Below are 72089 nucleotides of genomic sequence, written 5' to 3' on the forward strand. Positions count from 1 at the left end.
TTGGCGTGTATGTTACGTCTCGAGAAGAGATTTCACGAGTGGCCGCTGTCACCAGTTCTTACTTGAAGAGTAAGAACGAATTTAGAGATTTCTCAACCGGTCACGACCCTGCAGTCGTTTACTCGGATAAGAAAAAGAAAGTCACTGCCTGTTTTTGGGTCAGCCTGCTTATCCAGTACTTTACCCGGGATAGGCTTTACTCGCGGATACCGGAGCGTCGGACGTCAATATATCAAAGAAAACTCAACCCTGGATGTTAACCAAATCTTTAATTCTTACCTGGTTTCCGGTGCTGGCCAATGGGAGATGCAATCCAAATATGCTGACTGAAATTGGCGTTTGAAGGAAGGGTGCAGTTGTTAAATCACAATCACAATGTAGAATAACAATATAGTATATTTTAAAATTTAAATTCAGATTTAAATTGTTACACAATAAACACCTTGTGGCACACACACACAATTATAAATGAACAATGTTAACGGAATATTAATTTGGTAATCGATAAAGGACTTAGGTTTGCAAAGATTTACGATAGCAATAATAACTAAGAATAAAATGTTCAAAGTCAATGACTAAGTTCTATTAAATAAGAGAGAGAGAACTTAGTAAGAAAATTTAAATAAACTGATTGTAAATCAACCTAAGTCAAAATACCAAGTTAATATTCATAAATCGTCGATAATCGAATCAGATCACGCACAATATTTAACAAACACACGATTTAGATATACGCAGTAGTAGGTTAATATGATAATACTTAAAATCAAAACTAAACGAACATTAGACAAATTTGAGAAACGTACTCAATAATTAAATAAGGTGAACTTTATAAGTACACTTGGAGTACCAGAACGAAACCTAAGACAAATTTCCGACACGTACCAAATGATTATATAAGATGGACTTATAAATGGACTTAGAGAATTTAGTACAAATCTAGACAACTCTTAGAAAAATTTTAGACACGTACTCAATTACTGTATATGATGGACTGACTTCATGGATGAACGCAGCATCGCAAGAAGCGTCCGTTTCGGAAGAGTGGGAGTACCTCCCACTTACGCAAAAATGCTTCCCCCACTACTGACTTCCACACCGTGAGACCGAAGTCAAGGAGAAGAATTCGCTGACAAAAATATTAGTTACTATCAAGCGCGAATTCTTCGAAGAAAGATAAGTGTCAGTTACATTGGAATGTTATCAAGCGCGAGCTCTTGGGACTGCGCCGTCAGCAAAAATGCACGTGCAGACAGAATATCAGTAACGAATATAATATAATAAAGTATGAATATTTTATGCACATTGAAATAATAATTTAAAAGCAATCATTCCAATATAACGTCGACCGACAAGTCAGTACTGGAAGAACGCAATGTCGGTATTACCGACATTTACTTATCGACTAAACTAGTTACCGACCGACACTGTCGGTAATGCAGATTCCTCTATGAACGACAATGGATTCTTAATACTCTATTTTATCCATTCTACAAAATACAATTTATCGATGGTCGTTCATAAGAAATACAGAATTATCTTTACAAAGAATAGTAACAATAAGGAAAAGAAAATGTAATTACCAAATATTTAAGTATATAGCGTGAAAACAAGGTACATTAGCGCGAACGAAAATTATCTATTATGATTAATCTAATAACTAATGTACATACAAGGTATCGAGTTTATATACTAAAACAACAGTAGGAGATATATGTATATATAGAAAAAGAAAAATTTATCTCGCAGGGTTTACATAGTACTTATAGAACTATTTTCACGCAAAATTACACGAACTAAAGTTTAACAAATTATTTTTACGCAAAAGTTAAACAGACTAATAATTATTCAAATACGACAGAGTTTACCAAGTTTAAGACTTTTGGGTGTTGTGCACGAAATTCGAATTTAGACGTCACTGGACGTGACACCTCCCCCTTAAGAAGAAGAACCATGGGATTTACTCCCGTGGTTTTCGCAACGAACGAAATTTCTGAGTGATTTCGTCATCCACATGAAATTGAACCCGCTTACCAGATGTATTTTCTGTCTGGCAGCCTCTCGAATCCAAGGTAGGTTGGGTGGCCCCGGAGTTACCACTCGAAGGTTCTGGTGTCTCCGTGCGCACCGACTGAAGTTCAATTCCATTGTCCGAATTTTGAGTAGGCCGGGCGTCCTTCCCGCGCCCCAAATGGAGGAGTAGGCTCGTGATTGAGCCCCAAACTGCACCCAACATATGTAAACTCCAACCATAAACTGTGTGCAGGGCGTACCCTCGAAGAACAGAGTCTATTATCAATTTCACTATTTTAAAAATAAGCACAATTCCAAGAATAGCAGAACTGACCGTTCCGAATTTCAATAAACCATTCCAAAGCTTAGAGGTCACACTTTCTGCTAATTCACTAACACCTTTTTCACCCACAAAATCTACAAGATTTAACGTGTCAACTTTCACCTTATGTCCAGCTGCTCCTCTCGCGATAGTGTTCAAAATAGACGGTTGCTCAACAGGGAACATTACATGGTCCCGGAGATCGTCCAAATCCGCCTGTGTATAAATTCCACTAGTCGCGAGCGATCCCGCATCGATGTATCTCCAGACCACATCCGTGTCTGGCAGTAGAATTTGGGGATCCTTTACGTATGTTGGCTTTGGTAGCAGCTGATACCAGGTTCCCTCGATCAAATATTCCTGTGGCAGTAATGCGCTGCACGGTACCTCAGTACCTTTTCTAACTAAAATTCTCGACTTTGGTTTTAAATAAACACTTAAATTTTGATATATCACGGGAAGTTCTCTATAACATAATTCCGAATGTCTTATTTTCACCGGGATAGGGGTGCACTTGACAATAGGCGCGACTTCACCGGCTACCACCGCCATGTACCCCGGCCTCTTCATGACCGTGTACGCAAAAACATCTGGGAGAATGTTCGCAAATGCCAACGCGTTTCGAATAACCTGTTGTTCTAGGTTGCACTTCTGTTGTAAGATGTTTATATAGAGAGACTCCAGCTGGTCACGGTGGTGCTTCTCAACGTATACGAACTTTGAATTTATATAGGCAAACAAATCCATGTTTTGGGTGTTATTTTTGCCTTTGACGTAAACGTATGACCACTTGTTGTTTCCAAGATAAAAAGTTTGGGATGTTCAGTAGTGACCAGAGTATACCCGCAAATATGGAGCTCGTTTTTACCCATCAACGCGAAGGCAGTGTCTCCCCCCGTCACCGAGTACATTGTTGTAATATGTGAGATTGCGATGGATGACGTCACCTTGGTAGCGGACCCCTCATACAGTGCCGTATATCGTTCAAAATTACACGACGAACCGGGAACAACTGTCCAAAATGCACAACCGTTTTCGTCTGTAAAACACGTTCCCTCTGAAAAAGTACACGATATATGTCCCCTAAGCGAAATCAAGTTCTCACCACTTTTCACTATTCCCGTGTATATTCTAATGTCTGTGCGCACTACACTTTGAACAACCACACTGTCCCACGTACCGTCGGTATCCGAATATTGGGTGCCTTGACACCTACCGTCGGTGGTAATGGAACCCGCTAACGTAACACTTCGAAAGTCTGTCGAGTTAACACGTAGTCCACTAATCTGTGTGAATGAGTTCAACGAAAGTGTACCGTTATTTATCATACTCTTACAAACGTTCGAAGACACTTCAAGTAAATAAATGCGGCGACCGTTATGAACCGCTGAGATATGCGAACTCATTCCACAGTAATAAATTGTTCTGTCTATTTCCACTCTGCACTGATATACGCGCACATTATCATAGTCTGTCAGCTGTAACAGCTGCACGTACGTCACCGACTTGTTGGGCGATGACACGGGTAGATTACACTCCCCGGTCTCCAGCAATGATACCGTGCTGATGTTGGCAGAATTTCCACCACAGTCGTAACCCAATAGAGCGAAGGCCGTCGTGACGCAACAAAGGATGACGTAGCAAACCTTGGAATTCATCCTTCCTGGTGATAATGTACAGTCAGTGGCAAAACAAATATGTTAGCAAAATATTTTAATATACAAATATTTACGAAAGAAGACTACCTTTTAGATTTCGACAATTTTAGCTTATCTTTATGAACAATCTTACTTTTACCTTTATAACTAATTTTGATGTTATTTTTGGGTAGCACTTCTAGGACTTGGTGGGGACCAGTATATTGGTTTCCCAATTTAGACGTTGGCTGTTTCAAAAGATAGACATCCTGACCAACTTTAAGCTTTTGACCTCTAGCATTTTTATCATAATAATATTTAGATTTAATTTTAGCTCCCACCAAGTTCTGTCTTGCCGCCTTTTGTGCGGTTCTTATTTTATTAACTAAATCCAAATAATATTCTAAGTAGGTATCTTCTAAATTGATTCCAGTCAAAACATCTACTGATGGCACATTTGCCTGTCTACCAAAAACCAATTCATGAGGGGTGAATCTTGTTCCCTCATGCGTGCTAGTATTGTAGGAGAACATTGCATGAGTGAGCCACTTATCCCACTCGCTTCTTTTATTAATATAATGTTTTAAATATTCAATAAGGACAATATGAGAACGTTCCAAAGATCCGTTCGATTGCGGATGAAATGCAGTGGTTTTAATCTGCTTACAATTATATTGTTTTGATATTGCCCTCAGTAAAGAACTTGTAAAATTTGTGCCCTGGTCTGTCAAAATTGATCGTGGAGCCCCGAAAATATTACAAAAGTTATGAACTAAACCCTCTGCGATGTCAACAGACGTAACTGATTTTAGAGGTACTGCAATGAAATATTTTGTTAGAGCATCCTGAATAGTGAGTATATATTTATTACCCATCTTTGTCTCCCGTAACGGGCCCACGATGTCCATGGCAATCTTGTCGAATGCCGCTCCTGGCGTATCGGTTAATATCATTGGCTCTTTTGATTTAATTCTAACTAATTTCTTAATTTGAAAACTCTCACAAATATTTATAAATTCTTGAATATCTTTCTTCATATTTGGCCAATGATATTTTTGTCGAATACGATTATACGTTTTTGTCACACCTTTGTGACCACCGATAGGCGAGGAGTGACATTCCGCTATAATGTCCTCCCTCTTTTCTGTCTCTGGAATAGATACCTCTTTATTACAAACAACTATTTTACAGTTTTCATTTTCGAATGTATTAATAATTTTTCTTAAGATTCGTAACCACGATATTCCGTCCAAACCTTGGGTCCTCGAGATGCTGACTGATGATAACCCAAGCTCGCGTGTGACGGATAGCAAAGACCCAATAGCTTCAACTAGCGTTTCAAATTTAGTGGCATTTATTGCCCGTTCTTTAATGGGGATCGCGATTAGCTTATACTTGCCGAATTTTACTACTTTAGCGCGTCCCAGCACTAGTCCTTCGAATTTCGGAAGCTTATGTATTTTACTTAAAGTCTTTGCCCCTTCGTCACACGGAGTTCCGACCAGATCTGTAAAAATAACTAAATTATCGTGTCTTAAATTTAGCGAATCTCTTGTGACTCCTACATTGTCTGTTAGCATTCTTAAATGCGTGTTATGTTCGGTCTCAGTCTGCGGGGAGTAAAGTCTGTCATACGCGGATGAGTCATCCGTATCGTCGACGTCAGAGCCTTCATCGTCCGTTACCGTCCCTGTAACTGGATCGACTGTATCAGATGACGATGAGGCAAGACCAGTCACTCTGTCAGCTGTCTCGTTGACGTCACAGTCCCCGTCGTCGTCCGCAGTTTTTCTAATGTCAAAGTTAGTAAGACTGCCGTCTGAATCGAACATATTTATTGGGAGAATGTTTTTACTCTCCACCGGATTTCGCGACAACGCATCTGCGTTCGAATTTGCAGTTCCAGACTTGTATATGATTTTAAATGAATATTCCGCCAATTTAAGACCCCACTTAACAAGTCTAGATGTAGGATCTTTTACTGATTTCAACCAAACTAACGGCCTGTGATCGGTTACCAGAACAAACTCTCTGCCGTACAAATATGGCCTAAAATAACTTGTCGCGTAAACTATTGCCAAAAGCTCTCTTTCAATTGTCGAGTAATTTCTTTCAGCCTGATTCAAAATTCGCGAACAATAGGAAACAGGCAGATCCTTTCCAACAGGACCCTGGCTCAACACGGCACCGATTGCATAGCCGGATGCGTCAGTCGTTACGTTAAAAGGCAATTCAAAATTTGGATACTGCAAGATTGGTTCTTTACACAAAGAATCACGTAACGAGCAAAAAGCGTTTTCCTGGGCATTCTCCCAGCAAAACAAAACATCCTTTTTCAACAAATCCGTTAGTGGTTTGGCGACTTTAGAGAAGGCAGGAATAAACCTTCTATAATAACCGGCGAGTCCCAAAAATTGACGAACTGATTTTGCATTCCTCGGACGCGGAAATTCACGGACTGCCTCTAATTTCTTTGGGTCCGGCTTTACACCGTCTTCCCCAATAATGTGTCCTAAATAAATTACCTCCCGCCTCAGAAATTCGCATTTGTCGGGCTGTAATTTTAAATTTGCTTGACGAAGTCTGCGAGCGAGCTTACCAAATTTTATCTCATGCTCGTTAAGTGAACTTGCATAAAGAACGACATCGTCCAAGTAAACAAACATTTCTTCGCCTTGTAAACCGGTCAAGACATGATCCATCAACCGTTGAAAGGTTGCTGGTGCGTTTTTCAAGCCAAAAGGCATTCTACAAAATTCGAAATGACCATACGGGGTCGAGAACGCTGTCTTTTCGCGGTCATCCGGATGCATTCTAATTTGGTGAAATCCGGATTTCAAATCGAAAGTAGAAAAATATTTAGCCGCGCCGAGTTGATCCAAAATTTCGGTGATATTGGGCAAAGGATATGCATCACCTACTGTTTTTTCATTAAGATTCCGGTAATCGATCACCATGCGCCATTGTTTATTACCTTTTGAATCCGCCTTTTTAGGAACAATCCATATAGGAGAATTATATGGAGAGATGGACGGCTTAATTATCCCGTCAACTAACATTTCTGAAGTCTGTTTCCTAATTTCTTCCTTGTGAACCGGGGGAAATCTATATTGTTTAGTATGCACGGGAACGTTATCAGCTGTTGTTATTTTATGTTCCAAAACATTGGTGCTCCCCAATGGTTCACCTGGCAAATGGAAGATGTCGGCGTTTAACTCAATTAATTTTGAAACAGATTTTGCCTCTTCCGCATTCAGATGATCAAGGCGTAAGAGGGATTTCACGGATTCAACTCTGGAGGGTGAGGAAGGTGACTCGGAATTCGAAACATCTGATTTTGGAATCGGTTTAGCGGAGTTGGAGGCAAATATTGTATGAATATTGCGTAGGAAACCGGATGGATCAGAGGTATTGGATGCTGAATTCGGAAGAGTACCAATACTATAATCCAATAATTCTACTTTAGGAATTGTCAAATCAACGGATTCAAAAGTCGTATTCGTTACCTTAATGTATGCTTTTCCGTTTACGTTCCTAACTAAAGCCTCTCCTGCAAAAACTCCGGGCTGAAGATTCAAACGAGGGATATATCCCTCTGTAGTTTCGACATTATTAATATGAATACAGCAAATTTTTGACGTACGAGACGGAATATTAATTCTCTCCTCTTCTATAAATGAGATTACCTGTTTCCGAAATCTGAGGCATCTATTCTCATAGTCAACTAGAGCTGACCTTGACCTCAAGAATTCATTTCCAAAATACCGTCCGTCTCGACAGGAAAATCATTCCTAACCAAATGAAATTTTACATACTCCCCGAACATGCAAATATTAGTAGATCCAAGGGTCAAATGACCTCCGGGGAAATTCCCACTAAATGTAAAATTTCAGACTTATTTATTTTAATGTCCATTTGTAATTTATTAATCTTAATCAAATTAACTTGTGCGCCAGTGTCAATTAACAACGTCACGGTACCCGTCAGCTGTTTTGAGGTACACGTGACAAGCGGAGCGGAGACCGTTGGTTCATACATTATTTTTCTGATGTCGACGGTCCTGCTTTTGCCGTCGGACTTGGTGGACGCGGACCCGGAGGGGGAACCCGACGCGCGTCCGTTACCGGCTTCCCCTCTCCGTTTCCCGCCATGCGTTTATTTTCGATGTATTTCAATTTCCTACAGTCGGCTTTAAAATGACCAAAATTTTTGCAATAATTACATCGTTTCCGAAATGAACCCTTACTATTCCGGGGAGAATTACTTCTACTTCCGCTCGGTCCGCTGCGATCTTTCCCTTTACTATTCTTTTTCCAACAATAGTTTTCACTATGTCCGCGCTTTCCACAAAAGTTGCATACCACAACCTGTCTAATCACCCTTACTTTTGGGTTACTGTCTTTAACGACCGACAATTTGTTCCTAGCCGCATCAGCCTGTATCTGTTTATCGATTTTCAAAAAGACAAACCAACGCTGAGTTAAAATCGTGATATTTTTCAAAACGCAATGATGTGCGATACTCAGGAGAAAGGCCTCTTATAAAAGCGTCTAAACCCTCCTCCTCTATTTTTCGTTCTACGGAGCGTTCTAATCTACCTAACTGCTTCGATTCTTCATCAATGATCGACTGCGTTAAATCGCGAATTCTACTAAAATAGTCAAGGACATGTTCTCCTGGTTTCTTAAATTCGGTTGCCAATTGTCCTCGATAGTAGTTTGCGCCGTACGATGGCAAGAACGCGTCTTTTAAACGTTCAATTAAATGTTCCACTCGAGTTACTTTTATATGCTCGATAACGACATAAGCATGCCCACTTAACTTCGAAATCAACGATCTGGTTAACGAGTTTTCTAATTCGTCAGAATAGTTTTCGGGCAACGAATCGAGAGCCCTTTTACATGCTCTCGCGAACTGGTTTACAGAAATATTGTGACCGTCAAACTTCGGAACCCCCTTCCGTAATTTCACGAATTTTAATCGACGGGCAACCGCTTCGCGGTTGTGGGGTTGGCGGTCGCGAGGAGGCCAATGTACTCCTTAATAACTCGTTCTCTCGCCTAAGGCGATTCATTTCTAAATTATACTTATCCATATCGTCGACGGGCGTTATCGAACGTCTTCGCGCGGGGAACCGGGCGAGGCGACCCGCCTCGGGAGACACCGGGCGTCCGGGATACTGTGATAAATGAATCCACCGGAGTACGCGTCCTTTCAAATCCTCGGAAATCGCCCGAATATTCATCATCTGATCTTTGATTCTCTCCTCCCCAACTCTCTAATCTGCGCTCTCTTCGCGCTAGTTCCCGCCTTTGTGCTTCGATTTCTGATTCCCTCTTGTCTAGTTCCTCCTGTCTTTTAAATATTTCTATCTGAACTTTGCCTAACTGCTCTTGAATCAGCATTATATCTTCCATCTTTCGTCTGATTTCGCTTTCCTTATCCAAAAATTCCCTACTAGTTCCAATTGGAGATTCTGCTCCAGCGCGTGCACGTTCCGATGCCATTTTAAATTGTAAAAATTTAGTTTAAACAAACAAACAAAAAAAAACAAAATTTATACGAAACAATCCGAAAATCCAAGTAAGCCAACCGCAGCAAATATCCGACAAACTACGAGAATCGCGAGGTGACAAAACCGTATTGTTGGGCCATCCCACCAATTTTGGGCAATCCCACCAATTTTGGGCTATCCCACCGCTGTCACCAATTTTTGTTACTTGTTACGTCTCGAGAAGAGATTTCACGAGTGGCCGCTGTCACCAGTTCTTACTTGAAGAGTAAGAACGAATTTAGAGATTTCTCAACCGGTCACGACCCTGCAGTCGTTTACTCGGATAAGAGAAAGAAAGTCACTGCCTGTTTTTGGGTCAGCCTGCTTATCCAGTACTTTACCCGGGATAGGCTTTACTCGCGGATACCGGAGCGTCGGACGTCAATATATCAAAGAAAACTCAACCCTGGATGTTAACCAAATCTTTAATTCTTACCTGGTTTCCGGTGCTGGCCAATGGGAGATGCAATCCAAATATGCTGACTGAAATTGGCGTTTGAAGGAAGGAGTGCAGTTGTTAAATCACAATCACAATGTAGAATAACAATATAGTATATTTTAAAATTTAAATTCAGATTTAAATTGTTACACAATAAACACCTTGTGGCACACACACACAATTATAAATGAACAATGTTAACGGAATATTAATTTGGTAATCGATAAAGGACTTAGGTTTGCAAAGATTTACGATAGCAATAATAACTAAGAATAAAATGTTCAAAGTCAATGACTAAGTTCTATTAAATAAGAGAGAGAGAACTTAGTAAGAAAATTTAAATAAACTGATTGTAAATCAACCTAAGTCAAAATACCAAGTTAATATTCATAAATCGTCGATAATCGAATCAGATCACGCACAATATTTAACAAACACACGATTTAGATATACGCAGTAGTAGGTTAATATGATAATACTTAAAATCAAAACTAAACGAACATTAGACAAATTTGAGAAACGTACTCAATAATTAAATAAGGTGAACTTTATAAGTACACTTGGAGTACCAGAACGAAACCTAAGACAAATTTCCGACACGTACCAAATGATTATATAAGATGGACTTATAAATGGACTTAGAGAATTTAGTACAAATCTAGACAACTCTTAGAAAAATTTTAGACACGTACTCAATTACTGTATATGATGGACTGACTTCATGGATGAACGCAGCATCGCAAGAAGCGTCCGTTTCGGAAGAGTGGGAGTACCTCCCACTTACGCAAAAATGCTTCCCCACTACTGACTTCCACACCGTGAGACCGAAGTCAAGGAGAAGAATTCGCTGACAAAAATATTAGTTACTATCAAGCGCGAATTCTTCGAAGAGAAATAAGTATTACTTACATTGGAATTTTATCAAGCGCGAATTCTTCGAAGAGAATTCGGTATTACTTACATTGGAATTTTATCAAGCGCGAATTCTCCGAAGAAAGATAAGTGTCAGTTACATTGGAATGTTATCAAGCGCGAGCTCTTGGGACTGCGCCGTCAGCAAAAATGCACGTGCAGACAGAATATCAGTAACGAATATAATATAATAAAGTATGAATATTTTATGCACATTGAAATAATAATTTAAAAGCAATCATTCCAATATAACGTCGACCGACAAGTCAGTACTGGAAGAACGCAATGTCGGTATTACCGACATTTACTTATCGACTAAACTAGTTACCGACCGACACTGTCGGTAATGCAGATTCCTCTATGAACGACAATGGATTCTTAATACTCTATTTTATCCATTCTACAAAATACAATTTATCGATGGTCGTTCATAAGAAATACAGAATTATCTTTACAAAGAATAGTAACAATAAGGAAAAGAAAATGTAATTACCAAATATTTAAGTATATAGCGTGAAAACAAGGTACATTAGCGCGAACGAAAATTATCTATTATGATTAATCTAATAACTAATGTACATACAAGGTATCGAGTTTATATACTAAAACAACAGTAGGAGATATATGTATATATAGAAAAAGAAAAATTTATCTCGCAGGGTTTACATAGTACTTATAGAACTATTTTCACGCAAAATTACACGAACTAAAGTTTAACAAATTATTTTTACGCAAAAGTTAAACAGACTAATAATTATTCAAATACGACAGAGTTTACCAAGTTTAAGACTTTTGGGTGTTGTGCACGAAATTCGAATTTAGACGTCACTGGACGTGACATGTAACTAAAAGTAAAACATTTTTTAAATTAGTATAAAATATTACAAATGCATAAAATATATTTTCTTACCCTTTAATCATCTATTTTGTTTTGTACTTTACAAGTAAAGAGAGCTCAGTCTTCAGCTTCTAGTGGATTTATATTACAAACTCTAATTTCCTGTTTCGAAAATGACATTGCTAATGCGTTTTCTCCTTCGCTACTCCTTCTATTTGGTAAATATGTACTCTCAAAATTTAATTTAACAATTTTTATTATAATATCTTTCTTTACTTTTATTTATCTATAGGTGTTTTTATTAAAATATCTTTCTTTAGTTTTATTTTTCTATAGGTGTTTGTATTTAACCTATGAAAATCTAAAGTTGTTATTAATATAATAATATTGCATAAAGAGTTGTATAATATCTAAATTTGAATATCTGAATCACTATCGGAATGAGTTGAATCCACAATAGATAGATTCTTGTCTTCTGAATTACTACTCATTTTTTCTTTTATATTAACCAACTTTTGTTCTGAATGCTTTTATTCATTAATATCAATTATGTCAGCATTTGTAGAAGAATTCGGCTTGAAATTATCTGGTAAATTAAATCAAATTATTAGATTCTTTAAAGCTTCAATTTGTAATCATTAATAGATATTTGTATACTGTATGTTTTGTTATTAGTAGTACAAACGAATAAAGGATGATTCTATCTATAAAACTAAATTAATTACATAGAATAAAATTTTGTTCAAATAATACTTCGTTTAAAACTGTAGGATTATTGGGTTCTTCTAAATGAATATTAACACAAAATATAATTTTATAACCAAAAAACTTTAATATTTAAGTGCACAAGGAATGGCACGTCTTTATTGAAGGGCTGTTTCTTATAGACTAAAAAAAAAGGAACGAACGCTTACACACAATAGGCATATGGTCAGGTCAGTCCATCGGCGGCATCCATGACGTCAGCCAATCCCCACACCATGCAAGTTTAAACGTGTTAATGGAAAACTATGGCCCTCTTAGACCAGAAAGAAGAGAACCAAAGAGATTGATTTTCGTTCTTGAATCCGAGTTACATATTCCCACAAAAACAAAAAAAATAAATTTAAAAATTTGTCGAGCTTGAGTTCATATTCTATAAAGATTGTACATAAAATATACCATGTGAAGTAGCTTCGTATTTGGAAGTAGATAAATACTCATCAATTGAACAAGATAAAAGGTGTTTCTTAAGGCTGTTTCCTTTTCCCTTGACATTAGTGGGCGTAGAATGTAGGCCTATAGATTTCCTTTTAACATGAAAATAGATTATAACTATAAAAGATATTTTACTAATCACTATATTAATTAACACTAGAACTATTAATTGTTGTTATATATCTATTTCTACCAACAACCGGTCATTTGGACCGGTGTAATTTAGTTCACAAAATATAAAAGTTCAAAGAAAAGTTTTAAAGAAAATGAAATATATTTTATTGTAATATTGCATTTACGTAATGTATACATCTCTGTACATAAAAGGTAGTAAAGACATTTTTTTCAATGTACATTTACCACAAACATGTTTCTTACAGACAGCACATATATTCATAGTTTTATTTTCATTACAAAAACCTATTTGGCAAGTTTTTCGTATATTAGAACTCTCGGGACTCTTCAAGATGTCATTCAAGTTTTCCAGTTCAGATGGATCTTTATACTCTGCGCTAAGTTCTTCTGTTAATTAAAAAAAAAATACTTTTTCTCGATATATTTTCAGCAGTTGTTTCTTTGTATAAAACCAAGGCATTTATTGCTGCTAAATCGAAAATGCTAAAAAATACTTGAAGAAGCCACCTTCGAGACAGTGACTTCACATTATACTTTTTTGCCATCTGATCCGTCATGTTTACCCCGAATTTACGTACGTCTCGGCATTTTTAGGATATTGTTACTGTTTGGGAATTAATTTGCCCAATCAAAACTCGCTCACAGTTGTCGCTAAATGCAGACTCGCCATAACTCATCTCGGCGGTGAAGAAGCGCCGTGACGCCGGCTTCTCAGGCAGTCATCTCTTTGTCATCGCAGATACCACACGTTTCTTCTCATCTTGGTTCTCTTCGACTCGTTCCATTCACACGTGTTTTCTCGGCTTTGTCTACGTCTTCTCACAAAGTCATAGGTACGGTGGGAATAATATAATCTAGATCGTTCGATTCATAAGTGATTAATATAATCACGCCGTCTCAAGTCCACTCAGTGTAACATTCGTAGTGAAAGTTCGGAACGTAGTCCGCTCAACGGCTACTCAGTTTAAATCTCAACCGACACGCGGTGTACTCGTACGCATTTTTAATAAATCTGACCACTCACTGCAATTGCTCGGCGTTCTACTCATTTTTGACCACTCAATTCCTCAACATTTGGTCCTTCGAGCCGGATCGAGCATTTGCAGCGCAGATTTGTAAAAATTCGGTAAAGTTCATTGTGTGCGGTATATTTCGTCATCTCATTTCCTTTGTTCGGGAAAGTAGTGCCAGCTCAAGTAGTGCTCTTACGCGTGACGTAGTGCCGTGTCACGCCTTCTCTTTACTCGGAAAAGTAGTGCCATCTCAGTCGCTTTGTTTCGCGCGAAATAGTTCCATCTCAAGTTGTGTGGCTACGCGTGACGTAGTGCCGTCTCACGCCCGCTCTTACGTCACGAGAAATAGTGCCACGCTCGCGTTAGTGTGACGCGTGAGCCCCCCCCTCTCTCACTCACGAGTAGGGTGGGATAAAGCCATCTCTCTTGCGAGTACGTGTCGTCTCACTCGCTTCGCGTGGCCCGCGAATACTTCCCCCACTCTCACTCCTGAGTAGCGGGGTATTGTCATCTCGTTCGCGGTGTTTACTAAATAGTGCCGTTACCTATTGCGACATTGTTCTCTCATTAACACTACTTATTATCAGTGACTCTCAGTACAATCTCAACTAAACAGTGACTATCAATACAGACTTCTCATTTAATTATCACAATGGTGCTTGTGCGGGATGAAGAGAAAAAGGCCAAGACCACAAGCAGTGGTGATGATCAACCGATCTCTCAGACAGCTCAACCGACCAGCCTGACGGTACCCTCGACGTCCACTCATGGCCAAGGCACCCGGTCAAGAAGCCAATCGCCTGCGGCACTCACGACAGAATTCACGTTACGGGTGCAGGCACAAAGGGAGATCCTCGTGTCGATAGAGGATATATTTAGTCAGGTTAGTGACGCATCCGATTCGATCACCCTGACAGAGGTGACCATGTTGCTCGAGCAGCTAGAAGAGCTGCATGGATCATTCCGTCAAGAGCACGCTCAACTAGTATGTAATTGGCCTCCCAACCAGATGAGCCATCCATACCTCACGGAAACGGTTAACATCAGTGAGACAAAATTGATGATCAAGACAAAACGACTGCTTGGTCGACTTAAGGAACGACTCATTAAGAACACTCAGCCCACTCCTTCACCCGACGATAGTGCTCGTTGCCGGAAATGGCCTGATTTCAAGGCCATGTTCAGCTCAGTGATAGCAGACCGCTCGGATCTCAGTGATCTGGAAAAGTTCCAGTATCTAAAATCAGCGATGCAGGGTGAGGCCTATGAAATTGTTGCCAACATCACGCCTGATAATTCATCATTCGACTCGGCTTGGACCTTGCTCACATCAAGGTTTGAGAACAAACGCCTCATTATAAAATCACACCTGGAAAGACTGCTCAATTTTAAACCGATGCAAAGGCGCCAAGCCACATCGCTGACTAAGATGGTCAACATCATTAATGAGACCACTCAGGCACTCAGAACACTCACAGTGGAGAGCAATAATGATTGCCTCATGGTCACTCTGCTCACTGGACTGCTCGATCAGGACACTCGCGAGAGGTGGGAGACATCTCTTGCATCTACAGATGAATTTCCGACACTCAGCCAGCTCACCGAATTTCTGGTCGCTCGTGCCCGCACATTGGAGACCATAGAATCCTCATCCACGCCTGCTCAACTCAATGTGCCGAAAGGGGCTAAGACTACTCGGACAAGCTCACATCAGGCCTCTCAGCAGCCCCCAGTCAGCTCATCAAGGCCTGTTACTTATCAGACTTCTCGTCCTGCTCAGTCACGAGCTGCTTATCCGTGTGACTGTTGTGGGCAAGACCACTACATCGTAGTCTGCCCAAGGATGCGAAGCTATTCGGTCAACCAACGGGTACGGTTGATCAGAGACAGAAGTCTGTGTTGCAATTGCCTAGGCAGGCATAATTTAAGGAGGTGCAATAGCCGAATGCACTGCAAATCATGCAACAACTACCATCATACCCTGTTGCATGGAGCAGACCTCTCAATCGTTTTCGAACCGTCAGGAGATGACCATCAGACCACTCAGGAGGTGTCTAGCACACCCGCTCCTTCATCCAAGTCCTCTCAAGCATAAAGCTCAGAGCAGCTCTTTGAGAGTTGTGATCATCTAACGTCCAACTCAGCCCATCTCAGTCATCTCACATTGCTGGCCACAGCAACAGCAATAGTCGTCTCAGCCGCTTCAACAACTCAAGTTCGTCTGCTCATCGACCCTGGATCAGAAATCTCATTCATCTCAGAAAAGCTCACCCAGCAGCTCAAGTTACAACGAAGGCACTCAAGGCTGGACGTTTATGGTGTCGGTGGAACACGGACGTCTCAAACAAGAGGAATTGTCACGCTCAACCTTCAATCAAGGTATAGACTACTCACGGTGACAATTTCAGCTCACGTGTTAAAGACAGTTACCACCATCCTGCCGGCCATAAAGACTCAACAGGAACCCGAATGGCCACACCTGAAGGGTTTACCTCTAGCTGATCCAGAATTTCTCGTTCCAAGGGCAGTAGATGTCATAATCGGAGCAGACTTCTACGGCCAACTCATTAGGCCTAATATCATTAGATACTCAGCAGGAACTCCCATTGCTCAATTATCAGTCATTAGGTGGTTGGTCATATTCAGGCACCGGTCACGCTTGCAAGGACAACTCATCTCGGCAGCTCTCAGGTATCAAACTCGTCCTTGCGAGAGTTGTTGACACGGTTCTGGGTCCAAGAAGAACCTCCATCATCGGACAACTCATGGCTTACTCCTGAGGAGCAAGAGTGTGAGCTCCACTTCAAGACCACTCACTCAAGGGACTGAACAGGGCGTTACATCGTCAGGATGCCTCTCAAATCGCCCCCAACAGTCCTGGGAGATTCTTATCAGACAGCTCATCGATCGCTCCAACGAATTCTCAGGCGACTTGGCAGAGACACTCAGTACGACCGATTGTACACTCAGTTCATGCGAGAGTATGAAAAATCTCAGCACATGCTCAAGCTCGATGACATCTCAGTTGGTAGAAGGCCACATTACTATTTGCCTCATCATGGGGTACTTAAGCCAGACAGCTCCACCACGAAGCTCAGGGTTGTTTTCAACGGTTCAAGTGCCAGCTCCACTGGTCACTCGCTCAATGATATCATGCACGCTGGTCCTAATCTGATGCTCAACATCTTTGACTTGCTCATTTGGATACGTCAACTCAAGTATCTCTTTGCGACTGACATCACTAAGATGTACCGGCAAATCAAGATACATCCAGATGACCAGGATCTGCAACGCATCGTGTGGGTGAATGAACAGCAGGAGGAATCTCATTTTCAGCTCACTACAGTCACGTATGGAACCAAATCAGCACCGTTCCTGGCTGTACGAACGCTCCTTCAGCTTGCTGAAGACGAAGGCTCTCAGTATCCTCTTGCTGTCAAGCCGATCACTCATGGGCGTTATGTTGACGACATCTTCGGAGGATCCGACACAGTGGAACAGCTCGTGGAGACTGCTCAACAACTCATACGGCTCTGCCATGCGGGCGGATTCCCGCTGGCTAAGTGGCACTCTACTTCTCAGGAACTGTTGAGAGAGGTCTCGTCTGAGCTTGGCGAGACCTCAGGCATCTCATTCAACGACTGCGATACCAAAATCCTTGGTATTCGATGGTCACCTCAACAGGACAGGTTTGACTTCTCAACAATCTCGGCTTCTCCCTCCAAACGATACTCGAAACGTCTTGTCCTCTCAGAAGTAGCACAAATTTTTGATCCATTAGGCTTCGCATCTCCAGTCATAATTAAGGCTAAGATCTTTCTTCAGGCTCTCTGGTTGCATAATCTCGACTGGGACGAACCACTCTCGGAACAGCTCACTCACAATGGCTCTGCATCAGACAAGATCTTATTAGCCTGGCCAGGCTCTCTATCCAACGTTGGTTCAACACTCTCTCTAATTCAGCTGTTGAACTACATGGCTTCTCTGATGCATCGCAATTCGCAATGGCAGCCGTTGTGTATCTCATTGTTAACTCGTCGTCCACTGGCGCCAAGGTCTCTCTTATTTGCTCAAAAACGAAGGTCTCACCGCTCAAGCGGCTAACCATCCCGAGGTTAGAACTCTCAGCAGCGCTGCTACTCTCCACGCTCATGAATCATGTTTGCGCTACTCTAAACATGATCATAAATAAGACAACCTTGTGGACGGACTCTCAGGTAACTCTTACATGGATCAAAGCTCATCCATCAAGATGGAAAGATTACATACGCAACCGCGTGATCAAAATTCAGGAACTCTCAAGGAACGCTCATTGGAGGTTTGTGCCTGGCATATCAAACCCAGCTGACTGTGCATCACGTGGGATAACCACAGATCAGCTGGAAAAGCACTCTCTATGGTGGACGGGACCACCATGGCTCACTCAATCAGTGGCATCATGGCCGGCTCAGATCGATACAACTCCTGATGACTCATGTGCAGAAGAAGCTCGTGCTCGTGTTGCACATCACGCGGTACGATCTTCTCCGAGTTATCATTGGGACCTCATTCATCGATACTCATCGCTCAACAGGTTGCTTCGAGTTACAGCTCTCTGCAATAGATTTCTCAAGAGGCTCTCAGGAGAGCTTGACTCGACACCAGCAGCCTGTATCTCAGCTAAAAGCATGGAAGACTCACGACTCTTTTGGGTCAAGGCCATTCAATCGGCGTACTACTCAGAAGAAATCTCAGTACTCTCAAGACGATCTCAGCTGCCAAGTTCGCATCCACTCTCTAGACTCACCGCATTCATTGATGCCGGCGTTGTGCTCAGGGTGGGCGGTCGCCTCTCAAAGTCCGAACTCATGTACGAGGCAAAACATCCAGCTATTCTCCCTCGTAACTCCAGGCTCTCAGAACTCATCATCGCCCATGCTCACAAGAAAACGATGCATGGAGGCACTCAGTCGACTCAGGCACTAATCAGACAACTCTACTGGATCATCGGAGGAAGAGCTCCAGTGAAGTCATATGTTCTCAGGTGTGTGGTGTGTGCTCGTTACAGGGGGATCCGTGCTCAGCAACTGATGGGCCAACAACCTCTGGCGCGAGTCACTCCATCACGCCCGTTTTCTCACACAGGCATTGACTACGCTGGACCGCTCACGCTCAAGACTTGGAAGGGACGTGGCTCCAAGACTCATAAGGGTTGGATCTGTGTATTTGTCTGTCTATCAACTTCGGCAGCTCATCTCGATGTCGTTTCAGATTACTCAGCAGAGGGTTTCATTGCAACGTACAGACGCTTCACCTCAAGGCGGGGTGTCCCGTCAGACATTTAAACTGATTGTGGCACCAACTTCTTGGGCGCTGAAGTTAAGCTCAAGCAATGTTTCTCAGAAAGCTCTTCAGGACATCGGGAGATCTCTTCTCTGCTAGCTCAAGACAATACACAGTGGCATTTTAACCCTCCTGCAGCCCCCCACATGGGTGGGGAATGGGAAGCAGTAGTCAAGTCTCTGAAGTTTCATCTCAGAAGATCAGTCGGAGACACACTGCTCACGTATGAGGAGACTTCCACACTCCTAGCTCAAGTTGAAGCCATTCTCAACTCCAGACCACTCGAACCGCTCAGTGAAGATCCAGAAGACATCTCAGTGCTCACTCCAGGGCACTTTCTCATCGGAACGGCACTCAATGCTGTCCCTAAAGGCTCACTCTTGGATATCTCAGCAAGCCGGCTCTCCAGATGGCAATTCATTCAGCAACGAGTTCAGCATTTCTGGCACATGTGGTCAACTCAGTATCTGCAACAACTACAAGCCATCTCAAAATGGCATCACGCTCACAACCAGATTAAGGTAGGTTCTCTCGTTCTCCTTACTGATGAGCGTTTGCCTCCAGGAAAATGGCCCATTGCTAGGGTGCTCAAATTGCTGCCAGGGGAGGATGGACTCACCAGGGTGGTATCGCTGAAGACGGCTACCACAACACTCACCAGGCCGATCACCAAGCTCGCAGTCCTCCCAGTGGCCGCTCAGAAGGCAGCATAACTCATCATCAACTTCGTTGCTGATGGCGGGCGGAAATGTTTGGGAATTAATTTGCCCAATCAGAACTCGCTACAGTTGTCGCTAAATGCAGACTCGCCATAACTCATCTCGGCGGTAAAGAAGCGCCGTGACGCTGGCTTCTCAGGCAGTCATCTCTTTGTCATCGCAGATACCACACGTTTCTTCTCATCTTGGTTCTCTTCGACTCGTTCTATTCACACGTGTTTTCTCGGCTTTGTCTACGTCTTCTCACAAAGTCATAGGTTCGGTGGGATTAATTTAATCTACATCGTTCGATTCATAAGTGATTAATATAATCACGCCGTCTCAAGTCCACTCAGTGTAACATTCGTCAGTGAAAGTTCGGAACGTAGTCCGCTCAACGGCTACTCAGTTTAAATCTCAACCGACACGTGGTGTACTCGTACGCATTTTTAATAAATCTGACCACTCACTGCAATTGCTCGGCGTTCTACTCATTTTTGACCACTCAATTCCTCAACAGTTACAAAACTAGATAAACAATTGTAAACTCATTATGCACGCCTGCTCGCTGTACCCTTATATAATATATAGGACAAAAATTCGTTATATTTGCCCTCTCTATTCTGCTATCACGGTATAACCGTCTCTCTTTTCAAAACCTTCCATTTATTCTGATTACTTTATGTATTTATCTCGGTATAACCGTCTTTCTTTTCGAACCTTCTAGTTATTATTATGTATTTGTTATCACATCTAAATTAAAGAAAATATATTTTGTTGCAATTTTAGTGGCGGATTGACGTAGGTTCTAAGTAATTTTTAAATTAGAAATATTAAAAATGACGACCGGTCGAAAAGACCGGGTCATTAGGTCATAGTATATCACGTATAAGTATATCAGAAAAGAGGAAGTAAAAAATTAAAATAATTTAGAATATTATTAAATACAGGAATTTAGAAAAAGTCATAACATAACTATAAAATATTAAATAAAATTTGAAGACAAATCTTGTAAACAAATGGTACAACTGGCCATTTTGACCGGTTGGTGGTTTTAGTGTTAAAGACGTAATATAATATAAGGGACAATTAATAGAACACAAAAGACAATCATAATTTTTTAATGCATACAAAGCAAATAATACTATTTATTCATACAAATCTTATTTTTTCTACAATTTACTTTTTACAATGATTTTATAATTAAATTATTATTATTACTTTTATACTCACTTTTCTACTGAAATAAATTTCTCCTCTTCACTACTTGAAATTAAAATAGTTTTCCTTCTACGCCTAGATGTCATATTAGTGTCATTATTTGATTTTTTAGATGAATCATCTTTATTCATACTGGTGGAGGTATTATTCGACATTTTTAATAAATTATTATAATTCATTATTTAAAAGTAATATAAATTCTAATCAGAGAATCGCTTATAATCGCGGTAGAATTAAAATAGAAAAGTTATACGTGTAGAATAACTTTTCTACACGTATTTATGCGAAAAGTAACCTACGCCCTTTTGGAAAGGGATAGAAAACATATTATTCTTATTAGCCTTCAGCATCCTTCGGAGGTGGTTAGAGGTTAGAGGCTATATATATACTCATTTACTTCTTAATTTGTACGGAATGAATGAAGGAATAAAAAGAGAAGCCAAGAAAAAAGAGAAAAGAAAACAAAAAACATGAAGGAAAACACAAAAGAACAGCAATATTTTTTACCAAAGTCATACCGTTTTTTTCTCGGCGATACAAACCGAGTACAAATTATAAATAGTGGAAATCTAAAATCTACGACTCTAAAAAAAAAAGAGAAAAGAAAAAACACAATTTTTAATAAATGCAAAGAACTACGTACGTTTCTGATGAGGTAACATCTTCGATTATAAAAAATATCTTTATTTTTTATTTTATAATAATATATGATAACTATCTTAATGATCTTCTCTTTTTTTATATTTTGGTCTTATTCTGTAAGACCCAGGAATTAATTTAACTGTTTAACATTTAGAATTAAAATTGCATCCTTTCTATGTAAGGAGTACAAAGGAATCCATAAAAAAAAGAGGACATCTTTTTTCCACCAATGTAGATAAACAATTATAAAGAATATAAAAAAAAGATTAAGTACAATACTTCCATCAAAAAACGAACGAAAAGATAAAGTATATATATATATACTAGGGGTGGCCCGGCCACGCGCTGCTGTGGCTTTTTTGACGTGAAACCCTTCTTTAGAATCAGATTGATACGTTCATTTAATATAATTTTAAGCTGTTTAATGAAGTCTAATTATTATTCACTTAAATATGAATAATTTAAAACTCACATCTTATTATTCTTTTACAATTCTGAAAAAATTGTTCTAAATCTTTGTAATACATTGTAATAATATTCTGAATATATTCGTAGAATAAAAACAATCGTTTTAATATTTTTTATTTATTGTCCTTTAAAAAAATTCTAAAATGAAGGAAGAAATAAATCTAGAAATGAGACTCGTTGTGTCTCAACAAATTCTGTATTTGTTATTTTAAAAAATACAACGTACCACAATTTCATTTAATTTTCCAAGGCTTAAGGTAATAAAAAATATAAAGAAAAAAACTATATGTATATTATGCAGCAACCTCTCGAATAAAGGGTATATTTGTATACAATGATTTATAGCATTGCTAACTACATAATAACAAATACGATGATAGCTCGCGAATCATGCGGTTTTATCGTACTTACTTTTAAGTACTTATTACATTTCTTTATTTTCGTTCTGTTATTCTATATTTGTGTTTGGTTTATCTACATTTTCTAATAATAGATATCTCAAGCGCAAAGATTTCTGTAATTTTCCCTCGAGGAAGAACATTTGGTTGTCGAGATAAGCAATTATTTTCTTTTTTTTGTTTTAAAAAAATTAATTTTCGACGAATATTTATTTAGTAGAGAGTATAGATTTATAGAGATATCTATGAAGTCACGTTATCGATATCGTCATAGCCAAATGTTCAATCAAAAGAGAAGAAATTCGTCAGAGGATAACTAAGGAGCACTACTGTAAGCGATCAACATACTAATTACGATCTTACTTATTATTTTAGAGGTATGCGTCATGTCATCTTTTTTTATTCTTTTTAATTATCGATTTGCATTTATTCCGAAGAAAGCATTTTAAAGAGGAAGATATCAGATTCAATTCAGATTCAATCTAAGTAATTTGTCAGACTTTCGAATCTGTATATAATTATTAACTTTGGTTAAATCGCATTTAGGTATTAGTTCATTTAAGTTTCGTTCAAAGATTTTTTTATTTCTTTTTAAATACTTGATCACTTACGATAATAACGGGAATTAGATATGACATGATACAAGATCGAACTTTTTTATTCTTTAAATTTCTTCTCATCCAATTTTGTTCTATTTTTCATAAAATTTTCTAATTTTTACACGCACAGGCAGACATTTTCTAAAGCACGAAGAAAAAAAAATAGAAAAATTTATCTTCATTTAACCTGAATACAACAACCGACGTTCAAATATTGCTCTTAGTGAATATAATTAAATAAAAATTATTATGACGATACATATTCTCTACCTAGAGGCTAAAACATACTGTAAAGTTTAAAATGTTATTATATTTACGAGAATTCTACAGAAAAATGTTGTCGGTTTTATCTGATTTTATGTTGCTTTTTTTTTATTTCCTGTTCTTTTATTATTATTTTTGTAATCTCAAGTCGATTACACTAGTTTAATTGTTAAATCTAAAATGCATAATATATAGAAGATAATATGTTTTATTTGCTTAATAATTTTTTGGAACAATTTTAAAGATGGAATAATTGCGTTATAATAAATCTCGATCGAGATTTACAATGATTTTTATTTTCTAGTTTTTAATAATATGATATTTATGTATCAGCTGTTAAACTCCGGAACAATTGTGTTGAAAACCGTTTTACATATTTTCATGTTTTTCGTTAAATTATTAAAAGACAAAAGAAAACATGAAAAAACTCAAAATCCGTGTTTTGTAAATAATTGGAATGTGAACAGTATTCAGATGAAATATTCAACAAAAAGAATTTAATTCAAAATTTCCTTACGTTATTACGTGTAAAATTAAAGGAACAAAAAAAACCCTAAAAAAATAAAGGTCTTTTGTAATAATTAATAAAAAATAGAAAAAAAAGAGAAGATCATTAAGATAGTTATCATATATTATTATTAAATAAAAAATTAGGATATTTTTTGTAACTCCTGCTTTCAAAGTTCAATTTTTGAGCCTTGTCTATCAACCGTAAAGTCGCATATTCCCGTAATGGTGGTAACTATGTAGTAACTATGGTTGTTACTATAGTAGCGTGCGGGAAAGTAGTACTTTCCAGCTGATTGACCGTGTGGGAATGAAAATTATCTATCACTTTAAATAAAATTAAAAAAAAATCATGTGTGCAGATCACACGTGTTACAAGTGAAACCTTCAAAAATCTAAGTTTCGAGTGAATGAGACGAATGGACAGTTTTAAGAGTAAGTTAATTGTAGGATTTATTTATTATAATATTATTACTATAAATAATAAAGGTCACCGGTATGGTCTCTGGGTGAAATAGCTGATAAAAAGTACACTTTTCACAATTCAAGCAATAAAAGTGGAATGCTAAATACGATAGTCGTATTAGACACATTATAGATACCAAAATCGTAGGATGTTTATCGAGGAAAATATAATGCGTCGTAAACTAAGTAAATATAGAATATCCTTTTTGTGAAACTCAGATATAAAATGTTATTTGTTAGGATGGTTTTCAATTTCTCGTTTTCATCTATATTTTTGCGCTGTCTAACAAACATGTTAGGAATGACGAAATAAAGATGTTACGAAAAACATGGAAAATACTGCTGGACTGAACAAAAGATCTGGTACAGATGTAATGAGAGATTTAATGATAGAGATTTTTTGGAGAAATGCTTTTCCATCTTAAAAGCCTATCACCCTTCGAGACCTTTTATTATTTATAACGTGTCTTGTCTTTATTCTTTAACCACAAACTTATCTTTCTAAATATTCTCGTCTAAATAAAGATCTGATTGAATCGTATCGCTCTCTCAGCTTATCGAACTGTGTACACTACGAATTTCAAATTTCAGCCCCGTAGTAAGCTCCACTGATTCACGCTGAGCGTTCAACATCTTAAAAATGTTTTTATTTTATTGAAAAATTAGTATAAATTTCCTAAATACGCAAATATGACAATTAATAATATAATTTTCTTATATGCGACTTAAAATGTGACAGTAATTTACTTGCTTTTAAATGGAATTATTTGTCAGCTGCTCCTAATGTATTTTACAGTGTTCTCTAATTCTTTTTCTCTGATGTATCTGATAAACATTTTTTTTTTGTAAAATATTGCAGAAAATACAATTATTATATTCTATATATTTCATAATTGTTAATTATAATATTTGCGAAAAAAATAAATAATTTAAAAGTATTAATTTTTTAATAAAATAGAAACATTTTTAAATAGAAAAAAAAATGGCACGTTTGGTAAAATAAAAACAGACCACGCACCTTCTTTCTTTATTTCGACCGTCGGTTGGTTTAGACCTTATACTTTTGTCGAATACCTACGAGCTTATCTCTGTTTATTTTTTTACCTTTCTATCGTTCGTACCTACAAACATTTCGAGTATCGAAAGAATTCGTGTCCACGCTTTGTAGTATGCAGTCACACACAAACGCACACATATACAACCAGGAGCGATAACTACGAAGCATAGCATAAAGAGGAGACCGAGAATAAGAAAAACTTTATAGCCATATTCCGTCTCTCTCTCGCAGGCTTAATCCTATATGTTTGTCTCTTTCTCTCTCGTTATTTAGTATAGCAGCCGCTACATAGCTGCGTTTCCGTTTATTGAAGTGAAAACTTCTTTAGAATGGAGTGATCTGAAAAGTAAAAATTTCAAAAATATTTCTAGAAATCTTTTGCAAAATATGGTGATAAGATTTTAAAAAATCTTTCAAAAACCTTTTTAGAAATCCTTAGCAAGTTTCTAAACGCGGACTTTTCCACCTTGTAAAAATATTTTTTAGAAATCGTTTTAAAAGACTAAAGCTTTCCAAGAAATCTTTATGAATAGTCCAGTCAAAATAGCCGTGAAATCGGGTTTTTGGCCTATACAGCTGAAAAAATATGGAAATATACAAAAAAATGCGTACAAAACTGTGGGCAAAGTAGAAAAGTTCTCAACCACCGGGAAAAGGGTGAAAAAAAAATTAAAAACTACCCCAATTTTGGGATTATATGTTGCAAATATCAAAAAAAGTTTTAAATAAAAGTTGTAGAGCATAAAATTTTAGGCCTATCTCTTTTAGACCATTTTTTCCCCTAAAACGCACCATTTCACCCCTACGACGGGTCAAAGTACTAAAAAAATGAAGATTCAATAAAAAATATAAAAATTGGACTTTTAAATTTTTTTTTATCTTTAAAAAATTACAAAGAATAATCGTAGGGAAAAAATTTTTTTTTCATCCCTTTTATTAAAAATCAAAGGGTGAAAACGGTTTTTGCTCGAAATTTCACTTAAAACGGGTTATTTAAAAAAAAATTCTTTTTCATATTAATTTTTAGTTTTTTTTTTAAATTTTGGTGTTGGTTTTATATTTATAGATGCAGGAAATATCCCAATTTAAAGACATGTAATTATTCCCTTAGTCCTACGCCTTTGTAGAAAGAAACAGAAAATGAAGCTATCTTGCTCTTACTAATTGTGACATAGGTCGCCATAGCACGCATGCGCAAACTATTAGCTTACATGCGTGCAAGAGAGATAGACAATCTATTGTTGGCTTCGTCCCAATGAAAACAGTATAACCCGATAAAACACTTTTTCTTATATATTCTCTATAGCTCGAGAGTCTCGCGCGCATCTATGACAGCATGATAGATTTTTGAAAATATCTCAAAAAAGTAAGCGAGATAAAGCGATTTTTTATAAATTATGTTTTATAGACAATTTTATTTTCTACAAAAAAGTGAAGTACTAAGATATATTATATCCCTTACTTTTCGAGATATATTAAAAAAATATGATTACTCTCTTACCTGATACTTTTTATTAGGTTTCACCACTGACAAGGACAGCGCAAGGTCTTGCCCTCTCGGATTTTGTTCAAATTTTGCAGGATGATAGATATTTGTTCCCTTTTTACTCGTGGTAAAGTATCTCTACAAAATGCCTAATGAATTTTGAGAAAAAGAACTTTTAAAATTTAGCTTCTTCTTATCTTTATCTTATGTTTTTTTAAACATAAACTTTTATCAAGTGGCGTTGTAGCGTAAATATACCGTGTTCTTGCTTCTCACTTCGACGATTAGTGTTCGATTCTTTGTAGGGAAAGTTTTTGGGGGAAAATCCGTGATGAGACATCCGGAATGTCATCTTGTAAGTTTAATTCGGTATCGGAATTTGAACTGTTGTAGAAATATTTGACCGCGTATAAAAGTATGACAAAATAGAGTAGCAAATTTATGATCAAGATATGAAAGTCTTGATCAAAAAATAAAAACTTAAATAATTGTAATGATAAAATAAATTCAAGAATAAACAGGATGAATCATATTTTCGTGTCTTACGTAAATGTGCGTATATAAAACAGAAGAGTAAAGCTACAAAAAATGTTTTTCTTTTTTTGGTCACCTTGTCATAGCGTGAGTACAAATATCTGAAAAAGTGTGTGTGCGTGTGCGCGTGTATGTGCTTAACCGCAGTGGTTCTAACCCATGTTCCGCGAAATTTTATGAAAGTACCCAGTGTATAGTGTACCTAATTAAGTAAATATATCGTTAAAATTTGCAAAAATCAACGAGCTGAGATATAACACTAAAATTAACGAAAATACAATTTTAGAAAAGAGCTAAAATAAAGTTTTTACTAATCTTAAGTTCTTAAATTAATGTTTTCTTTTTTTATTTCCTATTTTTATTATTATTATCTCTCTTACTTTTATAATACTTATAATTATATGTTAAAAATATGTTGTATTATATTTTCTGTATATTGTATAATCTATATAACTTCCAATATTAATAACAGTTAAATGTTAACGCACATTGTTTCCTAGTTTTATTATCTTAAAATCGTCTCAATGATTTTGGTGTTCAGCATATTTTCCTTCCAATCAGAAATGTTCAGTGACTTCGAAAAGGTTAAGAACCACTGGCATAACCGAAAACAACAAAACGATCATAACATCGAGTGTAAACTTCAAAGAAAAGGAAAATTAAGAAAAAAGATAATGAAAAAAATGACAACAGACGATAAAGGGGGTAAAGAAGAGGTAGCTAAAATAAGAAATTAAAATTGAATCATATTGCGTGTATATTCCGTTTAAAATAAATTAATGTCGACATTCCAGAGCGTGAAAATCAGACGGAAAAATTATTATTATTATAATTATATATATCTTTTATATATATTAATATATAATATTTTATACTTTATATATATATAAAGTTGGAATTACTCGCGCTTTTACAAGTAAGAAAGAGTAGAAAAGACGTTACGTGTATAGATCAGAATGGATATATAAATAAGAGAGACAAAGAAAAGAAAAGACGTTACGTATATAGATCATATTGAATATTTAAATAAGATTGATTTAATAGACTAAAAAAATGTGTGTAAAAAGTGAGGAATAGACATAATTGTCGTTTTTCTTTTCAGGTAATATTAAATTGTTCCTTTTTGTAAATATTATGTATAAGAAAATAAAGTTAATGTAGTAATAAATTCTTTTCAGAACAACTAATCGTGCTATTCTTGAACATTCTTTTTGAAACACTCCTATTTTGGTCTTACATATATAATTTACTATTTGATATACCGGTAGCCCTCCTGTAACACAGTATCCTATAACACAGTTTCCTTTCAAAAAAAACTTTGCCCAACAATGTACTTCTACAGCTGCGAAGAGGCTTGCTGTCTTAAAGATACAGTATTGCGGAAAGTATTTCTTTTTATCTCTTAGGCCAGAAAACAAAAGTCTCATAGAACACGGTTTCACACAACACGCTATTTTCTATATACCGCACAGACGCGGTATATACGCATCAGCGTTATACTCGCACTCATCAGCTCCAGTCGCGGTATATACGCATCAGCGTTATACTCGCACTCATCAGCTCCAGACGCGGTATACACGCATTAGCGTTATACTCGCACTCATCAGCTCCAGTCGCGGTATATACGCATCAGCGTTATACTCGCACTCATCAGCTCCAGACGCGGTATACACGCATTAGCGTTATACTCGCATTCATCAGCTTCAGACGCGGTATATACGCACCAGCATTATACTCGCACTTATCAGCTCCAGTCGTTCCAGTAGCAGTATACACGCATTAGCGTTATATTTGCATCAATAATAAACAACTCACATAACCAGGGGCGCAAAAGCGACCTCAATTCAATAAAACGTTAAATTACAACAATCGATTCACAACCAACATTCCTCCAACCCCTTCTTACAACAGAATAAATACTATAGTATTGATCAAGGCACCTGTACGCAACATTTTTGGTCCTTCGAGCCGGATGAACTCTGCCGGCACCTATTGCAAGCAGTTACTTTCAAGCGGACGAGACAAGAGGCAAGGAAGACTTCAATCACGTGCCAACGAATGATCGAGACAACCGGAGTGTGAATAACTTCAAGCAGCTCTAAATACGTGCAGTCGGTCGACGCAGGGGATCAACGCATCAAGCCAACCATCCCAAGGTTAGACTGTACCACTACAGAACATCAATAATCACGTGAGTCTCACAATACTTATAACGAGTCATCAATTTGTTGAAGTCACAAATTCCTCTCTTATCTCTCCCCATTCGTGCCTTTCTATCGTAAAAATGTCTCGACCTCTAAAGGAATGTACTGAATCGCAGCTAAGCGGAAACGTGCTCCATTAAAAACTGAATTCACGGTATTCAAAAAAATTCATAACTGACTTGAACGAGCCTGATAGTGAAGGAATAGACATAATAAAATCACGAATATAACAGATCGAGTTAGCTTTAATAGAATTTGAGAATGTGCAAGCCGCGTTGATAGATTTCGCGTCTGAGGAAACTTGGGAGTCATACGTAACCGAAGGTGAAGATATTCGGCAGTCAATTCATAATGCGATAATAAGAGCGCGAAGGATAGTGCACACTTTCGAACAGGCCACGACACCCAACTCCAATCCGCCGATTAATAGCCCAATAGCAATCGTTTCCGCGGGTCCATCAAGCGAGACGCATAACCCTCCGAAGAACGACAAATCTAGATATTTACCACCAATGACGTTATCGCGTTTCGATGGACGATACGAGGACTGGCCAAGTTTCTCCGAGAAGTTTCAATCAATTGTTGGTAGGGACTCAGAATTATCCGATACAGAAAAATTTTCATATTTAATGTCCTGTCTATCGGGCAGTGCAGAGAAACGAGTACGTGATTTAGCAATCACCGCAGAAAATTATCATGTAGCTTGGGAATTATTAGATTCATGTTATAACAACCCGATCGCACTAATTGACAAATACGTAAAGGCAATTCAAGAATGCCCACGGATAAATAAGCAATCGCCAGAATCTTTAACCGAGGCTGCTACTACCCTTATCACGAACTACAAAGCTTTAAAATCAACTAAAATGGATTTCCGCGACGCATTTCCTATATATACGGTAGTTTCGCGAATGGACGATCAGACAAGGTATGACTGGGAAAAACATCGTCCCAAACGAGAGTTACCAACCGTAGAACAGCTTGCTGATTTTTTGTTTGAGACCGGAGAAATTCTCACTAAATTGCATTCTTCAAGGAACTCCAGAGATACGGGAAGGAGCCGCGTAACTACTTCATATAAGTCGACTCCTCGGTACGAGAATCCGCGAAGTACATCGCAATCATACGCGCGCTATCCAATTCCGCAAAGACCACAAGGAAATGCATATCGGAACGCAGTGCAAATTTACTCATCGCGAACCCCCACGGTATGTTTCTTATGTTCGGGTACCCATGATACTTTTATTTGTGAACAATTCATACAGGCTAAACCCGACGAGCGAACCAGAATAGCCGAATCAGCGGGGTTATGCAAAAACTGTTTGCGGTCCAACCATTCTATCGATAAGTGTTTCGCCAGACATTGTAGGGAAGTGTGGTGAAAAACACAACACACTATTGCACAAAGACAAATCAAGCCTAACTGCATTATGCTCACGTGTTAGAATCAATTATACATCTTTACCAACATTGCTACTAACCGCAGTAGTGTCGTTATTAGATCGCGATGGCAACCCCCATAAGTGCCGTGTGCTACTAGATTCAGGTGCTGAGGCCAACTTTCTAACATCAGATTCTGCAAATAAATTGCGTGTCGCTCAGCAAAGTGTAAGCGTGCCAATAGTCGGAATAAATGAACTCAACACCAATGTTGACAAGGCCGTTGTTACAGTAATGCAATCACGTGTAGAAAAGTACGCAATAGAACTTAAATTTTTATTGTTACCAAGATTATCTAATATCCTACCAGCGCAACCTATACCATCAGGTGTGTTAGACATACCTTCTAATATCCAATTAGCTGATCCCGGTTTCGGTCAACCAGCAATGATAGACGCAATTATTGGTATGCCGAACTTTTGTACTTTATGGCGCGCCAGTCACATTCTCCAAGTAAATGAATCAGTAGCCTTGCAAAATACGCGACTAGGATGGATCGTGATAACAAATGTAAATACGCGCAATCCACAAACTGTCAAATGTCACACTGTTAGCACTAAATTAGACGAACAATTAGAAAAATTTTGGCTCATTGAGCAAACACTAAAGGGAAAATTTAGGTCTCACGAAGAAGAAGCTTGCGAAAATCGCTATAAAAATAATATACGTCGGGAACAATCAGGTAGATACGTAGTGAGGTTACTATTCAAGGACAATGCGAACCAATTAGGAAGTTCGTACATCACCGCGTTAAGGAGATTCCACGCGCTGGAACGATCATTATCGCGAAAACCGGACACGCGTAAAGAATATGTAGAATTCGTTACGGAGTATGAAAGATTAGGTCACATGGAGAGGGTCGATTCGCCATGTCACACAGGCGGCTATTATTTACCACACCACGCCGTAACAAAACAATCAAGTCTTACCACCAAACTTAGAGTAGTTTTCGATGCATCTGCGAAATCAAGCAGCGGTTTATCGTTAAACGATACATTAATGATAGGTCCCAACATTCAGGAGGATCTATTCTCCATTTTATTGAGATTTCGATCACACGCCATCGCGTTTACGGCTGATATAGCAAAAATGTACCGCCAGATAATTATGGACCCTCGAGATCGTATTTCCAAAACATTCTTTGGCGTCAAACCCCGAGCGAACCGATAAAAACATATCGCCTCAAAACAGTAACGTATGGAACAGCAGCCGCACCATTCCTAGCAACGTGCACGTTATATCAGTTAGCCAGCGACGAATCAGAGCACTACCCAAGAGCGTCCATCATTCTTAAGGAGGATTTTTATGTAGACGATTTATTAACGGGAGCGCATACGTTAGACGACGCAAAGCAAATCCGCGACGAGCTTATCACACTAACAGGCAAGGCAGGCATGCAACTGAGACAATGGGCCTCCAATAACGCTGAAGTATTAAGAGGCCTTGCTGATAAAAATGATAACAAACTCATCAGTTTAGACATATCGACCACAATCAAAACATTAGGAATACACTGGAATGCCATGCATGATACTATAAATTATGCGGTAAAACACAACGATAATCTATCTAAGGTCACTAAAAGAAATATATTATAAGAAATTGCACGAATCTTCGATCCATTAGGGTTATTAGGACCGGTTATAATCAACGCAAAAATACTAATGCAAAAATTGTGGCAGCTACAATCCTCATGGGACGAAGCCGTGCCAGAAGACATAGGCAGAGCGTGGCAATCATTCCGACATGAATTGCATAGAATAGAAGAAGTTAGTTTTCCACGCAGGGTCTTAAACTGCGGTGTAGAACTGGAAATTCATGGTTTTTGTGACGCAAGCGAAAGGGCATACGGGGCATGTATATATATAAAAACGACGGATAGCAGATCGAGCGTTCAGTTAGCATGTGCAAAATCTAGGGTAGCTCCACTCAAGACGCAATCGCTTCCGCGCTTAGAATTGTGTGGCGCAGTTTTATTAGCACGTTTATATCGGGCCACCAAACATGCACTACGAAGAGTCAGGTTTCATCGCGCAGTGTTCTGGTCTGACTCGACAATAGTACTACACTGGCTCAAAACACCACCACATATCTTGAAAACATTTGTAGCACATCGGTTGACAGAAATTTTAGAGAGCACTGCTCCTGAGCAGTGGCAGCACGTGGCATCGGTTCATAACCCGGCAGACTTAATATCTCGCGGCATAACGATAACCGAATTTATTAAGAGCAACCTCTGGCGGGCGGGACCTTTATGGCTTCTCCAACACGAATCACTTTGGCCACATCAGGTAATGGACAGTATAGAAACGCCCGAGGTGAAAAAGACCGTGGCTATCACGAATTCAGTCAACTCATTCGATCTATTTAGGCGTTACTCTTCATTTCAGAGGCTAAAGCGCGTAGTAGCCTATTGCTTCAGGCTTATACATAATGTTAGAAAGACCATTGTAAACAGGACTAGTGGGGAGTTAACAGCAGGCGAATTGAAAAATTCAGAAATAACTATAATCAAGGCCGTTCAGAGAGAAACCTTTTTCGAACTCATCGAGCAAATCGTGTCAGGAAAGGATATTCGCTCGTCAATAACAAATCTTAATCCATTCATTGACGAAAGGGGGATCTTAAGAGTTGGCGGGAGACTAAATAGAAGTGATTTACCATATGAACAAAAACACGCAGCGTTATTACCGAAGGCACATTTCATTACCGCAATCATAATTCGTGAAAAACATGAAAGGATCTATCATGGCGGTGCACAAGCAACGCTTAACGCCGTTCGCGAAAATTTTTGGCCTATTAACGGACGCGCCGAAGTGAAACGTGTAATAAACAAATGCACCATTTGTCGACGATGGAAGCCGATTATTCCTAGATATAAAATGAGTGAATTACCAACAAATCGCTTACAGTTAAATCGGCCATTTCTGTATACCGGAGTTGATTTTTGCGGACCCATATTCATAAAGGAAAAACAACATCGCAATCGCGGACGTATCAAGATATACGTGGCGGTATTCGTTTGCTTCACCACAAAGGCAGTACATTTAGAATTAGTAAGCGACTTGACAACCGAGTCATTCTTAGCCTGCTTAAGAAGATTCATGGCTCGCAGGGGGAAATGCTCAGACATATATTCAGATAATGCAACAACTTTCGTGGGCGCGGCAAATAAAATATTGACGTTCGCCGCTCGACAATCGGCGAACGATGGCATCAAGTGGTACTTCATTCCTCCTCGATCACCTCATTTCGGAGGTCTCTGGGAAGCTGCGGTAAAGTCCTTTAAACATCATTTAGTTCGGATAATTGGTGAAACACTACTCACTTATGAAGCACTTTTAACTTACTTTTTGGAGATAGAGGCCATCCTCAACTCTCGTCCTCTTACGCCCTTATCCAATGATCCAAACGACCTGCGTGCTCTCACACCTGGGCACTTCCTAATAGGTGACTCGCTAATAGGCTTGCCAGATCACGATTACAGAGATGTACCATGTGGTCAATTATCACAATGGCAACATGTGCAGCAAATGCGACAACATTTTTGGAATCGATGGAACAAGGAATATTTGAACGAACAAACAGTGCTAAAGAAGTGGCACAAGGGTACAACGGATAACATACGTATAGGAACACTCGTTATTTTAAGAGAGGATAATACCCCTCCTCTTAAGTGGCCATTAGGGCGAGTAACAGAATTGCATGCGGGTTCTGACGGCATAACGCGCGTTGTTACAGTGAAAACTGCCAATGGCCATCTCAAGCGTGGCATTACAAGACTGTCTCCATTACTCAATGAAACCGAAGCCGATAAAACCTGAGTGTACAAGTGTTGAACGGGATCCGTTCAACGGGGGGCGGTATGTTGCGTAGCACGCAACGAAAGGCATGAGTTACAGTGTGCTGTGGAAGTGTTCTGTGAATAGCCTCGTTTCAACAAAGCGATGCATAGTAGGTGCTTTACCTAGTCTTGTGCTTCTCTAAGTCTCACTAAAACACAAGCCCTTCATTGGAGAACACAGCGGAGTGGGGGAACTCTATTCCTAATGGTCAATCAAGTTGGGGAAGGGAGGTCCGAAACCCATTCTGAGTATAAAGGGGCGCAAGAATCCGAGCCGCGGGCACTTCGGTACAACTCACGATTCCCACTACATTTCCTGGAAGAAGGAGAAGAAGAAGAAGAAGACCGAGGAGACGCAGAGGCAGCGGAAGATACCGCAGCTAGCGGCGGTGGCACTAGCGGCGGTTGCACTAGCAGCGGTGGCAGCAGCGGTATACACGCATCAGCATTATACTCGCACTCATCAGCTCCAGACGCGGTATATACGCATCAGCGTTATACTCGCACTCATCAGCTCCAGACGCGGTATATACGCATCAGCGTTATACTCGCACTCATCAGCTCCAGACGCGGTATATACGCACCAGCATTATACTCGCACTTATCAGCTCCAGTCGTTCCAGTAGCAGTATACACGCATTAGCGTTATATTTGCATCAATAATAAACAACGCACATAACCAGGGGCGCAAAAGCGCCCCCAATTCAATAAAACGTTAAATTACAACAATCGATTCACAACCCACATTCCTCCAACCCCTTCTTACAACAGAATAAATACTATAGTACTGATCAAGGCACCTGTACGCAACAAACTATATTAAAAAAAAATCAAATTATTTAAAATATTGTTACAATTAAAGAAATGACTTTGCAAAACGTTCGATATTATTATGCTTACTAATTAGTGCGATCTAAAAATTATTTTTTTTTTTAATTATTAGCAAGATGTAAGATAGTAAAATGCAGAAGACTCTTGATTTCGCACTTTAAAAGAGCATATTCATTAATCCACAGATTAGATTAGTAATTTGTACATAAACGATTTTTGAGCTTTAGCGGTAACATATATACATGTAACACTTTTGTAACAAAATCATATTTATAAGTGTAAGAGTTCGTCGCTTTTATATACCTATTATTGGTAATCGCTACTTTCTATGTTTTTTATCGAAATCTCCAGACCATTTCGGATAAGATAAAGACTGAATATTTTGATACTTCCTGACCGGAAATATTCGCAGACTCAGGAGCATTCATAATGCACAAAGCAATATTATCTGATGATGTAGTATTTCAAACACAATGAAACGCGCTCGTTCTCTTTAAGTCGCGACGCCATTTCATACGTATTCATATTCACATTCAATTGCTGCACGCATCTAATAAAGGCATTTACTCGACTCCAATAGATACTTCCAGAAATGTTCCTGCATACACATGCACACACACTCTTTATCTCTCATTTTTCTCTCATCCTTACATATATTGTTGAAAGGGATTCTATCTTAACAGGTTAGATTTCTTAATATTCTCTTTGAACATCTTCAAAAGGGTTTTTTTGATGTAAAAGACAAACTAGGGTCTCAGATAGCAGAAAAAATTTTACAAATTTTAAATTGTAAAAGTAACTAAATGAAAATTCAATTCAAACTATTTAGGAGTTTTGAAAAGCGTTAAGTGTTACTTCAAAGACTATTTCAAAATGCTTTCATGCAATGAGAAAAATTCATAACGAAGAAAAATGACCATCACGCAGGAAATGAATTTACCACTTTAAATAATTGAAAGGAAATTTAAAAGAAAATTGAAATGTCTAATTACATATTTTTTAACTTTTATTTAATGTCAATTTAAAAAAATTGGTAAAAAAATACATAATTAATAATACAAATAGGTGTATTGTTAAATAATATTTTAATAATAGAGACTCATTTCATTTCAAGTAATATTTTTAATTGGCACATATAAATTTAATTGAAATAAAAAAAATAAAAAATAATCAATCAAAACTTAGTTTTTTTTTTAAATATCCATTCAACATCAATTCTGTTTAAACAAAATGTTGTCAAAAATATACCTAAAATAAAAAATATTTATATTTAAAAAAAATTATATACAAATAATAGAAACTAGCTTTCTTGAATCAGTAAATTTGACTGACTTTGTCTGTATAGTTTCAGTGTTAATAATACTATAAGCACATTCTCAAAAATTATGAATAGTAAACTACTAACTCTGATTGTGAGCACTTTTTATACTACTCGCTATTTGATATACATATCTTACAACAGGATGGTCAGATGGTTCCCGAATGATCCCCCGATTCTTTATATATCTTGCCTAATTATGGTAGTCCACGAAAATTTTCATTATAGCTTTACACTTAGCGTATATATTTGAGCTACTGGTAAAAAAAAGCGATTTAAAATTTCACATAGATATGTATTCCTTTAGCTATAGTATTAGTGTAGTAGTCTACAATCTAAGCGGTACTTTGTGTGTGTGTCTCAGAAGCCGCCAATATCTACACATCTTATCTCGACAGGAGAAATTATATTTTTCATTTTTCTTCTTTCTTTTTCTTTTTTCATTATTGTGAAGTAATCGTAACAAATCTTCTTTTTTCTTGAGTATTTTATATTAATTTTTTAAAGAAAATTACTAGTATACTGTAGACTAGTATACTTTTATAAAGGATAATACTAATATAATATATTGTTATCGCAGGCTTTTGGCAATTTGTTCTTTAAGAAGTAGAATACTTTGCCTTTGTTCTGGTAGAAGCATGGCCATTTGTTCGTTTGATAAAAGTAATACCATAGATATTAATTCTGACTATAATTAGAAATAAATTGATATTTTGATACATATAGAAATATTTTTTGTTGTGTATTATTGAGAGAGTTGTCTTTTTACATACCTTGTCTTTATCCAACGCACTGTTTGGTATATTAGCTGCTGGCGACATTCCCCTCATAAGTCTAGAAGTAGGAGTGATTGTAGATGTTGTAAGAGCGGTGGTAGGAGGTACACCGTTATTCGTATTCGTAACAACCACAGGTGGTGGTGGAACTGTAAAATCTGCTGCTATATGATGGGACGTGCTTGTTATGGTAGAAGGTTTTACGGTTACAGGAGCTGTAAAATCATCACATTTATATAAGAGAGATATTTGTCTCTAGAATCTTTTGCATATATTGATTTGCAATATTTATATATAAAAATTTACGAGTAGGTTTAGCGATTATTGGATCAATAGACATACGAGGATTTCTTGAATCTCTTAGATCTCTACAAAATTCATTAACTCTTAGATCACGGTAAAAGCTAAAAAGTCATTAAAGATTAAATTAATATAATAAATGAGAATTATTAGGTAATAATTATTTGAAAGCATTAACAATACCTTTCAACTCCTTCTACTACAGGAAGGTTGCTGCAAAAAATAATATATATTTGAATATATTGTTTAATTAATACAAATGATAATTGAGTTTTGATAATATACTAACTTATCTGGTAGAGTAAAAGTAGTAGGAGATACCCTAGGGTCAGCAGTAGTAATTCTAATTGGTGGTACGGTAACCAGAGTGGTTTGGGTTTGCGGTGGTCCTCTCGAAGATTGATCTAATCTTGCTAAATGAGGATCGATCTGTGTATCCAATATTCAAATTTTTACATCTTAGTCTAAAGATATAAATTAATTGTCCTAAATTTTTTTATTCCTAGTTATACTAAATATCTTAATTAATAGTAATAATACCTGCAAAAATAGGTACAGAAGGATTGGCAACTACTAGTGTAGGTCTTGCTTCTGCCGATGGTTCTTCGATACGAAGTGGAATCTCATGTATCACTGGCTTTTCTGAAGATGTCAAAACGCTTAGGTTTGGATTAGCTTTACGTAGCATACTAACAGCAGTATGAGAATCCACTATTCGCATTACTAACTGTGTTTGTAATAAAGCATAGGCAAGTTTTGGATTCTGAAGTAACATCTGTCGTACTTGATTAAGATTATTTTGCACACATATCTTCATGTGTTGCATTATTTCAAACATTTTTTAGGTGGAACAGAAGTTACTGCTTTACTAATTGCTTCAGGAGCTTTGTCAGCTTGAGCTGCCTCTCCATACAGATTCTCAGTTTTCTGTCCCTGTCAAAGACTCCGCATTTCTATACGACTCTTTTCTGTACACGCAATGCTTAAGTATAGCGTTCTTTCACCAATTTTGTAACCATTAAAATTTTCTATCGCACTAAGTGCTGTCTCTTGATCCTTGTATTCGCAGAAACCATAACCTTTAGGCTTCCCTATCTCACGATCAAATACCAATCTACAAATAATTTAAGATTTTAATTATTAGAGACATTTAATTCATATACATGAAAAATTCTTTATTGTTAGATAATGCATCATCAATGAGAGAAAACAATAACAATTTGTTTTCTAAGAAAAATTAATGAGAAGATTTACTTAAAGGAAAGTACTGGGCCAGCTTTGCTGAATATATATTTTAAGTTCTCCACGGTTGCTTTGCACGAGATATTCCCGACTCTAAAAAAAGTCTCAATAATTCTTTATATTTTATTTCTATTTAAAACTTTAAAAATTGTCAACTGAACATTAATACACAAATATGTCTTTAACGTTAAATCAAAAAGATGCATGCATATAGAAAATTTTACATAAATTGATGAATCCTTTAATAAGAAATAAAATATAATGTATTTATTCTTTATTAGAAAAATAAATTAAACCTATGAACACATTAAAAGATTAACACTAGAACTACCAACAATTGTTATATTATTATTTTTACCAAACCAAATGTTAAATAAAATTTCAAGACAAAATCTTGTTAACAAATGATACAACCGGTCATTTTGACCAGTCGGTAGTTCTAGTGTTAATATATCAATTGTTCAATAAAAATTGTATAATCTCTTACCGAATACATTCTGCACTGATATATCCATGAGAGATTGATAGGAAATAGTTAAATTACTCATTTGTGTATTATTCTTTTGTATTTTAAAAAAAAAAAAAAATTAAATATTACTACTAATAATAACAATGTCCTAACAATGCACTTATTTAATCTATTATAATCTCGTCACCATTGAAAAATAATTATTCATTCAGATCTGCCATCAAAGATCGCGAAACAAACCACTTTTCGTATAAATCATTTCAGTTAGCACCGGAACCTCTAGTGGGCGATAGTATGTACTAAACGCAAGGGATCCTGTATGAGGGATGCGCCATGTATGTTGCTGGGGGACCGGAACTCGATTTTGTGCGCGAATGATTCAAACATTGAAATAATTATGAAATAATTAATTGCATCAAATACAGAAAAAAATGAACTATATTTAATGATAATTAAAAATTTATATTAAAATAGAATAGGCTACACGAAAAATTTATTATAAACTCAAGCGGTCCCCCAAAATTTTCAGCCAATGGCACATGAGCTGAATATGAATAGCGCATTCCTCCTACAGGATCCCTACTAAAAGCGATGATGTTGCAAGCTATCAAAGATGGGTACAATACTATCAAAAAATACAGTATTTTACGTACTATCATCCATTGCTTGTTCCGATGCTGAGATATTTTCTTTACATGTAAAGATCGTCTTGAAATGTTCTATATATTTCCATATTCTTCGTTCAATTTATGGAATTTATTTAATTATTGATAAGTTTGGAATTTACCTTACTTAGCAAGCTATCCGGTCGGTAAAAGTAGACATCTGTTTTTACTTACTCAATTACATTTCAATTAGAAAATGAAAATTAAAATATAATAAAAATACGTATGTGTTAATGTAATAACATATTAATGAACACGTAAATTATATTGATTATTAACCCTTTCGCTACGGGGCGGATCTCCGCCGCAGTACTCCCGCAATACGGCGCGCTACACCGAAACAGTGCACGGTGCACGCAACGTTCGAGCCGGTGTCGTAAGACTTATGATCGAGGCATTTGGTTTATTATTGAAGCCCGTAAAAAACAAATGATGCAAAACGAAAGACTCACGCGGCATGTCTAGAGTAAGATACTCTGTGCATAGCAACTGCAGGCGCTTATCATATATACAATTACGCGACATCTTTAGCGGGAGCGACTATAGCCGCTCGTAGTATCTCAGCGGCATCACATGGAAAGCGACTATATAGTCCAGTCAAAATAGCCCTGAAATCGGGTTTTTGAGCTATACGGCTGAAAAAATATGGAAATTATCAGAAAAATGCGTACAATACTGTGGGCAAAGTAAAAAAGTTCTCAACCACCGGGAAAGGGGTGAAAAAAAATTAAAAACTACCTTAAAATACGATTTTTGGATTATATGTTAAAAATATCAAAAAAAAGTTTCAAATAAAAGTTGTAGAGCATAAAATTTTAGGCCTATCTATATCAAACCATTTTTCCCCTAAAACGCACCCTTTCACCCCTACGACGGTTCAAAGTACTCAAAAAATGAAAATTCAATAAAAAATATAAAAATTGGACTTTTTAAAAATTTTTTTTTTTTTAATTATCTTTAAAAAACTACAAAGAATAATCGTAGGGAAACAAAAAATTTTTTTTTTCATCCCTTCTATTAAAAATCAAGGGGTGAAAACGGTTTTTGCTCGATATTTCGCTTAAAACGGGTTATTTAAAAAAATTTTCTTTTTCATATGAATTTTTAATTTATTTTTTAAATTTTGGTGTTGAATTTATATTTATAAATATTTACCTGTAGGAAATATCCCAATTTAAAGACAGGTAATTACTCCCTTAGTCCTACGCCTTTGTAGAAAGAAACAGAAAATGAAGCTATCCTGCTCTTACTCATTGTGACGTAGGTCGCTATGGCACGCATGCGCAGACTCTTAACTTCCATGCGTGCAAGAGAGATAGACAACCTATTGTTAGCTTCGTCCAAATGTAAACAGTATAACGCGATGAAACCCTTTTTCTTAAATATAATCTCTTTTTCTTCTATATTCTCTATAACTCGAGAGTCTCGCGCGCATCTGTGACAGCATGATAGATTTTTGAAAATATCTCAAAAAGTAAGCGAGATAAAGCGATTTTGTATTAATTATGTTTTGTAGACAATTTTATTTGCTACAAAAAATGGTTCAGTACTAAAATATATTATCTTCCTCACTTTTCGAGATATATTAAAAAAATTAAAAAACTATTCCCACCTTTTCTTACATTTTTGAAAATATCTTAAAAAGTAAGCGAGATAAAGCGATTTTGTATTAATTATGTTTTGTAGACAATTTTATTTGCTACAAAAAAGGTTTAGTACTAAAATATTTTATCTTCCTCACTTTTCGAGATATATTAAAAAAATATGATTACTCTCTTACCTGATACTTTTTATTAAGTTTCACCACTGACGAGGACAGCGCAAGGTCTTGCCCTCTCGGATTTTGTTCAAATTTTGCAGGATGATAGATTTTGCTTACCTTTTTACGAATATATAGTGTTATAGGAGCCACTACTCAATAATTTTTGAGACATTTGCCATTAAAAATGCTTATGAGGCTATCTAGTGTTTAAATTTACTTCTGAAGTAAGCAATGGTATATAATAGGTTTAGGATAAGGACAACGATTCGGCGATTCGTTCCAATAGTGGGCCGAGTCTTTTAGGGTTCGAATCTTGGGAGGTAAATTTTTTTTTTTCTATTTTTATATGTAAAGATACATAATAGAGTTTAAATAAGTTGAAAATGAAATGACTTAAATGACTAGAAACCTTATAAGAGTTTTTTTTTTTATTAGCATTTGTATATGTTCTCAATTCTCACTATTTTCAAAATAAATATCAATGATTTTGAAAAAATACTAAAATATCGAGACAAATTAATTTTTTTTCGGAATCAGAAGTATGTGTTCTTTGGCATCGATATGTTTATTGCAGGGTACATTCAGATTCTCACGTAGGGCTGAATCCCTGGGGATTCAGCCTTGGGAATCCCCCATCTTATTCTCACTTGGGAAATGCTTTTATTGTTTTGTAATAAATATTATTCTGTACATATGGGGCATTCCACGCCAAATCGGACGGTTTTAAAAATTTTTATTTTTTGATTTCCGCCATTTTTTGGTATCTTTTAGTACCCACTGAAAAACCCTTCCTCCTAAATTGTGGCATTTTTTGATCTGCCGTTCCAAAGATATCGAATTTTCAAAAAGCAGCTCTTTCAGTGGTTTTTAGCCCGTACCTTTTTTAAAACTCATCCAAATGAAAATTACCATTCTACATAAAAGTTTTGTTTTTCAATGTACTTTTCGAAAAAAAATTCAAAAAAATTATTTAAAGTGTCTTAATACGTAATTTTCGATTTTTAAACTTTAAATTGCATTTTTTAAAGTGAGTGCATATCTAGATTTTCTTCATAATTTTTAAAGCAAACCTACTAATTTTACGTTTTAGGCCGGCCTGGCCGTGGGCCTTCGATAACTACTATTATTTTTTCAAGTTTTAAAATTTAAAAAAAAATTTTGTTTTTACATTTTAATAAATTTTATCATTTATTTCTCTCTATTAATGTATTTTAAAACACTTTACATATTTTTTTTTTATTATAACAAGCGTAGGAAAGTCTTAATTACTGATTAAGATTAATAATTAACAAAAATAAGAAAAGTCTTGATATATTTTCGTGATTTTTTGAGAAATTTTAGCAGTCTAATCATTGATATTTATTTTGAAAATAGTGAGAATTGAGAACATATACAAATGCTAATAAAAAAAAAAACTCTTATAAGGTTTCTAGTCATTTAAGTCATTTCATTTTCAACTTATTTAAACTCTATTATGTATCTTTACATATAAAAATAGAAAAAAAAAATTTACCTCCCAAGATTCGAACCCTAAAAGATCGGCCCACTATTGGAACGAATCGCCGAATCGTTGTCCTTATCCTAAACCTATTATATACCATTGCTTACTTCAGAAGTAAATTTAAACACTAGATAGCCTCATAAGCATTTTTAATGGCAAATGTCTCAAAAATTATTGAGTAGTGGCTCCTATAACACTATATATTCGTAAAAAGGTAAGCAAAATCTATCATCCTGCAAAATTTGAACAAAATCCGAGAGGGCAAGACCTTGCGCTGTCCTCGTCAGTGGTGAAACTTAATAAAAAGTATCAGGTAAGAGAGTAATCATATTTTTTTAATATATCTCGAAAAGTGAGGAAGATAATATATTTTAGTACTGAACCATTTTTTGTAGCAAATAAAATTGTCTACAAAACATAATTAATACAAAATCGCTTTATCTCGCTTACTTTTTGAGATATTTTCAAAAATCTATCATGCTGTCACAGATGCGCGCGAGACTCTCGAGTTATAGAGAATATAGAAGAAAAAAGATTATATTTAAGAAAAAGGGTTTCATCGCGTTATACTGTTTACATTTGGACGAAGCTAACAATAGGTTGTCTATCTCTCTTGCACGCATGGAAGTTAGGAGTTTGCGCATGCGTGCCATGGCGAACTACGTCACAATGAGTAAGAGCAGGATAGCTTCATTTTCTGTTTCTTTCTACAAAGGCGTAGGACTAAGGGAGTAATTACCTGTCTTTAAATTGGGATATTTCCTACAGGTAAATATTTATAAATATAAATTCAACACCAAAATTTAAAAAATAAATTAAAAATTCATATGTAAAAGAAAATTTTTTTAAATAACCCGTTTTAAGCGAAATATCGAGCAAAAACCGTTTTCACCCCTTGATTTTTAATAGAAGGGATGAAAAAAAAATTTTTTGTTTCCCTACGATTATTCTTTGTAGTTTTTTAAAGATAATTAAAAAAAAAAAAATTTTTAAAAGTCCAATTTTTATATTTTTTATTGAATTTTCATTTTTTGAGTACTTTGAACCGTCGTAGGGGTGAAAGGGTGCGTTTTAGGGGGAAAAAATGGTCTAATATAGATAGGCCTAAAATTTTATGCTCTACAACTTTTATTTGAAACTTTTTTTGATATTTTTAACATATAATCCAAAAATCGTATTTTGGGGTAGTTTTTAATTTTTTTCACCCCTTTCCCGGTGGTTGAGAACTTTTTTACTTTGCCCACAGTATTGTACGCATTTTTCTGATAATTTCCATATTTTTTCAGCCGTATAGCTCAAAAACCCGATTTCAGGGCTATTTTGACTGGACTATATAGTCGCCCATATTACCTGAGTGGCATCACATGGAGAGCGACTATAGTCGCTCGTAGTAGCGAAAGGGTTAAAAAAATATATTTTTTCCAAATGTCACATATCTAATCATAAATTATGTAATAATGCATATTCATTATTACATTTACATCTAAACTAATGCATATATATTTTATATTATATATTTCTGTTCATACTTTAGATTTCTCCAGGACCTATTACCATAAATTATTTTTGATAAGAAACCATTAAAAAATAAAAAGAAATTTTAATGTCTTATTTTTAAACCCTTCATTATCCGACAAAATTGATAAATAGACTAATAAACAAAATGCCTAAAAAAAATATCAATAAAATATTTAATGTAAATATTTAATTAATAAGGAAGAATCTTAACACAATACGTGCGGTAGCACCACGTTAGTGTCATGTGGAAATTATTAAACAAACGTCGATAGGTCGTTTCATTTAAAATATAAACACTAATATATATAAGTATCCAACCAAATATAAATAAATAGATAAAAATGATTCGATTAGTTGTTTTTTGCGTCTAAAAAATAAAATATATAAAAACTTCGTACTGTAGGGAAGTCAGACAGGTAAAAAAAATCAGAACATATTTGTTTTTATCCTGTTAAACGTTTCGTCTTTTTATTAGGACTTCATCAGTAACTCGATCATCAATATTTCGACTCATTCATGAATTTCTAAAACATATATTACCTAGTTTTAACACATAAACTCGATGTAGTACCATTAAATCATGATTAATTAACAAATTCGTATGTAACGTCATAAAATTTGATTAAAATTAAAGTCAAATTCAACGTGTTTATTTAAAGTTTTTAGATAAAAAAAATTATAATACAAATATAACAATTTCAAAAAAATAGAGGGACAAGATGAATGAAATTAATGATTTTTGTCAAACATTTTTTTGAAAATAATCTGGGATATAGTCAAGCTTCTATAAAAGCAAAAAATGCAGAAATCAACCAAAGTAAAGAAAGGGCACATATTGCGAAATATGCAAGTAAAATGTGTACCGAATTAGTCAGCATGTAGGATTTATGCAAATACGGTGAATCTCAACGAGAGAAATTAATTGAATTTTATTCTCATAAATACTCAAAAAATTTATTAAATGTTCACGAGTTTAAAGTTGATAAAGTTCGTAAGCATTATGAGACGAATAAAGTTATTTTTAACTTATTAGAAGAGAGAGAAGCTCTGGACAAAAATGATAAAATAAGAACATCGTGCCAATAACCAAGATCGACTGAAAAATCGAAGAGGACAACTGCTAGCGGAAGAAAAAGAACATAAACTTATACAAAGAAAATGACCTAAAATTGAAAGTCAGTAGCATAATTTGGTAGAAGGATATGAAACGTGCCACGGGGAAACATTCTGTTTCCTAATGAAAAAATTGATATTCATGAGGAGATAATTCGGATTTACGACGAAAATCAAAATTATATTTTAGAACGTCGTAAAGAGTTCGAATCTTATTTAGACATTAACAAAACGATTGAAATTGTCGAAAACTATGTCATGAAGATTGCCAAGTAGACGATGACGATGAGATCCAAGACGCTGCAATGAGATTTCCAGTAGCTAATCCATTCCAAGCACTATATGATAATTCAAATTTTGAGTGTAACAATCATCTATGTTCAACAACGCTAAATAAACTTTGTGCCATTGCTAAACGGAAGAAAAATCATATGTCTAATAAACCATATTTTGACCTTATGAAAACAGCTAAAAAAAAAACAGAAGGAACTTTTAATGCATGTCATTCATCATCTTTAGTTAGAAAATCCCTCTCTATTACAAATATTTTTAGCAGGCCTTGTCGGATGCGGTAAAACGTTTGTGATTAGATTATTAATAGAAATTTATAATAGATATTCTAATAACGATGAATTCTGCAACTCTTATATCACTTGCGCTTCAACTAGTAAAGCGCATAAAGATGAAATCAGTATGATTGGAGCCGAATTGTTGTCTCAAATCGATTTAAGATTAAGAGGTAAAACCACTATAGAGCCTGAAAAAGAAACCTTTGTTGGGGAGTTTTTTTTATGAAAACTAAATGAAAAATAGAATTTCTTTTTTGAGGGTTGGATAATCATATATTGAACTATGCAAACAAATATTTTGATTGATCTTAGGTAAAAAATTGTGTCGGTATTCGTGGCTGAACCTTACCCTGTTTTTTATTTTTTGTAAAACGGGCGGACTCATACCTGAGCAACTATAAAACCGAGAATAAAAAAATAAAATAAATTCTTTATCTATGTACTATTATCTTGAGAAGTACATACGGATTTTACTCTAAGTCAAATAGCGCAACTTTGAATAAAAAAATCGACTTTTCGACAAAAAAATGTAGAAACTTGTTTATAAAAAAAAGTTTGTATTTAATTAAAAATTTGATATGTACTTCTGTAGATAATATAACTATCAAAGTGTCTTCAAAATTTCAAGTAAATCGGTTAAATAATGGTCGAATTCTGTTTCCGCCCAGTTTAAAAAATGTAGTTTGGAGAAAAACGCGTTTAAAGTTTTCTTATCATTATTCGAAGTGCTTTGAGGAACGTCGCAAAAATAAAATTTCGCCACTAAAAAAATTATTTTTGGCTTCGCGACCAAGTGCATAATGTTTTTAGATGTCTAAAGTACACTTTAAACTAAAAAATCGATTTTTGAAAAATTCTATAGTGGTGTTACCTCTTAAAGCAAATCAGTGATTATTACAACAGTGAACAACAATTAATTACAACAACCAATGAAATCCATTCGTACAACGATACCAAGTTTCGTTGAGATAAACGATCAACTAAAGGACTTTAGGGATCAAAGTGATTAATTCAAAATGGATACAACCGTTAAATTTTTTAAACATTATTTCAAATAAGTCGTAGAAGAAGTTCTTTCCAATTACAATGAATTGACAACAAACTCAATTAAAAATGACGTAATACTGAATTCGCTAGCTTTATGTCCGATCTCATCAGATCCCAACGCTGTTAGAGCACTAACTTTTTCTCAGTTTTTAGTTAGAAGTCCACTTACAATGTGGCCTGAAGATAACTACGACAGTGTTTTAGCGAATCGATTATCAACCTAGATACTTATTACCAAAGTGCGGCAAGAAATTTGGCCAAAATGGCATATCGAATATCTTCGCGAGCTAAAAGAACACCAGAAATAGGTCGATTTTAAAGTCAACATTGAAATGAAAAAGGTCGTCACTTTTATTGATAAAAATGAATCTTGTATTAAATGGCAGCTGGGACGAATCGTGGATATTCGCCCTGGAGAAGATAACATAGTTCGGTCACCGTCAGGTGAATTGTGGTCGCCAGGGATAAATTTTTTGAACAGGTCAGCAACTTCAAATATAGTATAAAAATGCGTAGATTTGTACATTCTCTGTTACGCATTCACATTTCTTGTTACTCTCCACAAATTTTCTCAAAATTTGCATTGCAGAAACATACCCTTTATTGACATAGCCTATATTGAATGCTGGGAAGTGCACGTCTTGTGCATTTTTTCGAATGTTTGCATTATAGCAGCTTATATTTAAAGATGACAAAGTGTAGCGCGCGCGCGGGAAACCTATATTAAATGAAAATATATTTTTTATTATACGTATAGAATATTCTTATTTATTTAATGTCGTTTATCTTAAGTTTATAAAAAGTCAGAGATTGCAATCTTGAAAAGTCCACATCTTTTTAACTTTTCGTTTAAATTTTGCGTTATTGTTTTCCATATAAAAAGTAAAAAAATTGAAACAAAGTTTATATTACATTAAAAAACACTTTTTCTCTAAGTGTGAAAAAAGCGTTTTATACTTGTCGTTCCTAAAACAGCTAATAAGGACGCTTCGGATACAGTGCTCGACAAGCAGCTAATGAGAAGGCTTTACGCGATCAGCGGACAAGCAGCCAATAGGAGCGTTTCCTACTATCGAGTATTTTTGCTGCATGTGCTCTCATTTTTCGAAACACGCCTCGTACAAAAGCAAGTATTATTCTTTACGCATATTATAATAATTTTAGTTATTATTCATAAGCTGTATTTTTCGGTATATTCCGTCCTGCATTATTTCCATAGTAATATCAGGATCCCAATACATTGCATTAACGTGATGCTAACAGAAGGCTTAATGTTTATATAAAAACATATTTTTTATCTACATGTAAAGTACCTTGAGTTTATTCGTTATGTAATGCAGAAAAGTACAAATCTTTGTCGTTTTTTTAATAATTTTGTTTTGCAATGCTTTGTATTTTTGTATTTAGAGTGAATATATTTACCGATGCTAATATTAAACAATAAAAAAACATTAATATTTGAAATAATTTTGTTGACCAGTACCTCAAAAAACGAAAAGATTTATACACTCTTTGCTACGCATTGTATTTTCTTGTTAAATACTTTTATTCTCACTAAACTTGCGTTATAGAAACATAACCTTGAAGACCGCTAGCACTAAAACATCTTGGAATTATATACAATACTTCTTCCTACGCATTCGCTTTTATCGTTAGATACTCTTATGATTACAGATCTTGCTTTGATACCTGAATATGTTAACCGCAGACTTTAATACTAGTAGAATAATAAACTTTTAGCTATGTATTTACATTTCTTGCCAGATTCTTTGATTTCCACAAACCTTGCATCTCTGGAAAATAATCTGATATTCTGGTAGCAATAAATGTGCTCAAGTTTTTACATTCTCTGTGGTGCATTTTCATTTCTTGTTACTCTCTTTTCCACAAAATTTGCATTGCAGAAAAATAATCTTTATTTACTGCTACCATAAAAACATTTTTGATTTATAAGCTTTTAGCTATGCTTTATCTTTTCTTGTCTAACACTTTGACTTTGATTTTGAGAATATCCAGACTTTTTTAAAAGCGAACATCTAAGATTCAAAAAATGTTTATACGCGTTGGACACACTTAACTGGTTAACAACTCGACTAGAAGGTGCATTGAGCTGGTAAAGCGCGGCTAATTCAAAATATAAAAAGTATACTTTCTTTATATCTCCCCCCCTCCTCTCCGTAATGTGAGAATTATTAAAGTAATTCTCATTGACATTTTAAATCACTTTTCTTTATCTTTTTCTTTAAGACACGGAGAAGGTAGGGCGACATTGGGAAGACATTTGAGAATGCTTGCACGATTTTTGCCCACCTCGCTGTGTTGAAGGCGTTTTGTAGGTCTAGTGTGGACAGGAGTACTACTGGCCTGTCTTTGTAGTGTTTAGTCTGTGCTCTGTCGAACATATCCACTACCCTCTTGATCGCGCCCATTCTCAACTATCCCTTTCTAAAGCTGTATTGTCTGTCGTTAAGTCCCCCATCTGCCTGTACGGCCTGTTGGATCTAAGTATTTCGAAGAGCTTGCCAAGAGTATTCAGTAAGCTCAACGGTCTATAAAAATACGGCGCTTTAGGGTCCTCTCACTTTCCTTTGTCGGTGAGGATCAGTCAGGCCGTTTTCCAGTCTATGCTAAAAACCTTCTCCTTCAAGCACGTGTTGTTCAGGTTAAGAAGGATCCCCAGGCTTAGTTTTGCACCATTCCGAAGACTTCTACCGAAATGGTGTCTGGTCCCGCCGCGAGCTGAGTCACCGTTGCTGTGAGCTCGACAGGGGAGAATTCTGAAATCTTGTCTTCGTCGGCTCAAGTCTTTTCCTAGGACTGTTCCGGGCAGGACACAGGTCTGACAACTAGGGTCGTCGTGTTCTCCGTGACCGTGATCACCGGGACCCTGTTTGTGGACACCCTATTCTTACTAGTAGCTACGACTACGACCTCTAGACTGTCTCCTTGGGTCCTTGTCCTCTTGCCAGTCCTGGGCTGCTTAATCACCTTTCCAGTCTCTTCCTTTGTGTTTTGAAGCTCACGTATGTAGTTCTTAAGGTGTCTTATGCCTTCACTGTCATTTTTTGAGATCACCTTCAGGAAGCTGGCAACCTCTTCCATTTTGGCGATTTCTCATAGCATACTCTGCGTCACTGGATCTATCTTAGCGAGTAGTTCAGGCATCGCTTCCATCCTATCTTCAGTAGCGGCAGTCCTTGTTGTTTCCTCGGGTCTCACCACCAGATCACTACAGCTGCTAGTGATGCTTTGGTAACTGGAGAAACTCTCCGTCCTGCTGCGTGGTTGCATCGTATTCATAATATTTCATTGTTTTGTAAAATAAGCCATATTTGTTCTTTGTTATGATTAAGACGGTTCGCCCTTCATGGGAGCCACACCGCAGTGTGGCTACTATCCCCGTCTCAGATAAGCCCTAGTCATGAATACCGAAGTCTAGAAGCGATTTAACAGGTACTCAGCCCTATCGACACTGAATGACTCTAACGAAAAGGTTACGAGATGGACCCGCGCCATATTTAACCTTTTCGCTTCAAGAGTCCAGTCCGCCGAATTGTCGTTACCGTACGAAAGCAAGCGCCAGAAATTTGTACCGTGCGCGTGGTTAATATTAAATTATTTATTTTGCTAATATTATCATTAATAATTATGAAATGTATAGAATATAATAATTGTATTGTCTGCAATATTTTACAAAAAAAAAAAAAATGATTACAAGATACACCAAAGAAAAAGAATTAGACAAAACCCTGTAGAATATTTTTCTTATAAATATCCAAAGACATGTTTTTAATTATATTGTTTGCGTATTTAGGAAAATAATACTAATTTTTCAATAAAATAGAAAAGCTTTTAAACAGAAGAAACTGGACACGTGACACAAACAAATAAAATTTGCTATTATATTTCTAATAAAAATACAATATTATACCTTATTTTAAATGTATAGAAAAAAATAAAGAAAAGAAAAAAATTTTTTTTTAAATTAATAAATTATTAAAAAAACAACGTAAATTAATAATAGATTTAAAAATCGTTGTATTTCAAAACTCGATAAAACGAAAAAAATACGACAATTGTCCTCTTCTTTAACAGCATCTACAGGTATTAATTCCCACACAGAAAGAAATACTTGTGTGTGCTAACCCATGATAAAGATTTCTTAAATTTAAAGAAAGGGTGAAAAGAGTGAAAGAAAAAATTCATCTACTTGAGTTTAAAAAAAAAAACATGTGAGTAAATCACACGTGTTAGAAGTGAAACCTTTAAAAATCTAAGTTTCGAGACAATGAGACGAATGCACAGTTTCAAGAGTAAGATAATTGTAGGATTTATTTATTATAATATTATTACCATAGATAATAAAGGTATTGTCTCTGGGTGAAATAGCTGATAAAAAGTACATTTTTTCAATTCAAGCAATAAAAATGGAATGTTAAATTCGACAGTTACAAATGGACACAAAAATCGTAGGATGTTTATCAAAAGAAATATAATTCGTCAGAAACAAAGTAAATATAAATAATCCTTTTTTTGAAACTCAGGTATAAAATTTTTTTGGTTAGTATGGTTTTCAATTTCCCGTTTTAATCTACATTCTTGCGCTGCTAATAAACATTTTAGGAATGACGAAATAAAGACATTACGAAAAACATATGGAAAATAATGCTTGACTGAACGACGGTTCTGGTAAAATGCAAGGAGTGATCTAATAAAGATATTGTCTAGAAATGTTTTCTCAACTCTATACCCCCCCCCCCCTGCTGAACTTCGAAACCCTTATTATTTATAACATATCTCATCCTTATTCTTTGGACCACAAACTTATCTTTCTAAATACTCTCGTCTAAATAAAGATCTAAATAACGAAAAATCTAAAAAATGCATTGAATCGTATCGCTCTGTCAGCTTATCGAACTGTGTACACTACGAGTCTCAAATTTCAGCGCCGTGGTAAGCTCCACCGATTCACGCTGGGCGTTCAACATCTTCAAAATGTTTTTATTTTATTGTAACATTACTATAGGCTCCTTAAATACGCAAGTATTACAATTAATAATATAATTATCTTATATGCATAGGTCAGTACATGTCTTTGGATATTTTTTATAAAAACATATAAAAATCGAATGTAATTGACATATTTTGTCTTTATGAATCAAATATATTTTATAAAGAAGCAAAATAAATATATAACAGTAATTTACTTGCTTTTGAATGGAATTTGTCAGCTCCTCCTCATTTATTCCATAGTATTCTCTTATTCTTTTTCTCTGAGTTATCTGGTCATCCTTTTTTTTTTTCATATTTCAGACAATAAAATTATTATATATTCTATGTATTTCATTATTATTTATTGTAATATTCGCGAAATAAATAATTTAATACTAATTTTTCTAAAACTCCTAAAAGGTAAAGTTAAGTCCCTAAAGGTCCTAAATATTCTAAAGTTCTTCGTTAATCTCGCTCGTCTGGTTTATGATCGATCCTAAATACCTAAAGTTGCTGTCTTGTTCGAAAATTTTATCCCGGACGACCTAAGTTCCAGTACTAATCATATTCTAAACTCTATCGGATACCATATATTTGGTTTTTTCCTTGGTTATTTGCAGTCCCCGATCTTGCATATTATCTATTAATATTTTCGCGTTATTATTTAATTCGAGTTTCTAATGCTAATTAATAATAATAGTAATTATAAATATTCAATGTGAAATCACTAATTGTCAGAGCTTTTGCAGTTTGTTTTATATTCCCATGTCAAATTGTGTAAAAAGCAAAATAACAGTAAACATTAGTACGTATTATTTGTATTTGATTCAGTATGCAGTGTGTACTTGTTGAGAATAAACTTTTTGTGGTAATAAATTAGCTTTTAAAAAGTACAACTTTTTATTTCTTTTTAGAGCATTCGATTGACCAAGGATTTGATTGTTAAAATTATTCGAAGTTATACAAACAAATTGAATGTAATTCAGAGAAAAATGCTAAACTATTTTATTTCTATATTTTTATAACTATTTTTATTTGAATAGAAATTTGCTTTTTTTATATTTTGTCTCAAACAATGATTTTTCTGAAAAATCATCTAAATTGATTAATCAGACTGAAAGTAGAAAATTTTATTTTTTATTTCTTAGTAAATTTAATTAATCGTACTTAAAACGAGCGGAAGTTGACGACAAAAAACTTTGTAAACACTCTAACGTGTCATAAGTTATTAATGACTTTATTATTTTTATCAAATCTATTATTTATTTTTTTTTATAACTCTACTTATGCTATAAAAATATCTAGACTTGTAAAAAATGAAAATTACGATAATAAATTACAATTTACATTTAATTGGACTTTTTAAATTTAGTTTTCCATCCTTTACTAAACAGTGATTAGGTAAGATGAAATTGAATAAATTTAAACAATAAGTTGACGATAATATCTTGGAAATAAGAGTAAAATATTCAAAAATTTTTTTTATTGCTATTTTTAACGATAATTACTATAAAAAATTTGGTTAATTTATTTTGACTAACGTAAATATAATTGTTACATTCCCACGACTATAGTTTTAAAAACCTGACATTAGCAACAGCTTATTTGTTTTGTTTATTAGGGTTCAGCATTATTAACTAATATCGTATTATTATCTCTCAAAAATACAATATCGTTCGCGTATGTTAACAGTTCTGTTACGCCGTTCAGCTGCAACCATCTTTACGTTTCTGCAATTTTTTGATAGCACTTTGAGCCCCTGTTTTAAAACGCTTTGCTTAATAAATGTTTCCTACATTATACTGCCTAGTTTTACTTTACTTCTAGTTTCCTTTAAGCAAACATCAATAAAGTAACGGTTAATCAGATTCTCATTTTTTTGCAAGATTTGCCGAATACTAAAGATCTGGTCAGTACTTAATATATTTCTACTAAATAGTACAATCTTCACTAATAAAATATTCAAAAGGATTTTATCATCGTCACTAGGATTGTAATTGTAAGAAAAGTGCATATTAAAAAAATCTACAATAACTCATATAATTATAAATTACATTTATTAAAATAGTATAAACAAATGATTCTTAGTTTATAATTTTGATCATATAATGGTCCACAATATTATAATTAAATAAATCCGCCACTGATGATAAAATGTATGTATTGCCAAGTCTTCCGAAAAATTGAGGATATTCTTCATGTTCTTGAAAATTGGATATCTCTGCGACTTTCTAAAATAAAAGTAATTATTAAATAGTTTGATAAATATTATTATATAACATTTTATTGGTATACCAAACACCTTGTGTGCTGTAGGACGTTTTAAGAGACAAAAACGGAATAGATACTTTACTTTTTTTTGTACTGAAAGTGAAATATGAGTTGATGGGTCGACCGTCTTTTAAACTGTTTTTTTATAATATAAAGGCAAAGTTTCATCAGGTTTCGATCGAAGGTTCCTCCAGAGAGAAGTAATGGCTCCTAATACAAAATAAGAAGTAATCCAACAAATTAAAACTCTAAACACTATTATCATTATTGCGGAAACCGACGTGTAGTCGATCGGTATGTAGTTTTGCGGTTGTTCTGTAAAGAAAACGAAATCAATATTAAAAAAACTCTTTGCAATATAAAACTGCAGGTAAATAAGAAAAGAGAACATATATTGATTTGGAACATTTAAATTTATATTAGAAATACATTCGATTATTCTGTTTTTTAGGCATTTGTTGCAACACACACATAAACTTGATATCTTTCATAATATGATGTACTAAAACAAGGTAGATAAAATATGCACATGAATTATATTAACACATTAAGCTCCGGTCATATTTTATTGTAGGATTCTGTTTTATAGAATATATAAGCATGTTTTAAAGTTTTTTTTGTTGTTTTAATGTTTTAAAGAATATTTTTTTATAATTGTTAATTTTTTTCGGTCCTTATATAATTTCTGAGAATCAATAGATAATTTTCTGTGAAAAGTCACATTCATAAAACCTTTGTTAAATTAATTTGCATGTTTCGTCGTAAGAGTGTGTGTTTTAATTTCCAAAAATATGTTAAGAGTATATGTATGGTGGGTGTGAGAATGTGAAGAGAAATGAACCAGATACTAAAAACAGATATTATCGAAGATTTGGAAATGATAATAATAAAAGAAATCAAAGAATACATATCAGTGATAGATGAAAGTGAGCTTAAAAAACCTGTAGTAACTGCAGTAGTATTTTCAGAAGATGTATAAACACCAGTTGTAGTGGAATCTTCCGTAGAAATCAAAGAAGACATACCAGTGATGGATGGAAGTGAGCTTGAAAAACCTGTAGTAACTGCAGTAGTATTATCAGAAGAAGTATAAGCACCGGTTGAAGTGGAACCTACGGAAAAAAACGCGAAATAATGATGATACATGAAGAAAAGATAACAGAAGAATCATTTGATATTCTAATTAAAGAATCTCTAATAGATTATCACTTTAACGAATAACATCAGCGAGACGATCGATTTAAGTAGTTAACAGATAAAAAAATGAAACAGCGAGAAAATTTCACAATTTTATCACCAATAGAGAAGGAAGGAATAGCTCAGTCTTCCGACGAATCTTTTAGAATAAAGACAGTAAACTAAAGAAATTTTGTTAAAAGTTTAAGAAAAATATTGGCGTTATTTCAACTGTACGTTTAAGAAAGCGATTGTATCAATTTTTATCAAAATTGTAATCAAAGAAAAGCGAGCGAGATTTTTTCATCGTTTAGCGGCCAAAAAGAAAAGACGTTTTATTATACCATTAATTATTTCGTATACTTATTTCTTTATATTCAATATTGCATATCCGTGAAGAGGGTTTTTTGTCTTTCTATGTCAACCTTTGACAACATCGCGAAATTCCTTCCTTTTCTTTGATTAGACATCCGTTCTGAAGACTAACAGGAGAAAGGGAATCCCACTTGTATATATAGTTTTTACGTACCCATTGCGCGTATCCTCTATACGAATACAAAGTTGTAATAATTATAAAATTGTTTTTTATTATAATAAAATAGATCTATTCTCAGAGAGAGAAAAATAAAACAATTAGATACTCGTTACACGAGAGAGTAAAATATACTGAAAGAGAAACTGGTAAAAAGGGCGCTTATATGGGTCTCGGTATAGGATAAGAAAAGGGCAAAGGTACGAACTTATGATTCAAAGTAAATTGTTTCGTCTTTTAATTGTTTATAAACTTAAAAATTACATATAGCTCAAATGACTAATAAAAGTTTCTGAAAGTTAGCTTTATTTATTTATATAGATAACTAACGAACAAAGGTTAAAAGGGTCAGGGTACAATACTGTAGAAAATTCTATCTATAGATATAGAATCATTTGTGACTCATGAATTACAACCCCGAAGATTCTTTCACTTTTTAAATAGATGTATTCATTTTAAATAAAATGTGTACATGAGAATGTTTTTATATAATTATAATCAACAATTATTCTAATAATATTATAAAATAAAAACAATAGGAAATTTTGATATTTTTCATTATAATTTTCTAATATTTAAAAAGACAATATTAAAATAAGAAAAATATTAAGAACATCGTACTGCTGCAATACTCACTGTGCATACAAATCCGAAAACAATCAAAGGGTATATAGCCGGATAAGTATGGGAAATCTGCCCCGTTGTTTTTTGGACTCGCACTTGGGGGATCGATTTGGTGTCGAATAAAAATAATTCACCCCAAATTTTAGCTCTTTTACTCAAACGGTTCTCGAAATTTAAAAAAAAAACCTGTTTTTTATTTATTTTATTTTTTTTTTTTTATAGTTAAATTCCAAATTAATCAATGATGATTTTTTTTCTAGTTCTCAGGAGTCTAAGACATGAAAAAAAATGTGATCATAATATTTTAACGAAAAGCCGATTTTTGACGGACGAAAGAAAATTAAAATTTTTTTTTTAGCTTTTTTGGATTAGGTCACTCACCAAAATTTTTCAGAAAATGTCTTTTGTACTCCTTTCTACTCAGGAATTTTCTTGGATTTTTTGAAGTGGTGGAACATTATGAAAAAAATTAAAAACTCATTTTTTTTTTAAATCTTAAGTTTTACCTAACTTATATTTTTTTTTCAGTAAACAAAAAATTTGAAAAAATATTTTTTTACTCAAAATACACCTTGCCAGAAATAAACATAAAGATTATTATAAAACAATTAAGATATATTCCGTCTAACGTAATTAGAAGGGTTATTGATTATTGAAAATACACTTAAAGATAGTACTTATATATTCTTTATACGGTTAGATATTATTCTAAATCTTATGCAACCAAAATAAAAATTATAATAAAAGATGTAACTATATTAGTCTTCATCACTGTCTTCATTCACTACGACACTAATTTTTTCATCGATGAACAGGCGACTCAGGATCTCAGCAGGTGTTACAATTTTCGCCAAATATCGAGCATAAGATAAATAATATATGATAGCAGCAATGTGAGAGCAACATCCAACAGTGCGTTTACCATTTGCACAATCACAACAATATCGCGTTATTCCGGAAATATCGTTCTTATCTGGCTGATATTCAATAAAACAACGATATGTCTTCGAATTAATATGTCGAGATCTGACTTCAAACTTTATAATATTAGGTGTAATTTTTAAATAATTGAATGTGATTATTCCATTTCCATCCATCATCTCAGCTAAATACGATACAGCTTGAGACATTTGATATGATCCAGTGAAAAGAATTTTGAGTTCTTGCTCTGATAATTCTTGAAAGTCAGTTAATTGCTCTGAAGTTATTATTGCAAAAGGAACTTTTCTTCTGGCCAAACGATTAGTTTCTATCTCCAAGGCTAAAGTATTCTCTTGATCTTTTTTTAAATTCATGGCAGCAGATATTTTTTCTGTAATATCAAGATCAGAATCAAGTCTTGTTTCAAATTTATTGTGCAAAAAACAAGCGATTTGACAAAAAACACCAGTTTTTGGAAGCAATTTGTAAAATGTTCTACAGCACACAAGGTGTTTGGTATACCAATAAAATGTTATATAATAATATCTATCAAACTATTTAATAATTACTTTTGTTTTAGAAAGTCGCAGAGTTATCCAATTTTTCAAGAACATGAAGAATATCCTCAATGTTTCGGAAGGCTTGGCCATACATACATTTTATCATCAGTGGCGGATTTATTTAATTATAATATTAAGGACAATTATATGATCAAAATTATAAACTAAGAATCATTTGTTTATACTATTTTAATAAATGTAATTTATAATTATATGAGTTATTGTAGATTTTTTTAATATGCACTTTTCTTACAATTACAATCCTAGTGACGATGATAAAATCCTTTTGAATATTTTATTAATGAAGATTGTACTATTTAGTAGAAATATATTAAGTACTGACCAGATCTTTAGTATTCGGCAAATCTTGCAAAAAAATGAGAATCTGATTAACCGTTACACCAACTGTATATCGTTTTTAAAAGTGCGATTGATTTAATAAAATGGATAAAATGTTTGAAATTCCAATACGACAGGGGATACCAAAAAAATTGGTTAACTTTATTGATGTTTGCTTAAAGGAAACTAGAAGTAAAGTGAAAATAGGCAATATAATGTAGGAAACATTTATCAAGCATAGCGGTTTAAAACAGGGGCTCAAAGTGCTATCAAAAAATTGCTGAAACGTAAAGATGGTTGCAGTTGAACGGCGTAACGCAACTGTTAACATACGCGAACGATATTGTATTTTTGAAAGACAATAAAGAGATATTAGTAATTAAATTATAATAATAATTAGTAAAAATATTAATTAAATTTCTTTAAATTTGTCTAAATAAAACAATTATTGTATCAGCAAACTCAATAAAGAGTAACCGAAAATATAAGTAACATTTCTTTTTACCATTCTATGCAATGAAATACTTTTTAATGTATTAAAATTAGGACATGTTAACGTTATAAACAAATTTATTAAATAGATTTATACTTTTTAGTTTCGTATATGTTAACTCGTTGAAAGACAGAAAGGGTATGAAATACTGCACTGTTTATCTTTGAAAGTGTCTAATGTTTGGCTGTTTTTTTTCCGCCTATTTTTGTTTAGTTTTCGACTCGATAATTTACTAGAAATCTATGTAGAATTTCACAAATGACTGAAGGGTAAATGTATTGTATTCTTTTTCTTTCTCTCTCACACTCTTTCTATTGTACATCCTTATATATATAGTATTAAGAATATAGATAGTATTATGTATCGATACCATGAAAAAAGGTGGAAATTAAAAAAAAAATATTTTTAAACCTTTTACTTCGGCTGTCCTGTCCGCCGAAGTGTCGTCACCGTACGGAAGCACTCGCCAGAAATGTGCACAGGGCGCGTGGTTTTTGTATATACGTTTTTTAAGTCTTAAATAATTACTATGCTTAATAAAATAATTGTTGCTCTAATACAGCACGTATTCATCACATTTTTAATATGAAAACACTTATACAAAATTATATTAGTAATAAAATAATCTGATAGAAATTTAGGATGTAGTTTTGATGTAACACCAAAGAGTAGGTGTAATATATGATTAATCCAATATGTCAATAAAATCAATTCGAAATGTTTTGCTGATAACGAAGAATTTGTCATTGACCACTGATGGTACTTGTATACACATCATATGGATGCTGGATGTATCCGACGCTCATTCGCACAAGTTATCGCGTTGATGCCGGATATATTCGGCGCACGAAACGAAAGGGTTATAGCATTAGTGATATTTAGTGAGAAGCCAAGAAAAATCAATGATTATATTTTTACAGATATCTTTCAAACTTTTTCATATTTCGTTTTAAAAATACTGTGAGAGTGAGAGAAAGACGAAGAGTGAGAGTGTATAGTGTGCGTGAAAACAATTGATGAATGTGAAAGATGTGTGAGAGTATGCAGCGATACGGATATGAGTGTGAGTGCACGCAGCGATATCGGTATAAGTGTGAGTGCGCGCAGCGATATGGATATGAGTGTGAGTGCGCGCAGCAGTATGAATATGAGTGTGTCCAGTAAGAAAGAAAAGCGAGCGGGCACCCCGAAGTCTCTCGAATATTCCCGAACCGGAAATCAGGAAAAGGTCTTTTGTTTAATCGGTCGGGAATAGTCTGGAGATTTCGAGAATGATTGACGGAAGTGATTGGGACCATTGGTGGGGTGAATGTGTATATAAGCGCGGCGAAGAATGCGGTCTTCGCCTTCTTGATTCGGTGCTACTATCTGTGAGTGAAAGAAGTGTAATTCGAGTGTGTCAACTATTATTACTTGCTTTTCTTATCTTTTCTATCTCTTTATTATTATATTAAACATTTATTCTATTATAATAAATACTTATTTTTTTAAATTTAAATAAATCTTACATTTTTGGGGGCTCGTCCGGGATAGAATCGATTTCATGAGCGTGTAAGTAATTATTAGTTGGAAGTGTTAAAGTGTCTAGTGCATCATGGAATCAAGGGGGACATCACAAGAAGATGTATCTAACACGACTGTTGTGGCAGCAGAGCCAGACGTCGATCAGATGAAGTACCTGGAGCTGAAAGCCAGCTTGAAGAGAATGGGCTTAAGCTCAAAGGGTAGAAAGAAGGAGTTAGCGGAACGCTTACGAGCAGCTAACAATAAAAAACAAGATGACGATGATGATGAAGAGGATTCAGAGGATGATGATACCGAAGACGAAGAATCTATCATCAATGAAAAAGAAACTTCTGCAAGGGCAATGCAGATGTTGTCTTTTAAAGACGTTGAAGAGTCGGTCAACACATTTAGTGGAGACGGAACAACTAGCGTTAAATGCTGGTTAAGAGAGTTTGAAGAGATGGCTGAAATATGCCAGTGGGGTAATTTACAAAAGATTATCTATTGTAAGCGATTATTACGAGGACCGGCGAAATCTTTCGTGCGGTATGAAAAGTGTTGTAAGTCGTGGAAACAACTGAAGAGGGCATTAGTAGAGGAATTCATGGAAGTAACAAACACATATAAGGTACATGAGACACTTAGAAGACGACAAAAAAAAGCAGATGAAACCTATCAAGAGTACATTTATGAGATGTGTGAAATTGCCGTTCAAGCAGGTGTCGATAAAACATCTACGATACAATATATTATCGACGGCATTCAAGACGAAGAAATAAATAAAACAATTCTGTACGGAGCTACAACGATCAAAGAACTAAAGAAGAAAATTGCATTATATGAAGTTATGAAAGAAAAAATGAAGGAGAAGACGAAAACGACAAAGACGCAAGGGACACATGTTATCAACGAGAAGGGGAAGCAGTCACGCGGACCACCGTCGGAAACCAACGGTGAACGCTGCTTTAGTTGCGGAGGGTTGAACCATCAGAGACGGAGTTGTCCACTTAAAGATAAAGGAACAAAGTGTTTTAAGTGCAATGAATTCGGCCATATTTCGACAGCTTGTCAGAAGAACGAGAAGCAACGGGACGCGTCGGAGAAAGTGTGTGGTGTGAGTATGGAAACCAAACGGAAGTGTGTAAAAGAGGTGCAAATGGGAAACGATATAATTACAGCGCTAATAGACACGGGTAGTGACATAAGTTTAATAACGACAGAACAATATTTTAAGGTAGGCACACCGAAATTAAATAAAGAGATTTTGCGTTTTCAAAGTGTGGGCTCTGATCTAATTAAAACATATGGTGTGGTAGAAACGAGTATTATTATCGATAAGAAAATGTATCCGATCAAAGTTCACATAGTTTCCGATGCTCTTTTAGATCATAATTTACTAATAGGCAATGATTTTTTGCGGAAGATGAATGTAACGATAGACGCCGGTAAAGTTTCCATTAGTGACGCGAACGCGGTTGCGAAGACAGACAACGAGGTACACGAAATCTTTAAAATCAATGCGTTTAACGACCGTAGCGAAATGGATCTGTCTCATATTGCAAGTGTGGAAGAAGCGAAACCGTTGGTAAAAGACCATAAACACGCGAAACAGATAACACAATGTTCGGAAGAGAGTGCTGAAAGTGTATTACCTAGTGCTGAAGTTGAAAAGTGTAAAGGGTTCGGTAAAAAAGAAGAAATTGTGTCCCCAGTCAAGGATGAGATCATAGAACAGGTAGTCAAAGAGGAACCTAAAGAAGATGTACATGAAGGGATGGTGATTAGAGAAGGAGTGATATCGGAACCTGTTAGAAAAATTCAAGAGAAAATGGAAATCAAACCAGAAACGAAAATTGTCGATTTGGTAAAGATAACAAGGGAAGAAATCAAGGAGGAGATGTCAATGATGGATGTAGCTGAAGGTAAACTTGAAGAACCTTTAGTAATTGCAATAGTATTTCCAGAAGAAATTGAAAAAACAGTCAAGATTGAATCCACGAAAGAAGAACATGAGAGGTGTTGGAGACGTACGAAAGAAGATGTCCTAAAAGCACAGATGGTAAACCATAGATTGATCAATAAAAAGAGAACTGCCGCTATGCGATATAAAGAACGAGATTTGGTTGCGATACGACGAACGCAATTTGGACCGGGATTGAAATTACACCCGAAATATTTAGGACTATATGAGGTAATTACGGTGTTAAGGAGCGATCGTTATATGGTGCGGAAAGTGGGGGAACATGAAGATCTATATATAGCATCGACTGTAGCCGATTCGATGAAACCGTGGACTCAAGAGGCAGAAAAAATGTGTAACGAAAACGGTTAAAGCTAATCGTATATCTGAGGACAGATATGTTTGTCAGAACGGCCGAGTGTGAGAGTGAGAGAAAGACGAAGAGTGAGAGTGTATAGTGTGCGTGAAAACAATTGATGAATGTGAAAGATGTGTGAGAGTATGCAGCGATACGGATATGAGTGTGAGTGCACGCAGCGATATCGGTATAAGTGTGAGTGCGCGCAGCGATATGGATATGAGTGTGAGTGCGCGCAGCAGTATGAATATGAGTGTGTCCAGTAAGAAAGAAAAGCGAGCGTGCACCCCGAAGTCTCTCGAATATTCCCGAACCGGAAATCAGGAAAAGGTCTTTTGTTTAATCGGTCGGGAATAGTCTGGAGATTTCGAGAATGATTGACGGAAGTGATTGGGACCATTGATTGGGTGAATGTGTATATAAGCGCGGCGAAGAATGCGGTCTTCGTTTTCTTGATTCGGTGCGACTATTTGTGAGTGAAAGAGTGTAATACGAGTGTACTTGAGATTTCTAACTATTGTTACTTACTTTTTTTCCTTTTCTATCTCTTTATTGTTATATTAAACCTTAATAATTAAACATTTGTTCTATTATAATAAATACTTATATTTTTAAATTTAAATAAATCTTACATATATGTTTTAGAAATTCATGAAAGAGTCGAAACATTGATGATCGAGTTACTGATGAAGTCCTAATAAAAAGACGAAACCTTCAACAGGATAAAAACAAATATGTTCTGATTCTTTTTACCTGTTTAACTTCCCTACAATACCAAGTTTTTATATATTTTATTATTTGGACGCGGAAAACAACTAATCGAATTATTTTTATCTATTTATTTATATTTGGTTGGATACTTATATATATTAGTGTTTATCTTTTAAATGAAACGACCCATCGACGTTTGTTTAATAATTTCCGCATGACACTAACGTGGTGCCACCGCACGTATTGTGTTAAGATTCTTCCTTATTAATTAAATATTTACATTAAATATTTTAATGATATTTTTTTTTAGGCATTTTTTTTATTAGTCTATTTATCAATTTTGTCGGATAATGAAGGATTTAAAGATAGGACATTAAAATTTCTTTTTATTTTTAAATGGTTTCTTATCAAAAATTATTTATTTCAATAGGTCCTAGAGAAATCTAAAGTAAGCGGTTAAATAAATTCCATAAATTGAATGAAGAATGTAGAAATGTATAGAATATTACAAGACCATTTTTCAAATAAAAAAATCATCTTAGCATCGGGACAATCAATGGATGATAGTACGTAAAATATTGTATTTTTTGATAGTATTATACCCATCTTTTACAGTATTGTACCGTTATCGCGTTTAGTACCTACTATCGTCCACTAGGGGTTCCGGTGCTAACTAAAATGATTTATACGAAAAGTGGTTTGTTTCGCGATCTTTGATAGCAGTACTGAATGAATAATTATTTTTCAATGGTGACGAGATTATAATAGTTTGATTAAGTGCATTGTTAGGACTTTGTTATTAATAGTAGTAATATTTAATTTTTTTTTTAATAAACAAGACAAAAGAATAATACAAAAATGAGTAATTTACCTTTTTCCTATCAATCTCTCAGGGATATATCAGTGCGGAATGTATTCGGTAAGAGGTTATACAATTTTTATTGAACAATTGATATATTAACACTAGAACTACCGACTGGTCAAAATGATCGGTTGTATCATTTGTTAACAAGATTTTGTCTGGAAATTTTACTTAACATTTTGTAATTATGTTATGATTTATTCTAAATTCATGTATTTCATAATATTATGAATTATTTTGATTTTCCGCTTCCATATTTTTGATATATAGGTGTGATATACCTATATATACCGACCGATCAATTCGACCGGTTGTCATTTTTAATGTTTCTGATTTAAAAATTTCTTAGAAACGACGTAAATCCGCTACAACAACTGTCTCAAAATATATTTTCTTTAATTTAAATGTGATAACATAAACATAATAGTAATTAGAAAGTTTGAAAAGAAAGACGGTTATACCGTGATAAATACGTACAATAAACAGAATAAATAAAGGGTTTTGAAAAGAGAGACGGTTCTACGGTGATAAAAGAATAGAGAGAACAAATATAACGAATTTTTGTCCTCTACAGGGTGATTCTAGTAACGGAGACGGGTAATAACTTTTTTTTAAGTAACAATAGAAAAAAATCATAAAAAAAAGTTATATGTTAAACAAATGTCAACTTTCTATGACCTTAGTTTTTTTGAAAATGCTTCGATGCACCCGCTGATGCAGTTGCACTTTTTTAAATAGAACTTAATATATTTTTTTACATCCTTTTTTTATATTAATTTATTTATTATAATTTATATTAATTTATACAATTACAAAAACATTGCAGTTGTTCCAGCAAAAATCCTTTTTTCACTTTAATGAAAAACAATACACATTTGAACAATGTGTAAAACAATGTGTTTATGTCCATGTATTTCTCGACGCGCGTGGTAGGGGTATTATTTCTCCTCTGTCACGCAGCTATCTCGGCCTTCCTCGGCTTCTTACGATTTTCCGACACACTGACACGTAAATTTTGTTGTGTGCGAGGCGTGGAAGACTCGAGAGAAGGGGTAGAAATGTTCCGCGATCTGGCTTTACTGGTGGGGACAAGCATAGGTTTATAATTAAGATTAGAAAGCGAAGTGTGCCATTTGATTCGTTTGTAGGTCTGTAATTCTTTTGTATTAAATCTGTGAAATTTTTAATCAAGATTTATCAATGATGTAAAAGTATAAATTTAACGATAATCAAATTTGAGATAATATATTTTAGTAAAATTAAATATTACTTGCGACTAGTATTATTTTATTATTGGTTATTGAAAATGTGTGTGTGCTAGAGGTCCAATTCACGAGAGCTACTACAAAAAAGGGTAAGAATCTTATTAAAATTCTTAACACATTGCATACCGCATTTTATTATCTCATGGCCTACATATTTTTTGGTGCTCTTTTGTGCATATTAATATTACACTTAATTGAAGAATATTGCTATAATCATAAAATTCATTTTCGTTAAAAGTATTATTTAGTATTTAAAGCTGTTCTCATTACAAATTATAATATACGATTTTCGAAATAACCAAATGCTGAGCAACAATAAAAAATTTTATAAGGTAAGGTATATAATATATATAGGTAACCCTCCTATAACACGGTTGATAGGTTCCTAGAAAATACCGTGTTGTGTGAAACTGTGTTCTATGAGACTTTTGTTTTCAGGCCTAAGAGATGAAAAGAAATACTTTCCGCAATACTGTATCTTTAAGACAGCAAGCCTCTTCGCAGCTGTAGAAGTACATTGTTGGGCAAAGTTTTTTTTGAAAGGAAACTGTGTTATAGGATACTGTGTTACAGGAGGGCTACCGGTATATCAAATAGTAAATTATATATATAAGACCAAAATAGGAGTGTTTCAAAAAGAATGTTCAAGAATAGCACGATTAGTTGTTCTGAAAAGAATTTATTACTACATTAACTTTATTTTCTTATACATAATATTTACAAAAAGGAACAATTTAATATTACCTGAAAAGAAAAACGACAATTATGTCTATTCCTCACTTTTTACACACATTTTTTTAGTCTAATAAATCAATCTTATTTAAATATTCAATATGATCTATATACGTAACGTCTTTTCTTTTCTTTGTCTCTCTTATTTATATATCCATTCTGATCTATACACGTAACGTCTTTTCTACTCTTTCTTACTTGTAAAAGCGCGAGTAATTCCAACTTTATATATACATAAAGTATAAAATATTATATATTATAATATATATAAAAGATATATATAATTATAATAATAATAATTTTTCCGTCTGATTTTCACGCTCTGGAATGTCGACATTAATTTATTTTAAACGGAATATACACGCAATATGATTCAATTTTTATTTTCTTATTTTAGCTACCTCTTCTTTACCCCCTTTATCGTCTGTTGTCATTTTTTTCATTATCTTTTTTCTTAACTTTCCTTTTCTTTGAAGTTAACACTCGATGTTATGATCGTTTTGTTGTTTTCGGTTATGCCAGTGGTTCTTAACCTTTTCGAAGTCACTGAACATTTTCTGATTGGAAGGAAAATATGCTGAACACCAAAATCATTAAGACGATTAAGATAATAAAACTAAGAAACAATGTGCGTTAACATTTAACTTTTATTAATATTGGAAGTTATATAGATTATACAATATACAGAAAATAATATAATACAACATATTTTTAACATATAATTATAAGTATTATAAAAGTAATAGAGATAATAATAATAAAAATAGGAAATAAAAAAAGAAAACATTAATTTAAAAACTTAATATTAGTAAAAACTTTATGTTAGCTCTTTTCTAAAATTGTATTTTCGTTAATTTTAGTGTTATATCTTAGCTCGTTGATTTTTGCAAATTTTAACAATATATTTACTAATTAGGTATAATATACACTGGTACTTTCATAAAATTTCGCGGAACATGGGTTAGAACCACTGCGGTTAAGCACATACACGCGCGCACGCACACACACTTTCTCATATATTTGTACTCACGCTATGACAAGGTGACCAAAAAAAGAAAAACATTTTTTGTAGCTTTACTCTTCTGTTTTATATACGCACATTTACGTAAGACACGAAAATATGATTCATCCTGTTTATTCTTGAATTTATTTTATCATTACAATTATTTAAGTTTTTATTTTTTGATCAAGACTTTCATATCTTGATCATAAATTTGCCACTCTATTTTGTCATACTTTTATACGCGGTCAAATATTTCTACAACAGTTCAAATTCCGATACCGAATTAAACTTACAAGATGACATTCCGGATGTCTCATCACAGATTTTCCCCAAAAACTTTCCCTACAAAGAATCGAACACTAATCGTCGAAGTGAGAAGCAAGAACACGGTATATTTACGCTACAACGCAACTTGATAAAAGTTTATGTTTAAAAAAACATAAGATAAAGATAAGAAGAAGCGAAATTTTAAAAGTTCTTTTCTTCAAAATTGTCTGGGCATTTTGTGGAGATACTTTACCACGAGTAAAGTAAAAAAATAAAAATTATTTTATTTCGGACGAGGACGTAATAAATGTCATCATCATCTAAAAATATTGGTACACTTGTAAACACAACTTGTAAAATACTAGGTATTCGTATATCTATATATATATATATATTCAAGATGGCAACTAGAAACTACGGAGGCAGCTGAAATAAAACGAAAACATCCTAATGGAGGTTTTTGTTTTGTGCCTGACTTTACTTACGCAATGTGAGAAACTCTCACAGTTGATAACTAAATGGTTTTTTTCTTTATTTTTCAAGTTTAAAAAAACTTTTTTTCACTATCTTGTAAAACATTAAATTTTAGGAAGGTAAAATAATTTTCAAGGGTTCATTCTTTGAAATTAGAAAGAAAAAAAATGTTTTAAGAACAGTGTGGGAGAATCTCTCTATACGATAGTACTGAATGCCGTATGTGATAGCCGTAGGTAGAAACAAATATAATATATATATATATATAAGACAATTTCCTTTGTCTTACGAAATTTGGAAACAACGTCACCAATTAATTTTACTGCGGTTGATGCTAGTAATAACTGAAATATATTTACACTATATACATATACAAAAAGCGATTAGAATAATTATAATACAAGATTTTACGCAGGATTACCTGAATCAACAACAAGTACAGCTTTACTTGATTATAATTATTAATATATAAATATTAACTAATTATTAAATGTACAATTGAAAATTATAATATTGTTTGGCGGTAGACACCATGAATCTCCCACGTATCTCAACGTGGTTTCTGCTGTTATCACGCAGTTCCGACTGACGAGTGCGAACGGCCGCGTATCTCGCTTGGCATGAGTGTCAAGCAGGAACGACCTCTGACGTGTCGCGCTATAGTTTGGACTAGCCCAAACTTACATATATATATATTTTTTTATTTTACATTTTTATTTTATATATATCGTATATATACACATGTAAGATTGGGTTTGGTGTAGAGGTGCGAGGTTAACGTACACCCAGTTTAATCCTACTGATAAGATATATTTTTAAAAAAATAGGTTTATTAGACAAAGCATTAATATCGTTCAAATCCTTCCATACTTACTTACACAACTTACAAAGACTGACCACAAATCTTCTTTTTTTATTTCGACTGTTGATTTCGTTTGTACCTTATTCTTTTGTCGCCTACACACGACATCTCTGTTATTTCTGTCTTTCTCTATTCTTATGTCTCTTCTATTCTCTGTTATTTCTCATCTCTGTTTATTATTCTGCCCTTATATCGCTCCTATATATGTACATACAGGCTTAATATCGAGATGATATAAGTCCACGCTTCGTAGTATGTAGTCGCACACAAACACACACATTACAATCAGGAGCGATACTACGAAGCAGAGCATACAGAGAAGACCGAGAATAGGAAAAACTACATAGCTATATTCTGTCTCATTCTCTCGCAGGCTCAATCCTATATGTTTATCTCTTTTTCTCTTCTTACTTAGTATTGTAGCTGTTTCATCTCCAGAAGACTTTATTTTTTATATATCTTGTACGATCCAAAAGGATCATACGGTAATTAGCAGTATTCAAAATTCGCGCGCATCCACCTCCATCGATTAAAGGTCTCGATCGATACTCATGGTGAGCATCGATCAACTACTAGTAACTACCAAAGCGCCCCTCTAGTCACCCCCACCTCTCGCCTCCCCACTTCTTACACCCAGTCCGCACGCCCTGCGGGGCCAGTACAAAAGGACATTCTTCCAGTCCATTATAGAAAGCCTGTGAATACATATCGAAATCAAAGGAGTTAAGTTAAGTTAGTTAAGGAACGTAAGCGAAGCGAGCGAGAGGTGAGATCTTTCCATTATATACATTTTATATCGACGGTATTTTCCCGCGTGGTAATACCACGTGGTGGACTCTCATTTTTATAATTAAACAGCATCCAGGGTTTTTATGCCGCAAGGCTTTTCCCTGACGAGCCAATAAAAAAAGGCATTGTTTCTTTGTTTGGCTCAACCACGTGTTTTATTTTACACCTTAATCTAATCCTTTATTCTCCACTTCATAGCATATAAGTAATGATCAGAGGAATTTTCATTGAAGAATCTTTTGGTCAGAACATATCTGTTTAATAATAAAAAGTATGCCGTAAACAAGAACGAAAATTTGTGAAAATAAACAGAAAAAAAAATTAGGAAAGTTCCAAAGAGTTTAGTAGAATGCGTTCGTGCATTTCGTGTATGCCAAAAGGCGTTAGATTGAATGTGCAGAATTATATTTCTAATGAACGTAATAATACGTGCACTGTTAAAAATAGTGAAAACGGTCATCGTAAGTCATTGAATAGCTTCCAATACGTATATTTCTTTTTTTAATCCTTTTTGAAAAAAAATAATATGAATCATTTCTGTTTGGTTTTCTATATCTTTATTTCTATATCTGTCTGTCACACTCTTACAGGCTAGACTAACACGACCAAGTACCTTTGCTATCTATAACACACTCTCTCTCACTCTCTCATACTATTGGTACTGTACAGTATTATATTCATATATTCCAACATGCCTCCTTGAATTTATACTGCACAATATCAATCAACAATTTATATAACATTATACATTACTTTGAATTTTACGTATTTTCTTTATACATTTAAACATTCTTTTGAATAATGTTTCTAAAGAGAGGCTTGTGTACTTTCTTCCATCTGATTTTTTCCATCCATTTCTTTCCATCTGATCAGAATAAATTAAACTTACTTTCATCAGAAAATATGACATTTTTCCAAAATTCTATGTCTTTATTTGCGTACACTTTTGCAAATACAAGCTGTTTTAGTCTATTTACTTCATTAATGAACGGCTTCTTTCTCGCGGTTCTGCCGTGTATGTAAGCTGAATGTGTAACTTTTCGAATTGTTTGTGGATTTACTGTCTTTCCCC

General features: G+C 34.9%; 3 protein-coding genes and 1 pseudogene across 4 annotated transcripts; 3 read left to right on the forward strand and 1 right to left on the reverse strand.

Moving 5' to 3' along the window:
- Window positions 1–16910: 16910 nt before the first annotated feature.
- On the forward strand, window positions 16911–19384 carry LOC149033035 (uncharacterized). The gene is made up of 2 exons (XM_089170918.1): window positions 16911–17996; window positions 18143–19384. Exons 1-2 carry the CDS (start codon window positions 16911–16913, stop codon window positions 19382–19384), a joined length of 2328 nt encoding a protein of 775 aa, XP_089027044.1.
- Window positions 19046–20362, forward strand: LOC149033036 (uncharacterized). Its single transcript, XM_089170920.1, has 2 exons — window positions 19046–19250; window positions 19311–20362. The coding sequence occupies exon 2, from the start codon at window positions 19529–19531 to the stop codon at window positions 20093–20095; it is 567 nt and encodes a 188-aa protein (XP_089027046.1). The 5' UTR covers window positions 19046–19250; window positions 19311–19528; the 3' UTR covers window positions 20096–20362.
- Window positions 20363–27518: 7156 nt separating this feature from the next.
- Window positions 27519–35189, forward strand: LOC107073701 (uncharacterized). Its single transcript, XM_089170919.1, has 5 exons — window positions 27519–27542; window positions 30159–31231; window positions 31371–32348; window positions 32450–32912; window positions 33048–35189. The coding sequence occupies exons 1-5, from the start codon at window positions 27519–27521 to the stop codon at window positions 35187–35189; spliced, it is 4680 nt and encodes a 1559-aa protein (XP_089027045.1).
- A 2757-nt stretch (window positions 35190–37946) lies between these two features.
- Window positions 37947–40224, reverse strand: LOC149033037 (uncharacterized; annotated as a pseudogene). Its single transcript, XR_016176080.1, has 7 exons — window positions 40164–40224; window positions 39689–39767; window positions 38975–39548; window positions 38724–38847; window positions 38618–38647; window positions 38441–38538; window positions 37947–38349 (listed from the first exon to the last, which is right to left on the reverse strand). The product of XR_016176080.1 is annotated as an uncharacterized LOC149033037 (transcript).
- Between the last annotated feature and the right edge of the window lie 31865 nt (window positions 40225–72089).

Source organism: Polistes dominula, unplaced genomic scaffold (assembly GCF_049000335.1).
Source record: "Polistes dominula isolate Pdom_NZ unplaced genomic scaffold, Pdom_raw_medaka contig_123, whole genome shotgun sequence".
Classification (NCBI taxonomy): Eukaryota; Metazoa; Arthropoda; class Insecta; order Hymenoptera; family Vespidae; genus Polistes; species Polistes dominula.

Excerpts from the sequence above, each read along its gene's own strand:
- LOC149033035 (XM_089170918.1), top strand. The coding sequence starts at position 16,911 with ATGCCTCTCAAATCGCCCCCAACAGTCCTGGGAGATTCTTATCAGACA. Across the intron at positions 17,997-18,142 it reads GGCCAGGCTCTCTATCCAAC|GTCTCACCGCTCAAGCGGCT; the intron begins GTTGGTTCAACA and ends TCAAAAACGAAG.
- LOC149033036 (XM_089170920.1), top strand. The coding sequence starts at position 19,529 with ATGGGTGGGGAATGGGAAGCAGTAGTCAAGTCTCTGAAGTTTCATCTC.
- LOC107073701 (XM_089170919.1), top strand. The coding sequence starts at position 27,519 with ATGAGACATCCGGAATGTCATCTT. Across the intron at positions 31,232-31,370 it reads AGAATAGCCGAATCAGCGGG|AATCAATTATACATCTTTAC; the intron begins GTTATGCAAAAA and ends CTCACGTGTTAG. Across the intron at positions 32,913-33,047 it reads ATGATACTATAAATTATGCG|CTACAATCCTCATGGGACGA; the intron begins GTAAAACACAAC and ends AAATTGTGGCAG.